This window comes from Argentina anserina, chromosome 5 (genome assembly GCF_933775445.1).
Source record: "Argentina anserina chromosome 5, drPotAnse1.1, whole genome shotgun sequence".
Classification (NCBI taxonomy): domain Eukaryota; kingdom Viridiplantae; phylum Streptophyta; class Magnoliopsida; order Rosales; family Rosaceae; genus Argentina; species Argentina anserina.
In genome coordinates this window covers 1,793,466-1,854,413 of record NC_065876.1, presented here as the reverse complement: position 1 = coordinate 1,854,413, position 60,948 = coordinate 1,793,466, and the positions used below count along the sequence as shown (strand labels likewise).

General features: G+C 39.4%; 13 protein-coding genes and 2 pseudogenes across 16 annotated transcripts; 6 read left to right on the top strand and 9 right to left on the bottom strand.

Moving 5' to 3' along the window:
• The first annotated feature begins 4,702 nt into the window (after positions 1-4,702).
• On the top strand, positions 4,703-10,097 carry LOC126796284 (uncharacterized). Its single transcript, XM_050523073.1, has 18 exons — positions 4,703-4,950; positions 5,598-5,699; positions 5,953-6,035; positions 6,133-6,217; positions 6,306-6,392; positions 6,603-6,664; positions 6,768-6,973; positions 7,079-7,139; positions 7,587-7,764; positions 7,946-7,984; positions 8,091-8,152; positions 8,272-8,308; positions 8,569-8,618; positions 8,705-8,774; positions 9,108-9,183; positions 9,438-9,517; positions 9,613-9,681; positions 9,828-10,097. The coding sequence occupies exons 1-18, from the start codon at positions 4,873-4,875 to the stop codon at positions 9,885-9,887; spliced, it is 1,485 nt and encodes a 494-aa protein (XP_050379030.1). The 5' UTR covers positions 4,703-4,872; the 3' UTR covers positions 9,888-10,097.
• Positions 10,098-11,153: 1,056 nt separating this feature from the next.
• LOC126793912 (probable receptor-like protein kinase At5g61350) lies at positions 11,154-13,730 on the top strand. The gene is made up of 2 exons (XM_050520542.1): positions 11,154-12,559; positions 12,602-13,730. Exons 1-2 carry the CDS (start codon positions 11,154-11,156, stop codon positions 13,728-13,730), a joined length of 2,535 nt encoding a protein of 844 aa, XP_050376499.1.
• Positions 13,731-13,978: 248 nt separating this feature from the next.
• On the bottom strand, positions 13,979-15,329 carry LOC126795118 (uncharacterized). The gene is made up of 2 exons (XM_050521940.1): positions 14,864-15,329; positions 13,979-14,564 (listed from the first exon to the last, which is right to left on the bottom strand). Exons 1-2 carry the CDS (start codon positions 15,326-15,328, stop codon positions 14,475-14,477), a joined length of 555 nt encoding a protein of 184 aa, XP_050377897.1. The 5' UTR covers position 15,329; the 3' UTR covers positions 13,979-14,474.
• A 1,529-nt stretch (positions 15,330-16,858) lies between these two features.
• On the bottom strand, positions 16,859-18,609 carry LOC126793260 (probable xyloglucan 6-xylosyltransferase 5). The gene has a single exon (XM_050519720.1). It carries the CDS (start codon positions 18,451-18,453, stop codon positions 17,095-17,097), a length of 1,359 nt encoding a protein of 452 aa, XP_050375677.1. The 5' UTR covers positions 18,454-18,609; the 3' UTR covers positions 16,859-17,094.
• A 1,850-nt stretch (positions 18,610-20,459) lies between these two features.
• Positions 20,460-21,665, top strand: LOC126793261 (vesicle transport v-SNARE 13-like). 2 transcript variants are annotated; one of them, XM_050519722.1, is made up of 5 exons: positions 20,460-20,571; positions 20,785-20,843; positions 20,956-21,144; positions 21,224-21,394; positions 21,513-21,665. In XM_050519722.1, the coding sequence occupies exons 1-5, from the start codon at positions 20,478-20,480 to the stop codon at positions 21,663-21,665; spliced, it is 666 nt and encodes a 221-aa protein (XP_050375679.1). In that variant the 5' UTR covers positions 20,460-20,477. The 2 variants fall into 2 exon arrangements, with proteins under 2 accessions (XP_050375679.1, XP_050375678.1); XM_050519721.1 differs by having other exon boundaries at positions 20,478-20,577.
• A 178-nt stretch (positions 21,666-21,843) lies between these two features.
• Positions 21,844-26,551, bottom strand: LOC126793259 (two-component response regulator-like APRR1). Its single transcript, XM_050519718.1, has 6 exons — positions 26,058-26,551; positions 25,434-25,595; positions 25,200-25,333; positions 24,642-24,770; positions 24,053-24,146; positions 21,844-23,161 (listed from the first exon to the last, which is right to left on the bottom strand). The coding sequence occupies exons 1-6, from the start codon at positions 26,227-26,229 to the stop codon at positions 22,218-22,220; spliced, it is 1,635 nt and encodes a 544-aa protein (XP_050375675.1). The 5' UTR covers positions 26,230-26,551; the 3' UTR covers positions 21,844-22,217.
• Positions 26,552-30,635: 4,084 nt separating this feature from the next.
• Positions 30,636-31,381, bottom strand: LOC126793826 (two-component response regulator-like PRR1). The gene is made up of 3 exons (XM_050520455.1): positions 31,318-31,381; positions 31,096-31,226; positions 30,636-30,781 (listed from the first exon to the last, which is right to left on the bottom strand). Exons 1-3 carry the CDS (start codon positions 31,367-31,369, stop codon positions 30,647-30,649), a joined length of 318 nt encoding a protein of 105 aa, XP_050376412.1. The 5' UTR covers positions 31,370-31,381; the 3' UTR covers positions 30,636-30,646.
• A 1,427-nt stretch (positions 31,382-32,808) lies between these two features.
• LOC126793825 (protein NEN1) lies at positions 32,809-35,558 on the bottom strand. The gene is made up of 6 exons (XM_050520453.1): positions 35,190-35,558; positions 34,621-34,778; positions 34,487-34,533; positions 34,332-34,395; positions 33,362-34,068; positions 32,809-33,208 (listed from the first exon to the last, which is right to left on the bottom strand). The coding sequence occupies exons 1-6, from the start codon at positions 35,473-35,475 to the stop codon at positions 32,953-32,955; spliced, it is 1,518 nt and encodes a 505-aa protein (XP_050376410.1). The 5' UTR covers positions 35,476-35,558; the 3' UTR covers positions 32,809-32,952.
• Positions 35,559-36,387: 829 nt separating this feature from the next.
• LOC126793911 (pentatricopeptide repeat-containing protein At5g56310-like) lies at positions 36,388-37,720 on the bottom strand (annotated as a pseudogene).
• Positions 37,721-37,751: 31 nt separating this feature from the next.
• Positions 37,752-39,662, top strand: LOC126794952 (pentatricopeptide repeat-containing protein At5g61400). Its single transcript, XM_050521749.1, has one exon. It carries the CDS (start codon positions 37,752-37,754, stop codon positions 39,660-39,662), a length of 1,911 nt encoding a protein of 636 aa, XP_050377706.1.
• Positions 39,663-40,115: 453 nt separating this feature from the next.
• On the top strand, positions 40,116-42,497 carry LOC126793573 (NEP1-interacting protein-like 2). 2 transcript variants are annotated; one of them, XM_050520133.1, is made up of 5 exons: positions 40,116-40,422; positions 40,824-41,002; positions 41,282-41,368; positions 41,658-41,810; positions 41,966-42,497. In XM_050520133.1, exons 1-5 carry the CDS (start codon positions 40,323-40,325, stop codon positions 42,086-42,088), a joined length of 642 nt encoding a protein of 213 aa, XP_050376090.1. In that variant the 5' UTR covers positions 40,116-40,322; the 3' UTR covers positions 42,089-42,497. The 2 variants fall into 2 exon arrangements, with proteins under 2 accessions (XP_050376090.1, XP_050376091.1); XM_050520134.1 differs by having other exon boundaries at positions 40,117-40,422; positions 41,661-41,810.
• On the bottom strand, positions 42,364-45,659 carry LOC126793572 (ribulose-phosphate 3-epimerase, chloroplastic). The gene is made up of 10 exons (XM_050520132.1): positions 45,389-45,659; positions 44,896-45,010; positions 44,585-44,725; positions 44,388-44,501; positions 43,996-44,074; positions 43,450-43,559; positions 43,273-43,329; positions 43,018-43,087; positions 42,810-42,889; positions 42,364-42,586 (listed from the first exon to the last, which is right to left on the bottom strand). Exons 1-9 carry the CDS (start codon positions 45,496-45,498, stop codon positions 42,840-42,842), a joined length of 846 nt encoding a protein of 281 aa, XP_050376089.1. The 5' UTR covers positions 45,499-45,659; the 3' UTR covers positions 42,364-42,586; positions 42,810-42,839.
• A 1,195-nt stretch (positions 45,660-46,854) lies between these two features.
• On the top strand, positions 46,855-49,465 carry LOC126794332 (galactoside 2-alpha-L-fucosyltransferase-like). Of its 2 annotated transcripts, none has more exons than XM_050521013.1 (2): positions 46,855-47,280; positions 47,858-49,465. In XM_050521013.1, the coding sequence occupies exons 1-2, from the start codon at positions 47,031-47,033 to the stop codon at positions 49,327-49,329; spliced, it is 1,722 nt and encodes a 573-aa protein (XP_050376970.1). In that variant the 5' UTR covers positions 46,855-47,030; the 3' UTR covers positions 49,330-49,465. The 2 variants fall into 2 exon arrangements, with proteins under 2 accessions (XP_050376970.1, XP_050376971.1); XM_050521014.1 differs by having other exon boundaries at positions 46,857-47,280; positions 47,873-49,465.
• A 112-nt stretch (positions 49,466-49,577) lies between these two features.
• Positions 49,578-53,731, bottom strand: LOC126793909 (uncharacterized). The gene is made up of 12 exons (XM_050520541.1): positions 53,521-53,731; positions 53,373-53,439; positions 53,170-53,212; positions 52,831-52,908; positions 52,626-52,710; positions 52,130-52,186; positions 51,689-51,742; positions 51,455-51,597; positions 51,143-51,277; positions 50,604-50,837; positions 50,112-50,354; positions 49,578-49,950 (listed from the first exon to the last, which is right to left on the bottom strand). The coding sequence occupies exons 1-12, from the start codon at positions 53,693-53,695 to the stop codon at positions 49,819-49,821; spliced, it is 1,446 nt and encodes a 481-aa protein (XP_050376498.1). The 5' UTR covers positions 53,696-53,731; the 3' UTR covers positions 49,578-49,818.
• Positions 53,732-58,652: 4,921 nt separating this feature from the next.
• On the bottom strand, positions 58,653-60,158 carry LOC126793907 (transcription factor MYB16-like; annotated as a pseudogene).
• Between the last annotated feature and the right edge of the window lie 790 nt (positions 60,159-60,948).

Here is a 60,948-nt window from a genome sequence, read left to right as displayed (position 1 = left end):
CTGGCGAAAGAACCATGCACTAGCTTTCCGATCACTAGCTTTAGTTAATTACAAGTAATTAAGTCGTCATGAGTGAATGAGACCCAACATCAAACCATTACAGATATGCCAATCTTCTTGGATTGATCGAGTTACTACATTAGTTTTGGAACTTACAAACCCTAGTTTATATGATTAGATCCCATTGTTTTCTATCTTATTTGCAACATATAAAGATAGATAATATCCCTGAAGTGGAAACTTAACCACTTGAAATTACGTACGTTATTGTTGGAACCTATCCATCCTTGCCTAGTTTATTTTAAAGTATCCAAAAATAATTGGAGATCGAGGATCTATATATTAAAACATACACACATATATATAGCTTGTCTTAATCAATACAGGAGGTTAGAGCATGCATGCATACTAATTTATTGATTAGATTAGTTTAAACTTCGGTGTCAATGGGTTGAGTCAACAGTTTTTGAAGTATCGATTGATGTCACGGATTGAACAATATAGTAGCGAGGGAGATTTAGATCTACCAAACAACATTTCCTTCATCCTAGCTTGTCTCATATATGAAAAATGAGAAAACCACACTTTACTCGTTTGATTTGTTTAGCACTTTCACTTGACACGTAGATATCGCACTGATAATTAACTTGTCTCATCATGATTTTCTAGCTGGGTGAGACCAGTGCGGATCCAAGATCCGAAACTTGCATTGTATAGGCTAATTAGCAAAGTAAGAATTTCACATAGAGCAATACCAATTTAACATTAGTTACTAACTTGCAACACACTTTTGCAACAAATAATGTCTAATTGCTTATAGAAGTCTCTCTTATTTTATTGCCAAAATGGCTACACGAACATGCCGAGTTCAACAAGATTCATACAAGAAATTTTGAAAGTCTACTAAACACCGTAAATAATTTGTCAATAGATGCACAAAGTAACAACATAAATAATTTGTCAATGCATGCACAAAGCATATAAATTGGGTTCAAAATATTATGCTACAGGCCTTACAGGTATAGCCTACAGTACGAGGCTAAAACATAAAGGAGAAGGAGAAGAAATCTGTGAAAGATTCTAAAAAGGGAGAAACCAAAAGACAACAGGGGAAAAAAGAGGGTTCGAACCCGGCAACGACTGGAATACACCGTTACCTGGATGAACCCCTTGTTTATTTTATTACGTGTCAATTACTGATTGGTGGAGAGGCATGGCCCATGTATGACCCAGCTGATGTCCATTTATTCGGTTCCTGGCGCGTGTAGCACCTCAGATCTTATCTTCTCAGCTCACTAAAGTTGTATTGAGCCGAAGGGAACCCGTAAGTCCGTAACACATCGAGACCCGAGACCATAATTCGCACTGCTCCACACCGACACTATATTCTCCACCGATTGGCAGAGCCAACACCGACACCACCATCATCCCCTTATTTTCCACGTCTCAAACATGCCAACAGATTCAATGACTGATACAAATAGTGAGTGATTGAAACAGTAGCACTCCAAGGAGGAACTCTGGCGTTCAATCAAGGCTTCGGCAAGCTTAATTTAGTTCCTTGTAGTAAGTTAAATTCTTCCTCCATTAAACCCAATTCGAGATCTAATTGAATCTATTTCAATTTCCAAAAATTTAACCTAATTCTCTTCTTATTTCTTCCCCCATGTTACTTCCATTGACCCCAATGTCAAGCTCAATTGACGATACAGAGGTTAGGCGATGTTGAGCGAGGTTCTGGAGAAGGATCGAAGCATTTAAGGAGTACTACTGTACCAGTGAGCCTTGGAGGAGGAAAACAACACGAAGTCGAGGGCAAGGAAGCTGCTGAACTTCAATCTACAAATCTGGGAACTTCATCCCAACCAAAACCCGCGGCCACATTAATAGATCACTCCATCACCACATCCACTGATCTAAGCAATGTTCAAAGATATAACAGAGAAAAAAATAACTAAGCAAATAAATCAAAGCAATTAACTGATACTGGTAAAATCGATTTGTTGCTCCATTCGGCTCAATACAACTCAAGTGAGCCGAGAGAATGCGATAGATTGCCCAACGCGCGCGTTGGAAGAGAAATGAGGGAAATAGAGGGAAATGGCGAGACCAGGCCTCTACACCAATTGTTGAGCGACACGTAATAAGACAAATTAAGGGCTCCGTATGGTCACGGTGCATTCCAGAACTCGCATTCGAACCCTAGTCATCAAGAATTGTCAACAAATGACTTAGCCAACTGAACTATCAAGAATTTCATGACTGCACGAGGGAAAATAGTAAATATTATCACGAGATTTTGTCTAGGCTCCAGCCCAGAGAGCTCATTGAATAGATCCGCCCTAGGTGTAACTTAATAAATTCTACAGGTGTTTTAGCTCTAATCGGTGCTATAATATCCCTGCAATAGAAATGGAGTTATACAATGATCTCCAAAATTGAAAAGTTGAAAACTTGCACAAAATTGCAAAGTGATAATAGAGCCATGACATTCGCTTTCGTGGCGTTAGGAATATAAATGGGGCCAAGTCGCAAGTAGTTCTGAGTAAGGCTTGTAGCTATATATCCCAATGCATATGGGGAGCTACCTGCTCTTGTACCTGGAATATCTGACATGGATTATACTTAACGTCTTAATCTATAACCAAATTCACCAATCAATATCCTTATCCAATAATACAATCGTAATTTTTTCGATTTGTTAATGAATCGAGTCTAAAACGATCTAAATTACACTGTGATCAACATTGTTGGAAGTGTATATTTGCAACATTGATCACCCATGACCCATTATTCCGGCTAGAACGAATTATGACAGTGAGTTACATGATTTTTTGCTATTAATTAATATCGAATTTCTATCAAGAAATGAGCAGGGATTTCTTCATAGTTATTACTGTACTACTGTTAAGAGGAATGATCAAACCTGTTTTAGTAGTACTTGTGGAAGATATGGTTCTCTGTAGACCGCACTATTAAGACAACTGATAAAAGGCTGTGAAATTGGGCCTGTAGTGGGAGTCAGTAAGGACTTATGATCCCATCCATTCCGAACGACCCCATTGTCATCCCCTTGTGTCTGAAGATCGACTGGGCCGCAACTATCATGTTATGCTCTCCCAAGTACAGAGAACATTTGCATTTGCAGTACACAAAGACTCATATATCGGCAATGATTAACAAGCTCATAGGCAAGTAAAGATGAGAGCTTCTCCTCGACAGACAGGAACGCCCTGCAACAATCGGCAGTAATGCTACCGAATCGAAAACTGAAAACAGACTGAAAGATTTCCATGCCACATCCGGTGGAAGTTGATGACGCCGGTGAAAACTCAAAGTGACTATATCATATCTTAACGATTTCCATAGCACATCCATTGACGCCGGTAAGAGATGACCAACACTCATATGGCGCAGTAATGACACTAGTAGAAACGAAGATAGTGCTTCCATTTTCCCTTCGATGAAAATGACTAAATGAATAAAATTTAATAAGTCGTATATATCAAGAGTTTACAATGTTCACAATTAGGCGAACCATGCCGTCATTTTATCAGAGCGTGTTTATTTTCATAGAAGAACCCACAAGTGATGTAACCAAAGCTCGTACCCTTCCAAAACAATAACGACAATCCGATCTCCCATCTCTTCCATTTTGACTTCTTCATCTTTTTGACAAGTACTTACTTCACCTAGTAACTTACAATGCATTTTGACTTCGCTAAGCTGTACTAGACTACTAGCCGTAACATATATAGTACTAGAGGTTGAGGAAACACATCAAAAATAATTAGACTAGGCTTCTGTTTTATTAAACCAAAGTTAGTTGACTTCAAGACTTCCCAAATGGCACCAACTAAGACAAAGTGTGCGACTGTTAGATGCTTTAATTTTCTGGCCGACGATTAAGGGTCTCGCATCTTTCACTTAGCACAACATATTAGCCACCAAAAACCATATCAATTTAAAACCTATACCAACTATATTACTGTACCTTATACTATAATGTGGTTGTAACCAAGTCAACGTGGCCAAATTCCCATGTAGCACACTCCCTAGGGTTCTGTCCAAATAAAACCAAGTCACTCGTAGCCAAAAAACACATTGCCGTAGGCCCTTCTTCAATATCCTCTTATTGAGTATTCATATCCGAGTTGTTGACCCATTTTTTCTTTCAACCCATTTTAAATCTTGTGTCACCCACAATCACATAAGATAGATACACTATAATATCTAACTAGCCACCAGTGGAAGTATGTGATCAAGTTTTGGTGCCCTTAGACGGTTGCCGTTTTCCAATCCCGCCACCAACGGCATCAACACGACGGCCACAATATACTTATATACTCCCCCCAAAACACTCTGTATCCAACTCATTCCCATTCCAAATTTCACAATGCTAAAGCCGTCAATCGCGTAGCTTATAAATCACGGCGTAACAATCTTCGTTGAGTTCGTTCTACAACCAACAAGATAAAAGAAAAGAAAGATAACGGAAAACTCCTTTTCCCATATGTACTCGGAAAACGGGATAGGGGAGTACTGACAAAACCAGTCATATTTCGCCACGTGTGTGAGAAGTAACCTCAACGCGGACCAGGTGAGGCTGCGGAGCAGAGGATCAGGGAAAGAATTCCCGGGGGGTAGACGTAGAATAAAGGCGGGGGAGACGTAGAGAAATGTGGTCCGTATAACAGAAAGGGGTATAGGGACGAACACGATGACGCTCTAATCTCTCCGCCCATTTCGATTTTTGGTTCTCTATTAATCACTTCAGACCTCCAGAGCTTCAAAGCTTCGAGCTTTTCACTCTCACACTCTTAAAGACTCGAGCTTTTTGCGGGAGTTCGGATTCGATTTGGAGCTCTTTAGATGTCGGCGGAGGCGGAGCCGTCGTCGACCTCGGGGTTCGTGACAGACGGCCCTGATGACGTCGAAGACTACATTTCGGTGACGACTCTTTTCCTCTGCTTCTAACTTTGTGTGCGTGTGTGTTTTTGTTTTTGAGTTTTTTTTTTGTAAATGTGAAGAAATGAGGAAGAAATTAAGTGTTTTTTTTTTGGAGCGTAGAAAACTAGAGGAGATTGAGGTGGAGAAATTGAAGCTTTTTTCGCGGCATTTTGTTGTGGAGGTTTAGTTCATGAGTTGAAGTCTTAGTTTTTGTTTTGTTTTGTTTTGTTTGGAGGTTTGTTGGAGTGTGTTTGATTGCTGGGAGGGGTTTGGGGAAACAACAAGTTGAAGATTTGAGCTTGGTTTGTTTGTTTGCTTTTGGTTGTGAATTAACTATGCCAGCTGGAGTTTAGTTAGTAACTTCGAAAAATGTAGTCTTTAGAGAAAATGCGATGTTAGATTGTTAGCTGGAATTGGGTTTCTTTGTTTGTCGGATCATGGAAAACAGTGCATTTGATGAGTTCATGATGAAACCAGAGTGTCGATTTGGGGTGTGGAAAGTCATGGTTTTTGAGATGGGAATTTGAAATGTGCAATGCGGTGCTTTTGCTATGTGATTTTGCTTGAATTGAGGCTTCTTTTTTGTGTGTTGAAAATGTAAGACTGTGATGGGGAATCTGAAGGGTAAGGCAATGTTTGATATGCAGGCTAATGAAGCGGAACCGGCACTGCCCTGGGACATATTTAGTCATGTTTTTGATCTTGTGCAGAAGGGAAACCAGGCATTTCGAGAGAATCGATTTGAAGAGGTGATGTTTTGCCATTTTATCCAATATATATGAGAAAGTTTGTATCTTTATTTGTATAATACTTCCTCAAGGCATTCTAGAAATATTATAATAGAAAAATAATCCTAGTAATTAAGAACCAAAGTTAAACAGATTTCTTTAAGCGATTAACATGGTTATTTCGTATCATATGATGCACCACTTTGTATAAATAGTTCTGTTGACTCTGAACTCTTGTTTTTCCTTTACTAATCAATCAAGTTTCTTTCCACAGGCGATTACTTGCTACTCAAGAGCCAATCACATTAAACCATGTGACCCTGTTATTCTTGGCAACCGAACTGCTGCCTATATCAGGTGTGCATTTTGTATCTTTAGTTCCTGGCCGTGGTTTTGCAAGCACCTCGAGTTATTACCTAATTATCGTTACACTACTGTAAACCCATCTCTACAGGATCAGTAAATTCCTTAAACGCATACCGGCATCGGCTTCTGAATATAGAGCACGGACTGGATTAGATCCTACAATACATGCTGAAGTATGTCTTAATGGCTCATTGTTATATTTAAGGCAAACAATCATTTTCAAGTTTCAACTATATAAGAACGTCAAATCATTCTTTTCAGCTTGCTTTAAAGGATGTGGAAAAGCTACTCAACGTCCGAAGTAATTCAGCAAAACCTTACATGCTGAAGGCTGAAGCTCTGACTTTGGTAAGTGATTGTTGTTTACTTTCATTTTTTCCCTAAATTTTGTTAAAGGGGCCATTCGATTAAGCAAGTGTTGTGAATTGATGCTCCTGGAGTCTGTCAATTTATGCTTATTTATAATCAATTAAAACCATTTCTTTCTATTATTGGGTGTGTGTTAGGTTTCTAGGGATTGTCCATCATATTACAGCTAATCTTGATTTGAATTTGCAGCTGGAAAAATATGAAATGGCACGGGATGTTCTATTATGTGGTCTTCAGGTTGACCCTTCTAGGTAATACAGAACTGTTTCCATTTTGTTGATTATTAGACAAAAAATAGATACCTGCTGGCTATATCATATGCTGTTTCTGAGCTTCTGGTGTACTATTTTGTAGCACTCCTCTTCTGACATGTCTCCAGAGTTTAGAGAGACATCAAGTTCGCCAGACAGGGAAAACAAGCCATAGCAAACCAGAAAGAAAAGCAGAACGCAGTGATGATTTTGATTGCACATTATGTTTCAAGTTACTCTATGAACCTGTGACAACACCTTGTGGACATTCTTTTTGTCGATCTTGTCTATTTCAGTCAATGGATCGAGGTGAGTGTTTTGCTAGTATTCAGGCATTTCAATTATGCATGCCACACACACACATATAGCCTTCTTTTCCTCATCTTTTCCTTGACCTGTGAAAACTGATCTTAGGTAACAAATGTCCATTATGCCGGACCGTTCTGTTCATTAGTCCTAGAACTTGTGCGATCAGGTAATTTGGCTCATGTGGTATCATTTGAGTGACATGTTTTTGTTCATTTACTCATTAAGCAGAAGAACTTATTGTTGCCCTAGCTATGCTATTAATAATCAATCATGCACATTCAGGCAGCATTCCCTGAGCATACACGTACTATACACTGAGGCTGACATTGGAAACATACAATATTATAATTAAGATCCGTGGTTCTACTTTTTGTGCACATGAAAGCTTTAACCAGTATGAAACTTCTTACCTGTTAATGTGTCTTTAGGCATTCAATTTAGTGTGGGGTTTAAATTGTTGTCCTGTTCATCATGCATACTGCTACGTTTCTTATTATGAAAAAATTTCTACTTGTTCTTGTCTAATTAGTGATAAAGCCTTTCAAATTTAGTAAAAACTGTTGTTTTTTTAGTAGTCTATACTATGTACTCAATTTCTGTTTACTTTTACCAGTGTGACTCTTAATGACATTATACAAAAGAACTTCCCAGAGGAGTTTGCTGAAAGGAAGGCAGAGAATGACACAATAACAAACTTTGGTGTTGATTTGATGCCACTCTTTGTAATGGATGTCGTCCTTCCTTTTCAGAAGTTTCCACTTAATATTTTTGAGCCTCGATATAGACTTATGGTAAGAGCTAGTTAACATTCTCTATTATTTACGCATAATTTTTGCAAAATAATTCAACATATACTCAGCGCTTGGCAAGCAGATCTATGCTTATAAGCTAATTGAGCAGCATACTACGTACCTACTTGTTACAATTGTAACACCCATTGATTTTTTTTTTTTTACGATACTTCAACTACAGGTGAGGAGGATAATGGAAGGCAACCGTCGGATGGGAATGGTAGATTATTGTTACTGGTCTATTTCTTTCCCTTTTATCTTTTAAGGTGTATCAAGACCGACCAAATTGAAACTTTCACTGATTGTGCCTTGTTTTAATGGTGTAGGTCATCATCGATTCCACAACAGGTTCCATAGCTGATTTTGCTTGTGAGGTGGAAATTACTGAGTAGGTCTTTCATCCTGCTTCTTCCCTCAATTCTCATATCATAGCAATATCATCTGTAAACTCAGTACAAATGTGAATGTTCTTAAAAAAAATGCCTATAATGGTTTATCTGTGTGTAGGTGTGAACCACTTCCAGATGGGCGTTTCTATTTAGAGGTTGGATACGATTGCCTTTGCTCAATTCTGTGTTTACCACTTTTTCATGCATTGTGAATGGCTGAAACTGGTCTACTTTGAAATAATCCACTTATTATTCATGAACCATTATCCTTTTCATTTTGGTCTTGGAATGTAGTCGAACTTCCAAATAAAAGCAAGGGCTTCTCTAACATACCTATATTTCCATGTCAGCACATACTTTTGCTGAAGTTATAATATTTGTCATATTGAATGGTGTTTGCTGTATCTTTTCACAGATTGAAAGTCGCCGAAGGTTTCGCATAATTCGATCTTGGGACCAAGATGGGTGAGTTGTCTTATGATTTTTTGAGCTATTCATTTGTGTACTTACTGCTCTTGTTCAATATCTTATATTTGTAGTTTGTTCTCCAGGTACCGAGTTGCAGAGATTGAATGGGTACATGATACATGTCCACCAGAAGGATCTAGAGAGAGATCAGAAGTAAGTACATGATTTTACTACACATTGATTTTCTGGTGTTAGATATGATCTGGTGCTTTGAACTTTTTTGTATAATACATTAGTTAGACCTATTCACTATGCAAAGCTGTGGACTTCCAATTACAATTAGCAATATTTGACATGGTGATGGATAAGGCATTTTATATTACATATGACCTATCTGGTTTGAATTCTCCTGAATGAAGAGTTTTAATATCAAATTAGGTCGAGTATAGGTCCTGCTTAAACACCATATAACTAATGCATCAAGTATAACTGTAGCATTTATCATTTTGGTTGTACCTCTGTGTTCTCACTTCTGTATCCATATAGTTGCAGGAACTGACAAATAATGCAGCAGAATATGCTCGTTTATGGATTGGACGGGGTAAAAGAGCAGCAAGTCGAGGTATAGTGTTGAATCCAGTGCTGGCAGATTAATTGTTATTAAAGTCAAACCTATGACTAATGTCGTTTCTTTTCTATACTAAACTTCTGCTGGAAAATCTGTGGAGGATATGCTTCCTGTATCTTTTGTAATTTTGACTAGCACTATCTTTAAGTTACTCTGTAATGCCCGTGTACATAAGATTAATATATGTTCCTATTCTTATGGCGTGTCTCTTCATACCCTTTTTGGTGTATGACACCAACTCTTTACAGATCGAAGACGACTTGAGAAACTTCTCAGTGTAGAAGCAATGATGCCATCAGTTCAAGATCCTGAGCGCTTCAGCTTCTGGGTAAAACTTTATTTATATACTTACTTTTCACTGAATTGCTGTAACTGTGAATACAAGATCAAGTTATTGACAGCTATTAGCATGTTCTGATGCAGCTGGCGTCCCTTTCAAACCGACGTCCTCATGAACGATTGGATCTCTTACGCTTGAGGGATACAAAAGAGGTAGGAATTACACTAATTTGAGATCTCATCTAATGCCAATGCCATTATGACTTCTGCTGCATTGAATTTGTACGAAAGAGGAGTAACTTAGTTGTCATCTCTCGCTTTACTACTCAAAAGTTTGGCATGCATTTTTCAATTTGCAGAGAATACAACGGGGACTGATTTATCTCAGAGCAGAAGAGCAAGGTTGTCAAGTGCAATGAGAGAAGCTGTAATATTAGGGTCAGTTTTTCATTGCTGTTATTTAATATGTATACTCTCACATACAAACAAACTGTATACTCCAATTCAACATTCTTTGATCCAAAATGTTAATGTTAGTGGTTCCCCAGTTATTTGTTGACTGTTGTAACTTATTGGGATTGATACCAACATACAAAAAAATATAAATAAATAAATAAATAACCAGCAAATCCCGTCATCTTCTCATTATTAATCAGTTGAATATCTAGAGTGGAATGAAAGTGTGACCTTCTGGTTCAAGAGTTGACTCTACATTAGCCTGCTCATAATTTCTTTACTCTTTTGGATTAGAAGCCGTCCATCTCCCTCTGGCACAGTGGCACTGGCCTTATGTGCTTGCAACATTATTCCCATGATGTAAGATAATACATATAGTCATGGGTATACATCCCTATATATGTAATATATAAATTATAATTGTATATCCCCTGAAAATCCATTAGATGATCTCAAGTTCTGCCACTTAGAACATGATCGATTCTGACATAGTTTGAATTGAAACAAATTTTTTAGTGTTGAGTAAATTGGTATGTGTACATGAATATAAAGGATGTCTCCATCTGTATGGTAACCGAACTTGTTAGAACAAATTCATAATGATGTAGAAAGCAACAAATTTGAGGCAAGAGGTTTAGCTATACTTCAAAACGATATACAAATAATTTTCACAAATATTGAGTGTGTCCAAAATAACTACTTAACTAAAAGAATATATTATCATCACATATAAGATAAGCATTTGTGCTTAGTGGCTTCTAAGGTTCAACGCATACATCGCTGTACTTCCAACTTCTCTCTGTTTGTTTTACCAATTCTAGAAAAAAAACTCGAACTAACAAAAACAACAGAACGTTCATCTCTGCACGTTTTGCCTCTGCTTTGCTTCCAAAAGCCTAAAATCTCCATCTTCCTCCTCGGTTGAGATTTTCATAACAAAAATCCCCACAAAACCCACGTTCAGTTTCTCCTCCACAACCCCCTTATCTGAGTTAAACCGCTAGCATTCTTGATCATATCTACCGACTCCTTGGCTATGATCATCAATGCTCCTCCACCATCACCACCACCACCACCACCTCTGCCATTGACGCCGCCTCGAGACTAACCTCATTGTGCAGATAATGAGGAGAGTGACAAATGGGGCATCATCACATGTTCCTCCGCAACTCTCCCCCCTCTTTTTTCTTTTCCTTTTTGTCTTCCTATTCACATTCTTTAACAATCTCATGCACATTGTCTCGGCCAAAGGCCATGCAAATGCTTCTGCTACATTGACATTCAATCCTCCTGATAACTTCCTCATCGATTGTGGCGCTCCTCAACAAGCCAAGCTCCCTGATGGCAGGACATTCAAATCGGACCGTGAAACAGCTGACCTCTTGTCCACAAATGAGGACTTCAAGGCTTCAGCTGACTCCATCAATGCCAATGTCTCTTCATCTGTTCCACCTGATTCAAAAGTTCTGTTTCAAACGGCGAGGATTTTCTCCGAGCAATCTCAGTATACATTCCACATTAACAAGCCCGGCCGCCATTGGATTCGCCTATACTTCTATCCTCTTCCACACCAGACATACAACCTTTCCGACGCAGTTTTCTCGGTGCAGACAGACAAGTACGTTCTCCTGCATGACTTTTCTGCCTCGGACAAAGCCACGTTGGTGTTCAAAGAATACCTTTTCAATGTTTCGGACAACAGATTTTCTCTACATTTCCGACCAAAGAAGCACTCCATCGCTTTTGTCAATGCCATTGAGGTTGTCTCTGCTCCTGACTCTATTTTTAATGACACTGCCACCACTGTTCCCATAGCCGGAGACTTCCCAGGCTTGCAAAACTACGCTTTCCAAATCCGGTACCGGCTAAACGTTGGAGGGCCATTGATATCGCCTCAAAATGACACATTGTCAAGGACTTGGGAGCCAGACACTGCATACAATGCATTTCCACAAGGGTCTCAAAACGTGTCAGTGGCTCCAAATACCATCAAGTATCCCAAGAGTGGCGCTAACTTGTTGATTGCGCCGAGTTGGGTCTATGCAACTGCTCAACACATGCAGGATTCTTTGACAAACAACCAGAACTTCAACCTCAGTTGGAAGTTGAGTGTTGAGGAGGACTTCTCCTACTTGGTCAGGTTACATTTCTGTGACATTGTGAGCAACACCCTCAATATGTTGTACTTCAATGTGTACATCAATGGCATGGTGGCTGTCTCCAACATTGATCTCTCTTCACTAACAGGCGGGCTATCCACTGCTTTCTACAAAGACTTTCTGCTCAATTCCACGGCGGTCTCAAGCTTAAACAACACCATCCACATTCAGATTGGTCCCGGCACTACTCAGTCCGGGACTCACGATGGACTACTTAATGGAGTGGAAGTCTTGAAATTGAGCAATGTAGCAGAAAGCTTGGATGGACTTTTCGCCGTCGATGGGAAATACAAGGGGCCAGTGGAATCATCAAAGACACTAAAAATAGCTGCAGGCGTGGGATTGGGGATGGGAGTGACGGCAATGTTCTTAGTTGGCGCAGTTTATATAAGGTGGAAAAGGAGACCTCAAGGATGGGAAAAGAAAGATAGCTTCTCATCATGGTTGCTACCTATTCATTCCGGTAACTCTAGCTTGTTCTCCAAATCAAGTAAGAGTAGTTCTAGAAGAACAAACAGCATTTTCGGTTCACGCAAGAGCAAGAGTGGTTACTCAACTTATTTCTCTTCCACTCTCTACGGCCGGTCATTCACTTTCGCCGAGTTACAAGCTGCAACTCAAAATTGGGATGAGAAGGAAGTGATCGGTGTTGGGGGGTTCGGAAAAGTGTACCTTGGGGTGTTGGAAGATGGTACTAAGCTCGCTGTCAAACGAGGGAACCCCAACTCTGAGCAAGGCATCAATGAGTTCAGGACAGAAATGGACATGCTCTCCAAGCTAAGGCATCGCCACCTTGTTTCACTGATTGGATTTTGTGACGAGAATAATGAGATGATACTGGTGTATGAGTACATGGCTAATGGACCTCTTCGAGACCACCTCTACGGCTCGAACTATCTTTCATTGTCATGGAAACAAAGGCTGGAGGTTTGCATTGGTGCTGCTCGCGGTTTGCATTACCTGCATACTGGTGCAGCACAAGGCATTATCCATCGTGATGTCAAGACGACGAATATTCTCCTAGATGAGAATTTCGTTGCGAAGGTAGCTGATTTTGGACTGTCAAAAGCTGCTCCATCGTTGGAACAAACCCATGTCAGCACAGCAGTGAAGGGAAGTTTTGGTTATCTTGATCCTGAGTACTTCAGGAGGCAGCAGCTCACTGAGAAATCCGATGTGTATTCTTTCGGGGTGGTTCTTTTCGAGGCATTGTGTGCAAGGCCGGTTATATGCCCCACTCTGCCAAGAGAGCAGGTGAGTTTGGCCGAGTGGGCAATGCAGTGGCATAGGAAGGGCATGATTGAGAAGATTGTTGACCCTAAAATCGCTAGCTCCATCAACGCTGGTGCGCTGAAGAAGTATGTAGAAGCTGCAGAGAAATGCCTCGCTGAGTATGGTGTCGATAGGCCAAGCATGGGAGATGTGCTGTGGAACTTGGAGTATGCTTTCCAGCTTCAAGAGACAGCCTCGCAGATGGATGCTCCGGAAGACAACACTTCGAGTCTCATTTCTTTGGATAAAGCAAGTGCGAAAGATGAAACAAATTCAAAGGATGGCTCTGCGGCTAGTGGTGCAATGAGTGAGGACTCTGTAGTCACAGCTGGTAGTTCTTCCTTGTTTTCTCAAATGAATGTGCAAGGGCGGTAACTGGGCACCATTCCAAATTCACTGCTTACACTTTTCCATTTTCTTGGGTTGAAGAGCTACCTCTCTGCATTAGTTGTGTGATTGATTCAGTTATGTTTGTGAGCTTTGTAATTAGCTTGTAGATAGGTCCTCTTGGTTTATCATACCCCTTTGGAGTGAGTAGTCAATAGCATTGGCTTTTGTTCTCTATATAACGTACCGTACTTCTGTATATATCATGATTTCATGAGGAAGTAGATACACAAGTTTAACCCAGAATATCACTGAAAACAATAAACAAATTTCTGCACCATATAGCTCTATCCATAGCTTAGACTTTATTAAACTATAGTTTAATCAATGCTAAAGAATCAACAGGACATGGAACCATGTACTAAAACTACTAATATACAAGCAAACCACTAAGACTGTGACTGACATATATCATGAACATCATTGCACGTCTCTCCATTCATGTACCAAACTCGGAAGCTTGAGCGCCAGACCTTCTGCTTCAGCAATTTCTTGCATCCCCTTTTGTCCATCCAATTGTTTAGAGATTTCACACTGGTGCTTGCGGTTCCCTATTTACTCCTTCAACTCGATATTGCAATCCACAGAGCCAATTGCAGAAATCGGAATCCCATTACAGCCAGTTCTGTTCTGACCAATCCACAGGCATCTATACAAGAGTCTGCAACTTCCTTTCACCTCCACTATTGAACTGATCCTCCCTAATTCAAAAAAGCACTACATTGTCTTCAGTCAATCAGCCAGCTTGGAAGCCAGAACTCTATGCCGAGCTACCAGTACTTCATTCATTTGCGCGATTTGGTGCAGCAGCTTATTAATTTTCTACACATTACAAAATCAAACTTCAGTAATGCGACAGCATACAAAAACACAACAATGCAAGTATAAAAGCTTCTTCCAAATCAATAGTATAACACAACAATGCAGCACATACACTAGATTAAAGCTAGAATCTTTCACAAATTATCAAACAAGCAATGCCGAAAATCAAACCAGGATGAATCTAATTCGCAGAATGCTTTAAATTTCTATTACTATCTAGACCAATGCTAATTCAGAAAAGCCGACAGAGGCAACACATCGAACACTTGGTGTGCAACAACAAAACACCAGAGCCAAACCTCATCTCTCTCTTTGATAACCAAATCGCAGCGCCTCCGATACCGCCTCTGCCTCGCTCGCAAGTAAAACGAGCACACCACAAACATCGCCGCCACAACGCTCACCCCACAACCAAAGCTCCAAGCTTTACCCCACGCAATCCCCAAAACCCTAGCACGCAGAAGCCCAAACCCGAAACCCGCCCAGCTCCTCGATTCGCCGCATTTGCTGACGCGGGCATCGGGGTTCTTCTTGGGCGGGACCGGGCCGGACTCGTCGGAATCAGAGGGCGAAAAGGAGGAGAGCGAGGAGGAGGAAGAAGAGGAGAGTGAGGGGGAGGTTGGGAGGTGGAGGTTTTCGTGATTAATTGGAGGGAAAATGGAGGAGGAATTGGAGTCTCTGATGGCAACCATTGACCACTTGTTCTTCTTCTTCTTCTTCTTGAATTCCAAGCCTTCTGGATTGAATAGGTTTTCGCCCTCCATTATTTACTCTCTGAAATTTCTGTGATAAGTTTTGGTGTTTAGTGTTTACAAACTTTAAATTAGCTCTCACTTGGTAATCACATTTTTTAACGGCTCTGATCTCATGTTAGTCAATCGTGTGAATTAACCTCTTCATACACAAATAATGTTTCATTTAAGAAAATAATTTGTTTTTTTTTGGTTAATAAGAAAATAATTTGTTATATTCTTTAGTCAAAACCCTCTAGAACAGAAAAGGAATGACAAATCATTTTGTGATGAGAATCATGACATGCGGTCAATTTAGAACTAGCCAATTAGTCTGCGGAGATTTGTAGTATGCACATTTCAAACGCATTTTATTGATTGCTACATGCAGAGTCTTTTTACGAAATATTTCATTGTGTTTGTCTGTCCCTTGGCTAATTTTGTTGATTAGTTTTGCCTATTTTTGTGTTCATGTTTTAACCTTGAAAATAAAATATATGAGGAAAAGGAGGCCATAGTGGCCTGTCAAGCAGGACTTCTTAACCTACTTCTCACCAAGATCTATTTTAATATCTCACAATCACAATCACAATCAATAGCTCAGAATCTCAGATTAAAGACTTTCCATCCATCCAAGGGAAACAGCTTGTAACAGCTAGAGCCTGCAAATGTAATTTAGACTCGCAACATCCAATTACTGATGAGTTACTTGAAGCTCTTTCACACGATAAAGACAGTACTTATTAATCAAAAACCACTATTTTCAAATCGAACCAAATATCTACAGTGTATTTCACAGGTTTACAGCTGCTACTGAATTACCATATATCAGCATCAGACAGGTAGGCTTTGCTCTAATTTAATGCATGCATGTAAAAGCAAAGATTGCAACACAATGCAAATCGAATTAGCAGGAATAAGATGATTCAGTAACTGATGCTTTCAAATATATTTAAAAATGGGAATGCTGAATGTACTTTTCCTACCAATAATAACCCAAACTTGTTACACAAACCATTACAACAGTATGCGGAAACAAAAGGAATGAAACCCTGAAGACTCTAAAAAGCAAGGAGTGGGATACAACAACTTGTTGAAGCAGGAAACCTTCATATCATCATGCAGAAAATGAGACTTCACTATTATTAATTCAATATGAAATGCACTTGTGAATAAGGATATGGATACCACTAATAAGCCTAGGTGATGCATTCATGGAATCTCAAAAAAGCTTGAATTAGATATAGTATAAAGTATAAACAACTTCGTACAGCTTGTTGCTTACTTAAGCACTATTGCAGGCAATATTGAACTACCATCCACACTTTGCATGGCTTGTTAGAATCCGGGATGCAGAAACGGACATTTTCCAATGCAGAAACTTACAAAGGAAGTTAGCAACTTTCTGAACACCAAACTTCAAAGTTACTTCATCTAGGATACAACAAGTCTCTCTTCTCTTCTATCTACTACCGACATGCCTAAGTCAATGAACCCTACATCTAAAGTTTTCATCTTAATTTCAGCTCCACAGTAGAAAAGAAAGTATGACATAAGAAAATATGCTGCAATAAATAAATGTAATTCCTTTAAGGATTACTCGAACACGATACAATGATGGTTTCAAGACTGTGAAAGAATTCTACTCTATTGTTCTTGGAAGCTCAAAACAAGGTAGAAAGACAACAGAACAAACAAATACAAGTAAAGATGAACTGTTATCAAATTTAAGTCTGTTTTTTAAGTGATGTGTTACATCATTACCTATCAATTATCACACACTGAAAATGTTTTACTCACTAGCTGTGTGATCCACCCTGCACTGGATGCCGCCGAATATCAAACTGATCGACAGACTCCAGGGGGGTGGCAGACTCCTCCCTGATCCTCTTGATATTAGGGCTCAACAAGCCCCTGTGCCTAAACCCATAAAGCTTAAGCACCTGGTTATCGGCAAAATTAAAAGCCCTCTCCATGCTGCTCAAGCACCTCTCCACTGGATAATCCCCATAACTCCCACAAGGCTTGCAACCCACAAAATGTGTCACAAACGGCCACCTCTCATCCCCCAACCCGGGATGATACTTCTCTATCATCTCCTCATACCGATCCACCAATCCAGCCCAATACCCATGCAAATAGTACGAATTCTCCACAAACACCTTCTCCATCCACAGATCCTTCTGTGACAGCAACAAATATATCAATGCAGACTGATCATCCGCCTCAAACGCCGGCCTCCCCTTCAAATACGCTGTCAAGACCTTCCCGGCCTCCTCCCTAATCGGCCCCTTGGGCCCCATCGGCGCCCAAGCATCAAGCAAATCCAAAGACCACTGGCAGTTCCTAAACAAGAAACTCCCCGTGTTCAGCGCAATCCACGACTTCTGATCAAACAGCAAGTCCGGATAGCCATGTATAACCAGATTGTGCCTATCATACTTATGCAATGGGATCTCGAACACCATGTCAGTAAACATTGCATCACTGTCCATCCACCAAATCCACTCCACCTCGGGATGCGAAAGCATCAGCTTCCTAATGAGTGGCAACTTAGCCCAGTAACCGGCAAGCTCCATATCTAAATGAGCTAAATTATATACAATCTCAATCCCATGAAGCCTACAATAATCAATCTTGTTCTTTATAGACTTCAACAGATAATGATCCCCAATCGGGTTGTCACAGGGTTTGGGCGGCGACCCGGTGACCAACAAGACCCGAGGCTTACCGTTCACCGAGCTCGGAAACTCCGGGTTGGACTGAAGCCACCGGCGCCTCTCGGAGTCCCAATTCCCGATCTTGGGGCCGAGCGTGTACGTCGCGTTCGGGTTGGCGGTGATCTGGGTGCCGTTGATGAACTCGTCGGGGTCGGAGTCGGACCGGATCTCGGCGAGGATCCGGTTGGTCTCTTCGATGAGGTTCTGGTTCACGGCGTCGGCCTCGGAGCTGCCGAGGTTGCCGACGCCGATGGTGCCACGTAGGACGAGGATGGTGACGAAGCCGCAGAGGATGGTGATTTTGATGTTGTTGAACGTCTTCTGGATCTGGCGGCCGCGCGGGAGGGCGGGGCGGGCTGCTCTGGCGGCGGTGGTGGGGAGGCCGCCGCCGCCGCTGGAGGTGCGCTTCTGGGCGGCTACGAAGCTGTCCTGGCCCATTTATGATCCAAAAATAAAGTCTTTAGCTGAAGAGAGAGAACGAGAAGAAGGGGGGAGTAAAACCCTAGAGAGAGAGGGCGGAGGTGGCGGTGGGCATGGCGGGGGAGGGAGGTGGAGGTCTGCGCTGTGGAGATTAAGAAGGAAAATGAGAGAGTGCTTAAGACATGTGTCCACGTCGTGGGGGGTTTATATGCTTCTTATTCTTAATTTCATATTTATTTTTCTAATATCGTTGTCTGATCTGTAAATATTTTGATTTTGATTTGTCCTAAATAGGGGACTTTGAATTATTAATAGGCCCAAATGGGGTTGGATCTGATTTGGAACTATTCGGGCCCGGGTGCATTGTAGCTTAGTGCCTTAGTGGTTAATTTTCTTTTTCAAATGTGTGCGTGTCTTTTAACCTAAAGTAGTTTTATTGGATTAAAGTTTGCATTATTCAGATTTGGATGCTTCATGGGAAATTTTGTTTTTTAACCTAATAGGTTGATTAGTTGCATCACTTCCTTTTGTGAAAAGATGATTTATGCTTTTAGTCAGCTTGAAGTTCATTTTTTCCTTTGAGGTTGAAGTTGAATTCATTTCCTCTTTTTCCTTTTTTTGATAAAATTTGTTGTTGGGTTTTGAAAGTGACGTTACTTTTTGGGATAGGTCATATGATTGACATTGCCACAAAACAAAACTTAGGTTTCTTTGTTTACAAATGCTTTTATCAAGGGAAAATGTTAGTTCATAATGAACTGAAAAAATTAAGGCCAGAGCCACACAAAAGGCTAGTACACATTGCTAATTGCATATCATCAGTATAAAGTTCATATTGAGGCAGCAATGTTCAATTTTAGACAAACTTTGAGATCACAAATAAGCAAACCAAATAAAACACTTGTGAAATACGTACTATGACATACTAGTGTGATATATTTTACCCGATTTTTTAAAAAAATTGTAGAATAATGTAGTTGTAAATGATTCACAGAGGCCGTACAATTATTTTTCTCTTTTATAGTAATATTAAGCGTGTGTTTGAGCAACGGAGTCAAAAGCTCGAACTGGCTCAGGTCTGTTCTGCACTTGACGGCTGCCGGGCCGGTTTGCTTTGACATGTGACTGCAAATTCCTCCGAAGTTTCTGAGTTCTGACTCATGTGCGGCCAATCCACCGTCGTGTGAAGGCGGCTCTCTATTCCCACACCCTCACAAAGCGCGTGAGGAAAAACCATCCTCCAAAAACTATGTAAACTTTGGTTTCTTAATTTTAATGTGAAGATGGGATCACTGGATCAGGTCGGGTCAGGTCAGATGAGATGGTGTCCCTCATGTTTGATCCAGGGGGACCCACAAGATCAATTTGAAAAGCCTGTCCCAAACTCTCATCCCCATGTACCCCCATGTGTTATGTTTTTACTGCTTGTCCCCTTCTTATTTGGATTCACTTCCCATATTAATTTTTAATTTTTTTATCTAATTGTCATGATTATGATCTTAATTGTTAGTTATATATAAGACTGCAAGCTCCATCACTGTAGATGTTGTTTTGATAAATCTTTCAATTCTTTTGGTGAATTTGTGTAATAGCTACACCGTTTACTAAATTTTACTTAAAAATCTAAAAAACATTCACAAGCACACTCATGAAAAAAAATTCATTAAGTACGATAAAAACATATACAGTATACTTTCGTCGATAACTAAAAACATATATAATATCAACCAAGGCATTAAACACAAAAGTGACAAAACTATAGAATATGAGTTAAACCAAAGAAATTAAATGTATAAACACATATTTTAGAGAATTTGTTGATTGCTAAGTGTCTTCCCATAAAGTTCCTCAAACATGGTGTAATAATATACAAAGAACTCACGGAGCATGACAAACTAATTCCTTGATTCTTCTAGTTTTTGTTTCCATGCAGTTCTGCAATTTAGAAGATTTCAACGACATAGCAATTCTTCGATCGACCACCGATTCAATTTTAATATCATTCGTGTTGCTCATAGTTGGTGGAATTACGATCTGGAACGATGAGTGATGTATTTGAGGGCTACGAACACCATTACTGCGAGCTCTCCGTCAATCTCTCAAACAAATGCACACCCACCATCATCGTCGATGGAGGTAAACGTCTCTGATATTAATTATATTTCATTCATTTTTTTGTGCTGTGGTTGATGCGTCACGTTCATGCATCCATTGGTAATTCAAGGATATATATATATATATATATATATATATATATATATATATGTATATGTTGGATTGATAGGCTACGAGAGACTCGGAATGTGCATTAAGAATAAGGTGGTGGTTGTGTGAATCCTTGTTTTGCAGAACAAAGGGAGCAGAGAACTGCAGAGATAAAAGCTGCATTGGATGAAGCTGATGATTTGGTAATGTTGCACCCTTATATATGTCCATCTGTTATATATGTGTTTGTTTCTGACTTTCTGTGCATTGTGATGTTGGACTTTAATGGTCTGCTGTAATGCAAATGCTCATCAGATTAGGAAGATGGACCTCGAGGCAAGGAGTCTGCAGCCGAGTGTGAAGGCGCCGCTGCTTGCCAAAGTGAGAGAATATAAAACCGATTTGAACAAGTTGAAGAGCCAAGTTAAGAGAATCACAGCACCAGATATCAGTCATTCAGCTCGAGACGAGTTGTTGGAGTCTAGAGAAGCAGATACATTGACGGTATAACTTTTCCCTCTTCCTATGTATCTGTGTATTGTTGTGATGAGTTTATAATTTGTATGTGTTCCATTACGAGCAGGCCTCGAATGATCAAAGAGGGAGGTTGTTGATGGGAACAGAAAGAATAAACCAGTCAAGTGATAGAATCAAGGCAAGTAGAAGAACAGCGCTGGAAACAGAGGAGCTTGGTGTTTCAATCCTCCAAGACTTGCATCAACAACGCCAGTCTCTTTTGCATGCTAGTAACACTGTATGTTTTCTAGCTTCTCCTTTTCGTATGGCACACAGAAACCCAGTGGTTCATGTGTTGTTAGCTTCTGTAAAGTCGTAAATGATGTGTTACGTACTTCTTCCTTTGGATTTGACAGTTGCATGGTGTGGATGAAACTATTACCAAGAGTAAGAAGGTACTGGTAGCCATGACAAGAAAACTAAGCAGGAACAAATGGATCATGGGTTCCATAGTAGGAGTTCTCGTCCTTGCAATCCTGCTTGTTCTTTACTTGAAGATATCACACTAGGCTTACTGTCCTGCCATGTCTTATTTCAATACTAGTTTGTACGTTATGTAATAATTTCTCTTCCTATGCTATACATTTCATTTTCCAGATTTTTCTGTCATGGGTGATGTATCTACTTGTTTATCACACAGAATTTTGAATATACAAGATGAATAGAAGCAATTATGCACTCTTGGTGAAACGAAAAAATGGATTTTAAAGTTGACGAGCTCAAAATGACACATGCTGAATTTTTTGTTCCTCAACAATGGAGAAAAGGATACATTTAAAAGATCTAGTCTCTTCAACTTGATGGATATTTAAACCAGAAGTTTGCACCCTTGATCAACCCCATGTCTCCATCCAATATGGTGATGCTCTAAGGACACTTCACTTGAAAGTGCAGCACCAAGTGATATCATCCAAATAGCAAATAATCCAAGATGCAGGAACTTCCTCAACAAACTTTCCACAACTATAAGGAAATTATTGCACTTGGGAACTGAAAACTATTCCGCCTCAACAATGGGTGACTTCGATATCGAGAATCAATCTCTTCCAGAGAGGAATCCTTCAGGCAAGTTCCTCATCATCCTTCCCATCCTCATCATCCTCCTCATCATCAAGAGAAGCAGGTTGCCCGTTAAGATCCACATCTACACCATTTACCTTCCTCACAAATTGTCCGCGTACACGAGGCCTCCTTTCAGCAAGCTTTTTCCGATTAACATACCTGATCTTTTTATCAAAGCAACGCTCCTTTCTTTTCTGCCGAAATTTAATCAGTGCTGCCTCTCTTCTGTCAACCTTGTTTAATTTCACTTCGCCAGAGGGTGAGTTTCCAAAGGATGGCCATGAATGATTGTTAGGCATTTGACCAGGTTGTAAGCATATACCGAGTGGATGGTAGGGGAACGGAGCCATCCCATTAACATGAGGAGGGCATTGTGGAAGATGACTGTAATGTTGCATGATTGCAGCTGTGGGATGATTTTGCATGCCATGCAGATTCTTTTGCATTTCATGCAGATTCTTTTGATACACTTGTGTCGATGATGACCCCATAGCTTGATTGACTACCCCTGACATATAGTACGGATATGAAGCCTGGGGAGGCAATCCAGAAGCAACATGTTTAGGTTCACTTCTTGGATGCTCAGGCACTTGAGAGGACCTGTCTTCCTCATTATTCTTCTGATGCTGAAGTTCCATTGATCCAGGTGGGGTGCAAGACCTCTCCACTGAAAGAGAATCAGGGATACTATTACTGGTCGGAAACTCATCTTCTTGTGAATAGCTTTCCCATGCTTCTCCATTTCCATCTGCTTGGGAAGATTCTTGAACCACTTGTTGACTAAATGCTGGCTGTTTCTCTTCTACTCTTGACCGTTCAGCACCATTATCCTTTATATAGACTTGGGAGTTGTTTTCAAGAGTGCTTAATTTCACATAGGTGAAGAAGGCAGATGAACCCCCAATCTTTAATTCGCTCCTTTTTGGGCCTGATGAAAACTTGCCTGCAGAACATTACCACAGAAACAGATTATCCCACGTGCCAGATATGAAAATGAGTTGTTGAATATCATACTGCATACAAGTCTTTCTGTACTTGTCCTCACATCACTGAGGTCAAATTAATGATAGAACATAATACACACTTGGGCCTACAGCCCACACATAACAAAATATGTTTACAACATTGGCATAACAGAACATCTCCTTGTCATATCAATCCAATATCTACAAACAACCCTACCTGAGAGAAAAATATCTTACACTCTTATTTCATACATTTCTTCTGGAAGAGAAAGGGAAGATAAGAAAGGCCACAGTCAAATGGTAGACTTGATGGTCAACATGATGGTTAGTAAAATACTTGAAGCCTTCAAACAATGTCATTTTTTCCAATTATAATTAGAGTATTAAAACTCATAAGTTTCACTTAAAAAAAACAAGTGGATCCTGACCATACATAAACTACAAGAAGACAATTATTAAACTGAATCATTACAAATGGCTGATCACCAGCAAAGAAACTAAAACGGCATAAAATCACATCTAACTAAAAAAGATGTTCTAACCAAATAGTTGAATGAACACAAGCTATACGGAATCTTGAGCATGAAGGAACAATTTTGACATCAGTTCCAAATAGGAAAAGTTACCAGAACAAAATCGTAAGATTGAAGTATTTGCTATATCGTGTTACTGTCATGATAAAATCATGCTTTTTCAAGTTTTAACTAAACTAAGTAAGGTACATGAATTCATTATATAAAAAAAAAGTATATGAAATTAAATAATTGACTGTCAAACAACTGTTTTTTTTCTTTTTTCTTTTGTTATGAAACAGAGATTAAAGATATCCATACTTAAAAGCAGCCCATAAATTGTTATAATTGACTCACCAGTTTGGCGGTCACTTATTTCTGGAACATCACTCTGAAACTCTAGTTGATCATCTAGTGGAGACTCCACAGCAGCAAGAACAGCAGCCACAGACTTAAAAAAGAAAAAGGAGGAAAGCATACAAAATTCATTCAGTCAGTATTATTACCGTAGCTAGTAAGTAATCTTGAATATAAAGAAAACTTAACTTACTCTTTAGTTGATTATATATACATAATCCTTAAATGCTTTTTCATGCTCAGAAGCTACTCATGTACAGTTCATCATGGTTCAGCATGACATCATTTAGTATTGCATCTAAATTTTCAAATTTTGAAACTTAATACGTGTACTTTGATATCACAATGCTCTCCTTCTCTTTGTGTTTCTAGTTCTGTCTAAAAATCAGCCACCTAAGAGGAACTCAAACCATATATCAAGTTCACATTCTGCTATTAGATGATAATGATCCAGTGTCTGTAGAGCTATTGGCCCGCATTTAACGGATATACTTGCTTATTTAATGAGCAATCAAAATCTAACATTCTAATAAACTTGTCCTTTTCTTTTATACTTTTCAAAAAAGACAATGATAAAGTAACACACAACCTCTAGATCGGCACTCTTCTGAGACTTATCTTCTGTATCCTCCGAGAATGAGTTGGTATTAGGATCACTAGGATCTGATACCACTGTATCAAAATCATAACTAAAGACATTCTTCTCTACAAGTCCAAGCTGCCAAAAAAATACAGTAAAAAAGTGTTATACTGATCTGAAACATCATATAATGGCCATCAGTAACATGCTAGAGCATTAAAATCACTCGCACATATGGAGTTTGAAAATGGATATCACTTATCAACGGAACCTTTAGAGGTCACTAGCTTTACAAAAGAAAGACCATATATTTCAGCTCTACTGCCTACCCAATCCTATAAACTGAGCTAAGAGACATTATATAGCTCTAAAACAACATCAAGTCATATATATTGCTCACTCCTAACTTGCTGACATCTGAATTGTGTCTATGAATCAGTGTTTCCCTCATTTTTTAAGTAGAATAATTTGAATACAGCATGAAGCAATGCAAAAGATTGACTGGAGAAAGAGGTGATTAAGACACCAGTGTAAAGAAAAGCACATAAAAAAGTTGTGCAAACAAACCATGTGTCTTCTTCTCCACGTGTGTGTCCACAAATTTAGAAGCTCATTAGTTCGTAAAGGCTTTACAAGATAGTCCGCTGCTCCGAGCCTCAGGCACTTAACAACAGTAGAGACCTCATCTTGTGCCGACATCACTAACCAAAGAAGAAAAGTTCAACGATCAATTTAAGCCGTAGTTCATTAAAAGACCATATTTTTCATGAAACATCAGCCTTTAGAACGAGAACTGCTTACTAATCACAGGAATCCGCCTCAACTCTCTATGTCGTGTGATATACTTCAACATCCTCGTTCCTTTCCTCATTGGAAGGTCAACTTCAGCAAGTATGATATCAATATCAGGCCCCTCTGCATTCAATGCATCAATCACTTGCCGAGGAGACTTGACCGAAGTGACTGTCAAGCAAAGCAATCATAAGACACCATGAAACACAAGCATCACCTTACAAGGCACGCAAACCACGGGGTCCAAAAAGGGAACTATTCTCTTTAAAAAAACAAAAGCCAAGTAAAAACTGTACTGAAATGAAATGAGTCGCATTCTTCACACAAAACTAATGCACGAACAAAATCTAACACATTTTAAACACATAGACACTTTAAAAAAGAACAAACACAAAGATCGTGTATGCTTAATCCATCTATATATCACAAATCCACAAACAGCTTATCTCGGTAGTTATCTTACTTATCTACTCAACTTTGATTTCATTTCTTTTGTTCATAACTTTTTTACTTCCATTTCCTCAACATATACAAACACTAATCTTTAACATTTTCCATCTGAGCTTCATAAATTTCCGGCAATTTTAAAACCAGAAATAGCAAATAATGATGAACAAAATAGTAAAAGCAAACCTTGATAGGAGCATTTCAGAAGAAGCCTGAGCACTTCTTCGGAGCTCGACTCGTCGTTATCGCAGAGCAATATCCTCACCTTGCTCCTATCTATAAACCCCTCGCCACCGCCACCGCCACAGCCGCCGCAACTTTCCGGTCCTTTGTTCAAATTGAGCTCCTTATGATCCATAGCAAATCCCCAAACCCCGAGCACAAAGCAAAGCCAACACTATAAAACCTCCATCGACTGTAACCTCCGATGAAAAATTAGGTCTACGGCTTCCGATTTCCCTCAGTCGAACCCGGTCCACACATTCACACACCGCAACAGCGAGCGAGCAACCGCCGCCGCCACGTCAGCGTCGCCAAACTTCATACAGGAGCTAAGCTGAGCCTCTGGTAAACTACAAACTGAAGAAGATGAAGAGGAGTGAGTGATCAACGGTGGAGATAGGGCGGGGGGTCAAGGGTTAGATCACCGGCCAGCGGCGCAGGTTAGCGGGGGATTCCAGGAAAAGAATTATACCCATTTTGGGGGAGAAGAGTTTGGGAGATATTTATAGAGGGGGACCTTTTTGGAATATAGTAATAATATCTGAGGTGCTAACGTGCGCGGGGGGAGGGGAGGGAGCGCAGGTTAGGGAGAGTGGAGACGTGGACCTATGAGGAACAAGGAAAGGGGAAAAGTGCAGAAAAGGTTGAGAGGGTGAGGTTAGGATTGTTTGGTATATTTCAATATAATTGATAAGAACCAAAAATAAGGACGGATGATTAACGAAATTGGATCGTTAGGTCCTAATTAGCACTTAACTAAATCTTCTGCACCCCCTGCTAATGATGAAGTAGTCTGTAATCCTAATTGAAGTGTCGAATCTAGAGTAGTTTGGTAATATTATGTTGATATAAAATGAGCAGGCGGTGTATTCACGAATTTGGACATGACACGTTTATTTACTTGAAATGAAAATAGAGAATTTGATGAATTAATCTTTGGAATGTGAGAATTTTTTTGTTTAATTCTCAAGAACTGATTCATGACACAATTTCATACCAAATGACAGTGGTGAATATAGAATGACAAGTAAAGAACATTAATATCTCTTTGTTACGTTGATTCTTATTCTGATTTTATATGGTAAGTAAACAACTATGTGAATGTGAATGTTCTCATATTGGATTTTCGTCTCTCATTTTAGTTGTTTCCGATTCATTCTACTTTTTATTTTAACTTGTCGATCATCGTGCTAAAAAAATGAGAAGACGACTCTTGGAAATGTTATACGCAGGTATAACGTGATAAATATAACTTTTGTTTAATATGCATGCTAAAATGACACAAATATGGCATTACTAAAATGTATGTGCTTTATATAGTCTAAAAAAATCACTACAAATGTACGAGTATCATAAGAGTCCTCGCTGCCTTATTATAATGATGCAATATCTAGTTCAAGCTCTTTTATCTATAAATCTAGTTATTTACAACTATATTGAGTCAATGATGCTCATTCAGTTGCTAATCATTGCAGATCTAGTTTGATCAGTAGTGTATACACATAGATTGCAGAAAAAGGTACTTATTTTCCGGTGTCAATCGCATCCCTTACCGGAATTAGGGCATGGACGACATTTTAAGCACATGATTTGTTTCGAAAATACTCGAGAACATCGATAACCAGATCAGTAGTGTATACACATAGATTGCAGAAAGGTACTTATTTCCGGTGCCAATCGCATCCCTTACCGGAATTAGGGCATGGACGACATTTTAAGCACATGATTTATTTCGAAAATACTCGAGAACATCGATGAGCCGCATGTATATGCTCACCAAAAACATGCATAATTAGAATTAGGTGCAAACTGAGCTAGACCAAGACCTCCATTATGGCTTGCCAAACAAGGCACATGATCAAGACCTAGCTAGGTTTCTCAACTATCCATAAGCTCGATCGGTTTGGAACTGCTTCGATCTCTATAAGTATTTTTGCTGCATAATGTTTTCATTGGATGACGGTTTTGTTATAGGCAGCGACAATCGCATGGTGTGCTGGTGAGATTTAAATCTGTGACCGTATGACCTATATGGTGTAATAACCAACATGCTGCATCTTAGATCAATGCATGATTAATTATACATTAAAGTTTAGAAGGTCAAAGATTTGATTGGATGATAAGATCGATCGAGTTCTCGCGCGAGTGATGCAGTGTTTATCTGCAAACTAAATGAAACCCTGTACGTTTCAATTTCGCATAAAAACTAAACAAAATTTAATTGCTTCGCTTCGAATTTAATCTTCATCTGTTAATATTTTCCCCACTAATCGTAATACGTTGTTATTTCCTTGAAAAGTCAGTTGAACAATTTGCCAAGAGATGAGTTGAAAGAATCAGGTTGAGTACAATAACAAGCTAGTATAGACTAGAGTGAAGGATTGCGCGCACAGATGAAATAATGCTTATTTTCCAGGCTACAATTTGATTATGAAAAGTTGAAAACCGCCGATTTTCTTACTTCTATTAGCTGCATCAATATGATCAGCTAACTAAGGCTGCTGATTCTTTATTGATGATGCATAGTTGCACACAACATGGCATTGCCTCCTGTTAGAAGTCTTCAATTCACATCACATATATGTGTCATCTGAGGTGGAAACATACATATATATATATATATATATATATATATATAGTTTTGCCGTTAGTTATGGCTTCATTAATCATTAGTACGTTGATCGATGAAATCATCAGATTAAAACCAGCTAGGATATATAGTCACGTTTTTAAGGATGTTCTTCTGTGGAAGATCATACCCAATAGAGAGAAACAGAAAGATGAACAAAGAGTACCATATTAAGCATGCGCCAACACAAACACAAATGCGGATGATGACTATCATCACAGATCAGTACAAAGATCAAATATTCCATTGAAGTACTGTAAATTGGGTAAGATCGAATTTGAGCACAATATCGTAAGAATACTATGGTAACTGAATTCGAAAGATTATATGCAGATAAGAAAGATAGTACTCGCTATTATGTAAATCAAAGGCAAGCTGCTCATATTGCTCAACATTGAGAGCTAGCATGCATCTGCAACCTCCCAGGCTCAACACGAAAAGCAGGAAAACCAATCCAGACTTGTTATCAGTCGATGGAACAAAATAAGGAACTGTATTAAGGCTCCACTGATAATAATTGCAAGCTGTAACTAGTACGGTGCCGAAACCTTTTCCCAATTAACGTACTCCCAACATTAGTATGATAAGTGGCTCGATTATCCAATCAAGCTTAAAATTTCATCTCTAAACTGTACTGTGTATGTAGCGAAGAACTCCAAATTCCTAGCTTCTCTACTTCTTTTAATTTCCTCTTATTTTCTCACGACCAAAGAGATTTGCAGAGTGAAAATTAAAGAAGAAAGAAATAGCAAAGGAAAGTTTAGTAAGAGGCTAACCGGTCACAGTAATAGGTCGATCGGAAATGTCTTTCCAGCGTTACATGCTTCAACATTTTCCTCCTCACATACAAGTTGTGGATGCTCTGGATACTACCAATGAGAATCGACAAAAGAATGGTCGATCACTTGGAATTCATAGCATCCACAACTCTGCATCTGGGCAAACAGACGAAGTAGCAACTAGAGAATGCATGCATCTAGACTAGAGATATGCTCTTGTACCTATATATTCCATAAGTCTGTAATTCGAACAATGCAATAGGGCTAATCAACATGTCTGCCATTGTCATTCCTGTGGATCTCGACTTACCTCTCTCCATTCCAGATCAACAAAAGTAGAACAAAACACAATGCTAACATAAAGATGGAGATCCAAAACGGAATCAATTCAGCAGCAGCCAACCAAAGTTTGGTATACCAAAAGTTTCTGTCTGCTTGGCTAACCAAAATCTTAGTTTGGCACTGCACATGGATCATGCATGTTTATACCCAAGACAGCAAAGACTTTACCTCACAATTCGGATGTGATTGTCATAGCACATTGAGATGAATATTTGGTACGTACTATAGCTACAATACTATAGTTACCTGTTGAATATTAATTGCATGACAATTAACATTTCTTTAGGATGATATCAAGAAATATTATTGATAACACTCTCGAGAACTTATTAAAGAAATTAATCTTTAAGACCCACTGAACAACGCTTACAAATGTATTCTTGAGTAATTTTGCTATACACCGATTGAGATGTTGGATGAAACTAACCCGGGAAATGTTGCGACACAATCAATGAAATCATTTGATGTGCTTAGCTCATTTGCTTGAAGTATGTTCTGCAATTTTTTATGTAGTTTGATCACTAATGCCTTTCGAACTTTTTATGCCCGGTCCTAACACAAGTGCTCATAATTGGAGGCCAAAAAAATTTCCCGAGACTACAAATAACGTAAGATCTCGCACATGAAAGATCATAATGTTATACAATTTGTAAACATTCGTGATCAGACCTGAGATGGCCTTGAATTTTATTATATTAATGAAGCATATACTCTTTTTTTTTCTTCAGATTTTTCCTTGATTAAAAGTTTATAACTTCACATATATGCTACAGTTCTTGCAATATAAAATTCAGCTAACCTTTCTAGTTCCTTTTGGATACACACAACGTTTGCATCGTATTCGCTAATAACTCTTCGCTGGTGTCATTATAGACGAATATATTGCTATTCTCTTCACCTGAACTTTGGAAGTTGTTCTGTGGCAACCAGTCAAGTACCTACAAGAGAGGAAAAGAATGAACAATGAAACTGAGTACTGTACGTAGGTTACAACGGGAGGCTTATTTGATCACATTCTGAAAGATACGAGCACAATTTGGATCATACAGTTACACAGATAAGATGAGTTTCTGCAAAGTATATATTGTAGCTGATGCCTAGATGAATTAAAAGAGATTTTTATAACTGAAACAAGAGTAATCTGATCTTTGGAATGCTAGAATAGTCTCAAGTTGTGATGCAGTATTGCAAAAGCTACCTAAACATGTATCCATGAACATCAATGTAGATGCATGAAAGACATGCAGGGTACCTTAGGCTGCCTCCAGCTGTGCATCCACAAGTTCAGTATCTCATCGATGCACAATGGCTTGACCAGGTAATCAGTTGCCCCCAATCTCAAGAAATTCAGAAGAAAAGAGGACTCATGGTTTGTTGATACCACTGGAAGAACAACAAGGTGAGATGCAGTGAGTTATTTTTCGAATACCAGAAATATGAGATACTGAAAACAGAAAAGTATTACGGTGCTTACTGATTACTGGAATACATTTGAAATGTCTATCTTGCATGATATACTTCAGCATCGCAGAGCTTGATTCTAGTGGGAGGTTCAATGCTACAAGTATGATATCAATTGAAGACCACTCTGCATTGAGAGCATCCACAACCTTCACAGCTGAGCTAACTGAAATTACTGTTACACAAAAGGAACCTGATACCAGCAGTACTCGTGTGATAACACAAACATATAATATCATGTATTTAAGTAGTTAAATACACTCAAGAAGCCATTGATATCAACCCAGAAAGCTACTGGCACATTAGAAACATAGTTACTCCTGAAAATCTTGCAAAAACATTCTCTACAGAAAAGCTTCACTGTCTGACTAAGAAAAAACTTCAGATGGTGAATAACCATAGTAGGTAGTATTTATAAACCTGCAGCGTATCTAGACTTAATACTAGGGAAGTTACTTCAAATTCTGTTTCAGTCAATAAGAAATATGTAGCTGTAAATATAATGCAGAGAGAAAATATCAACTTATAGTACCCTGATAACAGCATTCTGTCAGTAGTGTTGAAACCTCTTCACAACTTTCAGCGTCCCGGTCACACAACAGAATCTTTACTCGATTACGATCAATGGAAGTTCTACTGTTCTTGCTCCTAGCTTGGCCTGCCATCTGATTGCACTTCTCCATTGAAAATATAATTTAAGATGACAATGCATGCAAGTCCCATGAAGCATATAAACTAAGCCAACCAAGAGTTTGGTACGCCAAATTCTTAGGCCAGCTTCTCAAATTACACACGATTATTTACAAGGCGAGGAATAAACTTGACACATGCAAATGTCCAAGCCTCAACCTAACTGCATCTCATCTTTCACATGCAGTGCAGATAAACCTCAGGATTCCTTGTCAAGGACCAACTCCCATTTTCTGTTAGTAACCATATAATCTCTCTAATAAGTAATAACTATACTTTTGGACCTCTATTAAACTTCTTTTCCATATTTGGTCTTAAGTTTATCGAAACGAGCTTATTAAAGGAAATAAAACTACGGTAGCTACCAAGCAATGAACCGATACAAGTTACAAGCTCCACCTGGATATCAGTAGAGAAGAATTGCACCAAGATGGATCGACCCACTCAAAAGAGTTGAGCATCACGTTTTAAATGCTTCTATCACATCCTTTTACGAAATGAATATGACAAGCACATGGTCATTGATCCAAAAGAACAGAAGGAATCTGGGTTTTCTTAATACGGAATTGAGTTGCTTCACCAGAATAGTATCAAAGTCGTGTGGCTAGCTTAGTCAGTGCCCCATGAAAATATTTATCATATGATTCACACATCCGAAAATGAAAAACCAGTAGCAATAGCATGTCAAACAGTTGGCAAAACAAGTTCAAGGCCTTGCTGCAGCTGAATTGCAGAGGTCTGCGCGTTTAGCTTTCGCAAACAAATAAAACCTAACTGAGAAATGAAAGTTATATAAACCATAAAAGCCCGAAAGGAACGTAGTTTTGGTAAAAATAAACATCTAGCATTGAACATCTATTGCAGTTACAAGTCACAACAATCAGTATGATTCCTATTTTCGAAAGCTGAGTCAATCTACCTGGTAGAACTTTACATAGAAATCGGCACCCTAAATAAATCAGAAATACAACTTCATACATTCATTGGAATGAATGATCAGTTTCTTTGCTACCAGCCTAATGCCTGCACTCTGCTGATAGTCATATGTATCTAAAGAGAAGAACACATCAACAAACATCCCTCGGGTGAACAAGGCACTAAGTTCTGAAGCATCAAATTTGGAGAAGACTAGCCTTTGCTCAGTGCCGGAGGGATCTCTTTGATATATCTCTGTGGCATAGATTGCAAGGTCCCCACATACTGCAGTTGGTATACTGTAGTAACAAATTAGAAAAGAAAAAATATGTCAATCCTTACATATCACCGACACTTCCATTTGCTCTTAAGATTAAAAAAAATTCAAATCTTGTATAGGCCTAGCTATTTTAGAGAGTAGAGAAAAACAAAATGAAAAGAATAGAACTTACTGCAATCTAACAGTCGGGTAGTTGTAGAATCCCTCTTTGCGGATCACAACAGGCCTCCATTCAGAGCTACTTCCAGTATCTTTAGACACCTTCTGTGCAAGGCCATCACATGCATCAAGAACTTCACATAATTTTGGTGGTGCGTCAAAGACAATATTCAATCGTGGTCGGCCAGCATGATCAAAAAACTTCGTATTGATTCCAAACCGCAATTTCATACGATTGCAGGCAAGCTGCAAAGTGGCATCTTTGTGTAATAACTTTATTCTTTGAACCCCACGATTCAGTAGAACAACCAAAGCACTGATAGAAGGAATGGAAACTTGATCGGGCTGAAAAAAATCCGTGGTGGTATTACAGTTGTTGGCCACAGCAACATTGAGAGCACTATCGGGAGACTCTTGTGCAGGTGTCTCTACCATGTTGATGTCTTGCTGATCTAAGTCTTTCTTCACTTGATCGATAAGTGGGCCCATGTCAAAAGGATCAGGTCGATTTGTGCTGGACTCGACAATCTCAAGTACACCAGAGACTCCTGGTGCCATCTCAGTTCTAAGGGATATTGTTAGATGATTTTCCTCTGTTTGATTTGAGATATTCTTGTTCACAATTGAACCCTCAGGAGATAAGTTTCCACTTCGACTTCTTGTTGTAGCATTTGGAGAAACCCAACTGTTCTCTGTTAATATGTCTGGGAGGCTTGACTCCTGCAAGGTTTTAAAGTTAATGTCAGAAGTGACTCTAACCACAGTCCCAAAAACCCCAATTGTAAGGAGACCAGGCTATTATTGTTTTGACTCTAACATACATCAACCTTTGAATAATAAGTGATTATATTACATCTGAAATTCATCTACTGTACCTTCCATTAAGAAACCTAGCATGTGAATTAAAGAAAATATGCATATGTTAATGACGTTGTATCACACACTGAATATATTTTACACTACTTCTAAAATAAGATTATTACCAAGAATAAAACTGTAGCACAATATTTGAGTACTTCAAGATTCATTCGAACATCATCCAAACTCCTGAACAATCAAATATTACATCAGTTTTTATATGAAACCAAATGCAGTGCAACAGTGAGTAATGTAATCCCCAGTAGGTTTCCAAGAATACCTGTGTGTCTGTTGTCCAAGACCAAAATAGGTCGCAAGAGAGGCCATCTGCAAAAAACCATATCATCACTCTAGGTGTTATACATCTGTTGAATGATCGATTTTAAGAGTTCAACCACGCAACATTAAATATACCTTCATGTTGCCAGCTCTCCTTCCAAATCGCTGAGTCAACAAAGCCAGAGAATCAATTGTACCTTTAGGCTCCGGTGCAGGTCGACCAACACTTGCAAAAGCCTCCCGAATCCGGGGACAATCAAACCTCAATATATTATGACCCGCCCATATCCGTCCTGCACAACCATAAAAATGAAACCCCATTTTTCTATATCACAAATTCCATCAAGACAGCTAAAGCAACCATTAGAAATTGAAATTAGCTCATACAGTATAGCCTATGAACAAAATCAGAAAATCTAACATACAACAAAAATTTCCCCTCAATAAAAATGACTCTCTCTCTCCATTTCTCCTCAACCAAACTCCTAATCGGATAGCGAATAAAGACTCACCCTACTTCAATCAATTCAGCTCATTTCTCTTATGTTCATATTCATAATCACTCAATCAATCTTTACTGTAACTAATCTGATTCTTTACCACAACACTTAGGATCTTTCATTTTTTCAATCAAACCTAAAACCTAACAGCTTATCTCAGAAAACAAACACCAAAACACAGAAAGAAGAGCAATTGAAACCAACCGTGGAGAATGTCAAAGACTCTATCGGCGATCTCATCGAATCCCGGCGCGGCGATGACGGCGTCTCTGGTGATTCCGTTACAGCGGACGGAAAGAGAGTTGATGGAATTGAGGTCGGCGGGTCGGATTAGAGTGGAGTAGCTCTGGAGCTCAACCAGCTTCCTGGGGCAAACAAGTATGGATCCGAATTCCAACAAGGCGAAGCCCTGGCCGGGTCGGGTCGGCACCGTCGTCTCCACGTCGAAGAAGGCGATCTCGAACCGGTCCTCGCCGCTCTGATTCGTCATAAGTCTTATCTTGCTGGACACGACGAACGAATGGCACGCGGAGATTTAGTGCCCGCCAAGCCGAAACAACCTGTTTGTATATGAAGGCTTTCTTTGGGCTTATGAAAAGGCCCCGTATAAGACGTGTTCTTGATTCCTTGCCTTGGTGTAGGAACAAAGCTTCAAACAACCTCACTAGGAAGCAAGAATATGAACACGTATACTTTGTTTAAGTCCAACAAAATTGATATACGTTTGTCACATTGTGTGTGGAGTTCGTTTACGGTATATGTTACGGGATTTATAGAACGCTCACCAATAATAAATTGAGATTTAACTTCAATTAGCGTTGGCAGGATTGAAATATAAATATGGAGATTCCACGCCTAGAGTCTTACAAAGTAGTCGAATAGTGTGGCATATATTTAATGTACTATATATATTTATAACTTTGTTATGTGTAATTATGCTAATGACCACATCTGTGCAATGTCCATGGTTAAGAAGGGAGCATAAATGAAATTTTGGGGCAGTTCAGTAATGTGAAGCTGGGCAATGGAATGCCAAGAGAAGTGAATGTCATATACTTTGCAACAAGTTTGGTTTTTCTCACTCGTTTTCCTAGTGATGTAGAACTCACTCACTGAGAATTATAAAGAGAACAAAAAGAACACAGCAAGTTCGGGAACAATGTTCCCAGTCTAATATTTCATTCAAATGATACCAAAAAAAACTACTGAATTTCCTACAGCTTACATATATTAAGGAATAATAGAGATAAAAGCTTTTACAAGAGAAATGGCTGGTAGCAAGTCGTGATAGGTCTTTTAATGATCCTCTTTGGCCTGTCTCTTGTTACACTATATTCCTTCAATTCTTGATCACAATGAACAACAGTACCACTCGTATCAACAGATGAACAACCTTCACCACCTAGTCTTCAAGGGAAAGCATATTTAATATGTCTGGTTCAGAGCCTTCTTGCTGAGCTTGCCTTGTGATCTCGCCCAGCAGTTTATAGATCAACGTTTCATCTTTATGGGTCCTTTCGGCTGCCACAAAACCATGAACAGCTCCATTGATTTGAACCCAACTTCGGCCTGGGGGATTCTTCACGCCCATCTGAACAATTTTCTGTCTCACATAAGCAACATCTAGCCATCTTTTAGCAGAAGCATATACATTTGATATGAGCACAAGATACCTTGCCGCTTGGTCACGGTCAGGAGGCACTGTTAATTTTTGAGCCACAAGTGATGCAAGCTCAGAATTCTTGTGAAGCATACAACCACCAAGGAGAGCACCCCACACTGCCTCGTTTGTCATAGTCTCCACCAGTGCATGAGCTTCGTTTAGAAAACCAGCACGGCTCAATAGATCAACCATGCAGCCATAGTGCTCAATCCTTGGTTCCAGTCCCAAAGTCCGCAACATGAACTTGAAAAGTCTTCTGCCCTCATCAACTAATCCAGCATGGCTACAAGCACACAACACCCCAAGGAAAGTTATTTCATCTGGTCTTGCATTATCACCCCCGATATTATCATCAATTGAAACATACGGAGAGCTTCCTCCCCACGACCCTGCTTTGCAAACCCAACAATGATGCTGGTCCATGAAACAGTGCTTCTTCTAGGCTTCATCAACCAAACCACAACTGGCATACATATGTATGAGTGCATTGTACAAAGTCACCAACCGCGACTTGTCTCTAACACACAATCTCTCTTCAACATACCAGTGAATACACCTTCCCAATCTCAAGTCCCCAAATTCAGCACAAGCCGATAGCACCGCCACTAGCGCAACCTGGTCCGGCTCCACATTCGCCCTCCTCATCTGCACAAACAAACACAAAGCTTGCTTCAACCTCCCATTCCGATCACACCCCACAATCATTGTCGTCCACGACACCACATTCCTCTCCGGCATCTCATCAAAAACTCACCCCGCCGCATCAAACTCCCTCCCCCTTACATACCCAGCAAGCAGCGCATACCAACTCCTCTCACGCATTTCAACAAACACCTTGCGTGCATGCCCAACACCACCACCACCACCACCTCCACCATACAAACTAACCACACTGGTCTGAATAAACACACTACAACCAAACCCACTACCCAAAACTCTCCCATGCAACTGCTCACCCTCTCTAACCAGCCCTGACCTAGCACAAGCACTGAGCACATTCAAATACGTATGAATTTGAGTCAGGTTTTGGAGTCTGCTGCAGCTCTTTAGTAGATTAAACAGACGCACTCATCAGCAGATAAAACTATTATTTCGGAGTACCAATGCTGAAGCTCTGCCGTATGAACCGGACACTCCTGGCCAGAGCGTTCGGTTCGTTCTCGTCTTCTTCAGATTTGCCGAGCACAATATTGAACTGCAGGAGCGCTAACGAAGCACTGCAACTCTTCGATTCCGCGTCGAAGCAATGCGGCGGAAGGAAGGACGTTCAGCTTTATTCAGCGATTGCGCATGTGTTGGTGGGTGCCAAGCACTATGTTCAAGCCAGGTTCTTGATCAAAGAGGTCGTAGAGGATCTTCAGAAGTCGTGCGAATCCCGCCGTGCCTGTGAGTCGGTCTACAATGCGCTCGGCCGTTTGGAAAGGTCTAGAATCTCTCGTAATGTTTTCGGAGTTTTGATCATTGCTCTGTCTGAGATGGGACTTGTTCAAGAGGCTTTGGAGGTGTACAGAAGCATTGGGGGGATGTTGCCTTCAACCCAGGCTTGTAATGCGCTCTTGGATGGGTTGGTGAAGACGGGTCGGGTTGATATGATGTGGGAGCTTTATAATGATATGGACTCTCGTGGATTGTCACCCAGTTGCGTCACATGTGGTGTGTTGATCGAGGGTTGTTGTAGAAAAGGTGATCTCTTGAGTGCGTGTAAGGTGTTCGATGAAATGCCTGAGAGAGGGATTGAAAGGACAGTGGTTGTGTATACTTCTCTTATTCGCGGCCTCTGTGACGAGGGTAGAGTGATGGAAGCTGAAAGCGTGTTTGGGAAGATGGGGAAAAATGGTGTGATCCCGAATTTGTGGACTTACAATTGCCTGATGGATGGGTATTGCAAAGTGGCTAATGTTGAAGAAGTGCTTGTGTGGTACTCGAACTTGAGAGGCGATGGCTTGCAGCCGAACGTTGTCACATTTGGTATTTTAATAGATGCACTTTGCAAAGTAGGCCAACTGATGGCTGCGAGGAGCGTTGTGGGGTGCATGGTTAAGTTTGGCGTTGTGCCTAATAGGATCGTCTACAATGCTTTGATTGACGGGCATTGTAAGGCAGAAGATGTATTGCAAGCAGTGGATTTGATATCGGAGATGGGAAAGGATGGCATTCTTCCGGATGTTTTCACTTACAGCATACTAATTAAGGGTCTATGTTCCATTCATAGAGTAAAACAAGCAGATCAGTTGTTGCAGAGGATGAAGAAAGAGGGAGTTGCTGCAAATGCTGTGACGTACAATTCACTAATCGATGGGTATTGTAAAGAGTGTAGAATAGAGAAAGCTTTGGAGGTGTGTTCTGAAATGACCAAAAGTGGTATAGAACCGAATGTCATCACCTTCTCTACTCTGATCGATGCTCATTCCAAGATGGGGAACATGAAAGCTGCTTTGGGTTTGTACTCAGAAATGGTAGTTAAACGCCTTCTGCCTGATGTAGTAGCTTACACAGCTTTGATTGATGGCCAATTTAAAACCGGGAACTTGAAGGAGGCTTATCGGCTACATAAAGAGATGTTGGAGGCAGGCCTCACCCCCAATGTTTTCACTCTTAGTTGCTTGGTAGATGGCCTTGGTAAAAACGGAAAGACTTCTGATGCAATCAACCTCTTTTCAGAGAAAACTAAAGCCAAATCCAGTAGAGATGAAACCGAGGATATAAATGGCTGCTTCTGTTCCCCAAATCATGTGACCTATACGGCTTTAATTCAGGGTCTGTCTGTAGACAGCCGCATTCTTGAGGCAACCAAGTTCTTTTTGGATATGAGAGTCAGTGGTTTGAGACCAGATGTATACACTTACATTGTATTGTTAAAGGGGCACTTCCAAGACAAGCATACGCTTGGCGTGATGATGCTGCATGCAGATATGATGAAGATGGGTATCATTCCCAGTGCAGAAATACGTCCAGTCTTAACTAGGGCTTACCAAGAAATTGGTCACCAAAACTCAGCAGCTAAGATATTCTGAGATCAGGTCTCTGCCGTTTCAAATTGCTCCGAAAGAGCTTACTTGGCCTTGAGAGTCTGAGCCTACATCCCTACACAGTTTGACATAGAATGAGAATCCAACAGTATATCGGGTTGGGGCTCAGAAATGACTTTAGCCTCCTATGCCATCAATAGGGGAGGACTGGCATTGTTGAACAGTCCAATGCCATTACAGACCAGTGCAGCTTGAACGTAATGTAAAAGTTCAAACATCTTTGGTTACAGAAATTCAGCTACTTATTTTGATATCCAATTTATCAAATTTATCGAAAACCTAAGAATTATTTTTCACAAATGAAATATTTTCAGGGGATTTTCAGGAACTTGAAAAAGAAGAAAATATGTGAGCTTTGTTTGGTTTATGGTCCATTCAAGGGCCTCACCTTTTTGCATAGGACCATAGGTCATGTGACAGTTGTTGGTTCTTTTCGTTATCAACCCAACTATTTCTTCCTTATATTATACGGCAGCAAAACATTCTGTAGCATTTGAGCCCTCAATCCGACATCAAAATCCGACCATGTCATTAATAATTCATCCAATGAATTTCTAGCTAGTTTCGGTTCCAAATATGTTAATCTCTCTGTACCTTTGATATTGCCTCCGCACAACTTTCCGGTGATCCGACGCCGTCTTGGTCATGGACAGCGGAGAGCTTCAGAGGGCTGGAGTCCTTCAACGTCTTCCACTGCTTGTGATTAACTTCGTTGCTGGAACTCTGGTTCTGCTTTTTGCCCTTGGTATATTTAGAGCTTTTTTCTTGATCAATTTTGATTCTTTCTAGTTTGTTTCTTGTCCTAAAGTTTTGAACTTTGAGTTATTAGGGTGTTTATACTTTTTGGAACTCCTTTTTGCTTCTGGGTTTTGGTAATTGAACTTATGAAAGTTGTTAGCTTTTAGCTTCTGGGCATTATGTTTTCATGTTTCCATAAGTGCCTTGTTTAACTCTAAGTGTCCCAGTTCTTGATTTATACTTGGATGTTTTGAATGAACTCTTTATTCTTTGAAAATTGGAGAGTTTAAGGTCTTAAGGAGCAATCTAGTTTAGAAGTTAGAACTTGATGATGTTGATGGAGATGCTGCCATAGGTCAATAACTGGGTGTGGACTGATACGTATCTTTGTATCGTGTCCTCTTGCAGCTGGATTTTTCGCAGGAGGCATTGCTGGTGCTTTAGCTGGTAAGGCTTCTGACAGTGGTATTGTTCGTGGAGCCGGGTTGGGTGCTGTTGCTGGGGCTGTACTCTCTGTGGAGATTTTGGAAGCTTCACGTGAGTTGTTGCGTCTTGGCCAGCCTGGCTCAAGAAGATCTTCATTGATGGTTAGCTATTTATCTCTGGGGGTACCTATTTCCCTTTCTTTCTGTCTGCTGTTTGCTTGTTTATGAGTTCCGACCTGCCAAGATGCAGAGGTGCTCGTCTTCTTGATGATTCACTGCTAAAATTTGAACATATCATATTTTAGCTAATAACATTTATAATAATAATTCAATGCTGAAGCTTATACATGCCTAGGATCACAGCATTATAGTTTTCTTTCAGTGCTGTGGATGGTAGTCTTGAATCTTTACCTGTAAACTGATTCAACATTTTGGATTCAGGCAGAAATTACAGAGGAGCTTATTTGTTGGAGGTTTGAGGAGGAAAACTTTCCACCGCCGGAAGTGGCAACTGCTGGCCATTGGCAGGTATTCACTAGCGCTCCATATTCTTCTCTTTCTAAAAGCTATTACCTTTCCTAGCATGCATCTGAGATGTAATGGTTCATATAGACGATGTTAGTAGTACACGGATGTACTTCCTTTTCTATCAAAGCATTGATTTTAATTTCTAGCCGGTATCTTGCCACTTATTTTCTCTCCCCAATCATTCATTTCTAGATTTTTTACATGAACCTAAAATCTGTTGAACTCAGTCAATTCACACCCTGATGTTATTCTCTCAGTCACTTTTATCTGATTTTTAAGCTGGAATCAGCAGGTTAACTTCGCTAATCATAATGTTGATGAGAGTCGTGATGGAGTAATTGAAACCAGAGGGTTGTCAGGGAATTCGCTCAGGAAATTGCCACATCATGAGATTCTGAGGGATAAGGCAGCTCGGGTTTCCTGTTGTACAATATGTTTGCAGGTCATAACTCTTTCTGACCAGTCTTAAAGTTTAATTGTGGGAATGGCTTGATCCTTGATGGATACAGTTATCTAAAGTATCTACATTTCTGTATCAAAAGACCTAATTGAAGAAGGTACAGTCTTAACCTTGACTCAATAATGTGGTATGTGCAGAATCTTGAAGTGGGAGAAACTGCAAGGACCCTCCCACTCTGTCAGCATACATTTCACTTGGCTTGTGTGGACAAGTGGCTTGCTGGACATGGTTCGTGCCCTTTATGCAGACAAGATGTGTGAAAAAGCTGGTATTGCGTACAAACGTGTTTCAATAGGCAATTGGGGGAGCCGGTTTAGTGGTATGTTGGTTATTTGTAGCTTAGCTTGGAAGTTAGGGAGGTAATTCTTTGAGATTGTGTGAGGCTGTAGATATGTATTGTAAATATATACTCATGATTTCTGATTATGTATTTGACAAGACGCCCTCATGTGGTTGCAAATAAGTTGTGTTGCACAAAAGCAGAGCTTATGGATGCTCCTTGTCATAACAGGAATGATAACAGTTTTACAGAGCCGAGGGCATGAAGTTCGAATTATGAATCTCCTGGAAGGGTATGGTACAGAATCTATAGATCAGTAGGATCACCACATATGACATTGCTTATTTGTTTATTTCTATTCTCTTATGAAAAAATATATATATCAAGAAGTGAGCACATCGAGCAGAAGATTTTAAGTGACGGGTACACTGTCCAAGCCGAATTTTTTTTTTTTGATGCGTCCAAGCTGATTTAATGTCTGCAAATATGAACAAAATGTTACAGGTTAGTCGCAACAGGAAAAGGACCAAAACCAAACTTTGTATTTGTCATTGTTCAAATCACAGTTATGCATCATGATTGATCCGTTGTTCAAATTATGTTTTCTATTTTTGTAATAGAATTGGAAAATATGAAACTAAAACGTGGAGAATTCTGAATAACAGAAGGCAACATACATAGAACTGAAGATAAGAAATCACCTTTTGGAAACAATGGACTGGATGTTCATTTCACACTGCAACTGCTTCGGGCCGTTTGCTGGTTTTGATTCCTTTTATGGCTGTCAATGGACAATTAAAGTAGATACAAAAATTTAATTACAGTAAGTCATCTGGATTTTCATTTCCAATTAATATTCTCTTTAACTTTAACAACCATATAAAGGTTCTGAGATGTTTTGGTTCATACCTGCAGCATAATCTTTAGCTCCAAAGACAGCAGAACCAGCAACAAGAGCATTTGCTCCAGCCTCAATAACCTGCCACCAAAAACATTACCAAACTAGATTAGTTGCATCAACATAATTTGAATACAGAAGTTCGAGGAGAAAGTAAATGAGAGATTTTAATAGCATTTAAGAGCTCAACAATAAAAAACTGTATTATGTATAGACCAGTTCCATCTGAGTTATCTTATACATAGAACAGCTCTTGTTCCACAGACCTTGTATGCATTTGCTGGAGTAACTCCACCATCCACTTCGATCCATGGGTTCACCCCCTGTGGTAACAACAGGCAAAAAGGTGAATACCTTTGGTTCAATTTAAGTGAAGCGGACTCCCAAAAGTATGAGAGAGAGAGAGAGAGAGAGAGAGAGAGAGAGAGAGAGAGAGATTATACTTTCTCTGCACACAGTCTTCTCAAGTCTGAAATTTTCTTCACTTGGCTCTCTATGAAGCTCTGGCCACCAAAGCCAGGGTTTACGGACATAATCAAAACCAAATCAACAGCTGAAACATGTAAGAAAATAGTCAAATTACTCATTTCACCAGATGATATAATACACAACTTCAGCTATCCTATTTTAGAATGAAACAAAGCTGCTACATTATCTTTGCACTCTCTCTTTCCATGCATGAGTCCTGTAAAAATCATTGTCTTTGCAGGACACACCTCCGATTAAATTCAGTCTTAGATCATCCTTTTGTTGATCTTTTCCTGATTTTCATCACCTTTTCATTTATTACCTAAACTATTTTGGAGCCCAGCCTCTCAGAGAGGCTAGACCCCAAACCCCCAACTTAATCGCCCATAACCAAGATACAATGTAAGGGAATGAGCCTTGACAAGCAGTATCATTTCAAAGATTTAAAAGGCAACAAATAAATGAATCATCTTAATTCATCAGAACAAAAGAGGATATAAGATTTTTAAATGAAAACTCACCGTCGAGAACATACTCTATTGCACTTAGTGGGGTACCGGGGTTGAGGACAACTCCAGCTTTAGCTCCCAGACTCTTTATCTGAATAGTACCAAAAGAAATGATTATTTTAAGAAAAGGGCTATTAAAACGAACCCTGTTCATTTCTGAAAAAATGCTCCATGGTAACATCCCACTTTTCATAAATGTTTAGCTACTTAAATGGTGTATACAAGGTTTAAGCTCTTTGTCACTAAAAAGAACAGAGAAAAAGAAACAACTTAAAGTGGACATGAGCATACCAAATTCACCATCTGTGTCTATCAAAATTCTCTTCTCTAAACTTCATTTTACAGGGAAAGCAATAATATAACTGCTTTAACATGAAATTACAAGGCTAAGGAGAAAACCTTACTTGATTAACAGCACGATGCAAATGGATGGTGGAAGATTGTTCACAATGAACACTGACTATGTCAGCTCCAGCTTTGATAAAATCTGGCACTCTCAAATCAGGTTCCACAATCATCTGCAAGAGTTTGAGCCCACATTAGAGTTTGATTCTCATTCAACACTGAATGATCCATATGAAAACATATAGAACATTATTACCAGATGCACATCCAAAGGAAGATCTGTTACAGGGCGCAAGGCATCAACCACTAGTGGTCCAATGGTGATGTTTGGAACAAAACGACCATCCATCACATCAACATGAATCCAGTCACAGCCTGCCAACTCTACAGCTTTTACCTAGATAAAGTGAGAGTCAAACTCTAAATACAAATCAATATGAAAATTCCACAGATATAGATAAATACGAACAGTCTCAAACGTATACTGTTTACATCTGAAAGATCCAATGCAATCATTGACATAAGTAAAAGAAAAAACTGACTGAGATAAAGAACAGAAAAGACAACCTGTTCTCCCAACTTGGCAAAGTTAGCGGAAAGAATAGATGGAGAAACAATGATATCGCTTTTCGAGAACTTGTCAACCCTAGATGTAGCCGTCACCACAGACTTGCCTTTCCTCCTGAAATCGATCAATATAAAGCAGCAGAACCAATGTTAGAGCAGTACATCATCATTTTTTCCATTTACTAGGATAATCTCACGCAGTTTAGATACATGAATAGAAAATGCAAAGCACAACTTTCACAGTATCAAACAACTCAGCTCCCACATTCCACATGAAGCAAAAGAGAACACAATGTAAAGGTTCACTCGCAATTCACCCATCTCAGGAACTCAGCAAGTTACCTCAATCCAATATAAAATAAACAGAACTAGACAATTCAAACCAAAACTGGGTTTCATCCAAACACACAAAGCTGCAATCTTTGTGACTCAAATCCAAAGAAACCATCAAACCCAATATGCATACAATAAAGAAGCCAAGGAAAGGTTGTACCTTGTGAAGGTGAGGGAATTGGGTTGTGAAAGACATGGCTTCTGAAGATTGAGACCAAGTCCGGTGATCTGGGACTTGAGAGTTGATGAACACAATGAAGCAGCAGACATCTTCTTCTTCTTCTTCTTGAGTTCTTGTGAATCTGTGTCTGGGCTTCTTCAGCAGTCGGTTAGGTACAACCGTACAAGTGACTGAGAGTCAGAGAAAAAAGGCTTCCTCGTCTTTCTAAGTCTTCAACTTTGGTTCCCACCAATCTTTCAGCTGAGGATTGAAATTGAAAAAGAAAAAGAAAAGAAAAACTCCCGGAGAAATTTGGGAAAATAAGCGTGTCGACGACACGTGGACCCGGGGTTTTTCGGTTTTGGGATTTTCTTATCTGCAATGGTTGGCGCTCATGCTTACCTTGCAAAAATGGGCAAATTTCAGAGTTTGTTATACGGTTTGCAAAACAGACTTCAGGGCTGATGAAATGGAAGGGGTGCATCTTCATTTTCTGAAATTGTAAAACTAATTGCGATGATTTTTTTTTTTAGATTGTGTATTTTCAAATATTGCACAAAATTCAGTCGATTCACAATTTATGCGAGATTCATGAATAGTGTTAATAAATCATTCTATCATTTGATATGATAGAGTAACAAAATTTTAACCATTCATATGTTTGGAACTACTGTGTGTTTGTATCATATATCTTAACCATCCACGTCGTGTTACATTTTTACTCCGTGCGTATTGAGAGATCATATCGCACTTCTTGTATTCAGACTTTTGTTTTGATAGAAATTAGTTTATTTCTTTTTGGAGAATGGAAATTAGTTTATTTTCTTTGAAATAAATAATAGCCCGTAATGCAAGGCAAGCCTGTTTCGTTCCAAGCCCAACCTTAAACCCAATTAGAAATGTTTGAAAACCCAGTGTAAGGTATTTATACATCTTCAGGCCCAACAAGAAATGCATGTACCCCTACAATAGAGGTGAAAATGCCGCGCTGATTTCATCGGGAAAAGCATTTTAGTGGCAAACATCCATTGCCGTGATTTGCAATTTTGCAATCTCCATACCTGAAGCTGATAGTATCATAAGTTCATAACAGAGTTGCAGAATTTAGTGTGCAACCTCTAACCATTTCATGTATCAAAACGAAAATATACGACCGTGTTCATCATTGTTTACTGATCCAACCCCTTTCTAATTTTGCCTAATGATCGTTTTGAAACCATATGATTAGAAGTATTGCCATAATCACGGCATGAACATTTTAGTTAACTAATTTGCCTTATCAAGTAACATATGTAATAGCTTTTATTAAGATCTCTAACATGTTATCATCACTCCAAATTTCTTAAGTAAATGCTCCGAAATATGATAGAATATTCAGTCAAATAATTCTCTCAATGTGAAATTGATTATGTATCCAAAGAAAGCCTGCACCAGATAGGAGGTCTATGGTTCGAACCCCAACTTATGAAAGACTCTTTCACGGTTGACGTGTCACCCACCACGGTTCTTGTCCCTCCTCTACTCACTGCAAGCTCACTTCTAAGACTCGGCTCACTTGTTGATCTCCAGATCCGAACACCCATTTCCTCAAACTGGACCTGAACTGGAGTCTCGGTCTTTCCCAGATGTCGATTCTCACAGAATGAAGAGGTTCAGTAAAACCCTCAACGGTGATGATCCATCAAACCACTCGGATTCGGGCACCCGTAATGCTCTGAGAGACCCGGATAGGGACACCAGGTTGAGCACAATGAGGGTGTTGGGGATCTTTATAGCTTGCTTGATTCTGTTATCAGTGCTGTTCTCTGTCAATGTGGTTCTCAGAGACCCACCTTCTGATGCTGTTCATGAAGCTTCAAAGGCTACTGTTCTTGAAGTTGAACCCAGAAAGAGTACGTCATTTTCAGCTCGATTTTTTTTCATACTGTTGCTTAGTGTAAGTGTGTTTTGTGGAATAGTGTTGCTTTATCTCTGTGATTTATGCTCCAAGTTTTGATCTTTGTTTGATTGGAATCATTGGATTGCAGGGTTTTCTTTTATTTTATTTTTCTTTATTTTGTAATAAAAGCTTTTGCATGAGCTGCATTGTGGTTCTTGATTTATTGTACTGGTTTTTAGTGGAAGTTGAATATGGACTCACTTGTACTGACTTCATAAACTTTCTCTTCTACTTTGATTGGTAACTGTTCCTCATACTCTTTGTAATATTATTCCTTGTCAATTTGTTGTTGTTGGAATGGATGGTTGATTTATCATCATACTGAAGAATGCAAATTTTTGGTTCACAGACATAATCATTCTAGTTTCCAGCTACAATCTCCCTGTTTGTTTGTTAGTGTTGTGACATTTTAGTCGTTTTCTTTTAAATGCTTTTGTTACCTCTTTCCATATGATCTTATAAGCAATCCAGTTTAAGATTAATCTGTCTACACATGAGTTACTTGATAACGCCCTTAATTCTGTTTTTAGCTTTCCATTTTGTAGGTTCAGAAGATCAATTTTCTAGTCCTGTAGAGGTACCAAAGGATAAGTTGCTTGGTGGCCTTCTGGCTGCTGGATTTGATGAAGGGTCTTGTGTCAGTAGGTACCAGTCAGCTTCTTTCCGTAAAGAAATGCCACACAAACCGTCGTCTTACCTTTTATCCAGGTTAAGAAGCTATGAAGCTCTGCATAAGCGCTGCGGACCTAATACTGAATCCTACAGCAAAGCCGTGGAACTACTCAAGTCTGGTCGTCATCTGACCTCCGTAGATTGTAAGTATGTGGTATGGATTTCTTATAGTGGGTTAGGGAACAGGATACTTACACTAGCTTCGGCATTTCTTTATGCTCTCCTGACCAATCGGGTACTACTAGTGGATCCTGGGGTGGACATGGTTGATTTATTCTGCGAACCATTTCCAGAAGTGTCTTGGTTCCTCCCCATGGATTTCCCCCTTAAGAAACAGTTTGAGAGCTTCGATCAGAAGTCTACACATTGTTATGGGGAAATGGTGAGGAAGGGGAACCTCACAAATGCCGACCAGTCACTGCTGTCATCTTTTGTGTATCTCCATCTATCCCATGATTATAATGATCAAGATAAGTTTTTCTTCTGCAATCAAGATCAAGATTTTCTCGACAACGTACCATGGTTGATTGTGAGGACGGATAACTATTTTGTCCCATCTCTTTTCTTGATCCCATCTTTTGAGCAAGAACTCAATAATCTCTTTCCAAGGAAAGAAATGGTGTTCCATTTCTTGGGTCGGTACCTATTTCATCCTACAAATGTGGTATGGGGACTTATAACTAGATACTATCAGGCATATTTAGCTAATGCAGATGAAAGAATAGGCATCCAGATCAGAGTCTTTGACACCGGGACTGGTCCATTTCAACATGTGTTTGATCAGATCGTATCCTGTGCACTGAAGGAAAATCTGTTACCAGAAACCAGCATGCAGGATATCATTATCAGACCATCTGGAACTCCGAAGTCTAAAGCTGTGCTAATGACTTCTTTAAGCTCCGGATACGTTGAGAAGCTTAGGGACATGTATTGGGAGCATCCTACTGTGACAGGAGAGGTGATTGGCATACATCAGCCTAGTCATGAGGAGTATCAACAAACTGAGAAGCATACACACAACCGGAAGGCATTGGCCGAAATGTATTTGCTAAGCTTGATGGATGTGTTGATCACAAGCTCATGGTCGACTTTTGGTTACGTGGCACAGAGTCTAGGTGGGCTTACGCCATGGATACTCCACAAACCGGAGAATGGAACGGCCCCTGATCCTGCTTGTAAGCGAGCAATGTCAATGGAGCCTTGCTTTCATGCGCCTCCCTTCTATGATTGCAAAGCCAAAACAGGAGTTGACACAGGTGAACTAGTTCCTCATGTGAGGCATTGTGAGGATATGAGTTGGGGTCTTAAATTGATTGATCCATCCAAGTAGTTGTAGCTCTAAGTCTTTCTATTGTTGTTACAGTGTGATGTTGTTACAGTTTGATAATGTGTATTTTTGACCAGAGACAGTTGGATAGCTAGTTCTGTTCATCCAGCGACTAGTACAATGAATAGACTTTTTTTTGGGTCAATATACTGACTTCCTGGAGAAGTAACAGATATGCAGAACACAATTTTTCTTTGGCTAATGTAACAGATTCCTGCAAGTTGAAATCGTTTTCAACTAACTGGAACATATAAATGAAAATATACAAAGAAGGAAAGTTTCCTTCACGAAAGCATAGCCTGACTTGAAATTTTCTTCTAAAGTAAATGCCTAGTAAACTGTTCTGTCAAAATTAAAGAGAAAACTTGACTGGAAGGTGTTATCTGTAGTTCGAGGATATATGGGGTTTGTTCATCTACACTGGCAGTCAGCATCTTAAATTCCTTCTGACTACTCTTTTCTCCACAGACCTCCAACACTCTAGCAGCATCTCTACTGATCAGAGTCGGAAACTGATTGTGGCATTTCATAAGAATCTCTGGGTTCGAGATCGGTAATGGAAGGAAGTAGGTCTCGGGTAGAAGCGGCTCCACTGTGGTCTCTCTTCCTTCGTCTAGTTCTGTCCTGGAAAAATAAAGAGTAGCACACATTCATAAACAGATCAATCGCGTGATCTAGATTGCAGAAAATGGAAAATAAGGGCACATGTAGAAAAACAAATTGAAGTCAGTGGATGACTTAAAACCGGAAGAAAGGGGTAGCACAGCTAAAAACTTATTATTCACCTTGGAATTTGGCTGGTTTGACAATGGAGTTGCTTGACTTCTTCGAAGCCATATGCTACCGAAAGACATTAGTGCTGCCAGAAGCAAGATGGGACCAATTCTAGGATCTTCCATATGATCATGTACTCCACGTAAAATGCCAGTGATGCTCTGCTTTATTGTGTTTGGTGAAGGGATACGTTGAACACTGCCAGACCATATTGGTTCTGAATCATCAGGAACAAGTTGAGGAGTTCTTGTTCTCTGCAATGGAAACAAATAGTACATGCCTGGTAAGCTCACAAAAATGAGTAGTTTATGCAATAGCTAATACAACTAGACTTGGCATGCAAACATAGTGAGGAAGTTCTCTCGCATCACCATCCTTGATTATCTGTTTGATCCATTTGGTAAGAAGCAAATGAGTCAGAAAAGAGGTGTGCCTAATCATATGAAGCATTATACTAACCGACTAATTCAAAGACCTAGAGTTACAAACTTACAATCACATACCTCTGGAATTTCATGTGAACCATTGTACTTTGCCACAAGCTGTGCTGCAGGATCTAATTCCTGGTCTTGAAGTGAATCCCATATGCTTTTTGGCTTTCCCTCGGGTTTATCGCTCTCTTCTGTTACATTTCTTTTGTAGCGTATTATAAACAACTTAGTGACATCGGTCATATCTGTCCTTGATCCACATGTTTCATAGCTGGTTTCAGATTGGAGGAAGAAGAGACAATATTTCTGAACAAAAATTAAATCTTTAGTAAGACACAGGAAGAAGTGAATTAAATAATGACTCAGGTCCTGCTCCTACTGTGCAAACGATCATTCCGAGTAGCTTACGATATGCAACTATAAGTTTTTTGAAAGAAAAAAAACCCTAAAATTTAAAAAATGGGGAAGCCAAGTACATGATATTTCTCATTAAATTAAACTCTCTAAAATCACGACGCTATAGAATTTTATGTTGCTGGGTATATTCATGAAAATCTATTTCAAGACCAGGAAAAAGATAAGAAAGAGATAAACAAACAAGAGATATCCACCTTTTGGACTTCCCCATCAAGCCAAGCAAATGTCAGTCGTTTACTTTTAAGTGCATGTGCTGCTGGTGCTGTATCTGGTTCTTCATCAGCTGATTCAACTTCATTCGATAAAGTATCTTGAACCCTGCACATGGTCTATCAAACTTATGTCATTTGAATTAATAGCTTCATTTATTTGAAAAAGAACAAAATATGTATATTATGTGAGAGCAGATGAACGGTGGAAACTCAAGAGTTGAACATAATATAGTTCCAAGTACACAAATTACAGCAATGCAGACAGAGAAAAAAAAAATGACAGGAAAGACTTACTCTGCGCATTTCACTGAGTTGCAAGCTATGCCTTCCGGCTATAACAGCACAGTACCAAGTAACTGTATCAAATCCAGCACGAGAAAACCCATGGGCATCGCAACCCAATTGCATAGACGTTGTACTCCTCAACTGAGGAAGCTCTGCATAAAAAAACGTGTGAAAAATCAGAAACAGCTACTCTGCTTCAACCATCTTGTAAAGAAGACTACTGTAAAAGTACAGAAAAATTACCCTGCTCTTTATTCTGTTCGATGATATTTAAGAGATGTGAATTGTTAAAAGGCCCTACAATGAGATTATAAAAAAATTAGCTATCATATGAAGCACAATCTTATTTGATCAAAAGGATCTGATGTTAGAGAGTAGTGTGCATGTCATGGTACACAACAGGCTTGACACCAGGATCTTTCAGAAACACTATTGCAGGTGCAGATTCAACTTCAAACCTATGGCCAATAAAAAAAACATTTAAAATCAAGTATGCATATGTTTTGGTCACCAAATTCATGATAGTTTTTTTAAATTCAACAGGTCATCATAACACCCAACATATCCTCTTGTATGCAGTTTAATTCAAGGAGTAGACACTCACGAATTGAACCAAAAGGAAGATTCCTCGTCTCACCACAGCACAAATGCAAAAGAAGCATGAGTCCAATAATTTTTAGCAGCTTGGCGTACGAATGGGGCTGGACGCTCCCCTGTTTTTGAGAAGAAAATGACTTTTACCTACAAGCGAGGAACAAGATAATTACATTCAAGTATCCAAGTGGATTGTAAAAACATAATTCCCACAAGCATGTTAAAGAGACATTGATCAACAGACACGCAATAACATACTAAGTTTCAATAAATACAAAAAAATTAGAATTTGTTTTACTTGTACGAGGCTGTGGGAAACTTGGCAATTCGAACACCTCAAAACTATGTACCACATTTTTCTAGTGAAGGGATCTAGTGAGACTAAATGACTATCAACTATGAGTATAATACAGGATGAAATCATTGAAACTTCTAGTTGATTTCTTAAGCGAGCATAAGAAAAGTCTCGTTAGGATTACCAGTGACTCCTTTGAGTAGTAAAGAACACGAGGTAGTAGGAAAGAAAAGTACTAATAAATAATAAAAACAGTTTCAACATGATAAGCAGTGTAAATCCTTGACTAACCAGAAGCAGCAGACTCTAGTAAGGGAAGGTCTATGAGTGAAAAGCTTTCTCCAGCATATTGTTTTTTGAGCTTCTCAATGACATCCTATCATGAGAAAAAACACGGTGAACAGCTGAACACCTGGCAGATGCTTAGAGAAAAGAACACGGATGACATGTCTAGCGATATGTCAGTAAAGTTTTGATGTCAATGGTAAGAACTCACTATTTGCTCCTCAAAACCAAAAATGTCATAGTTTCTTTTCCATGACGGATTTGTCAGCAACTCATAAGCATATCGAACCTGCAAATTATTTTATACCATAGTCAGAGGGAATTTAAGAAAAATACTACAAATTCAAAAGTCGTGCACCTAATTAAAACACACACACATAAATCTGGCAAAAATTGTAATTCCTTGTCCATTAGCTCTACATGACACCTTTCACACTCGTATCAGTTCCTAGCAGACGAATGTACCTCATAATTTCAATCACTTTCGCCGAATACGATTTTCCATCTCCTATCATCAAAATTCATAAGGCAAAATCAAAAACCAACTGACCTCTATAAATTCGAGAGAATCCGGAGCTTGTGCTTCTTCATTCCTAATATAACAACACGTCGTAGGTATGTGAATTGTTAACAGCTAAAACCACATTGATCCATACATGAAAGTTTGAATTTCACACAGCAAATTATGAGCACTACAAATTGAAACGACATGGCGTTCGGAAATTAGAGAAAGCAAGAGAGGAAAATAGTTACCAGGTGGAAGAGACGTTGTCGTAGGCCGCCTTCACTTCTTCAATGGAGCTCTCCCTCAGGCCAAGAACTGCGCAGTTCAAACAAAATTGAGAGAGAGAAATTTACTGAAAACCGAGAGGAATTTACCGAGAGAGAGAGAGAGAGTTACCGTCGTAGTGAGAAGGAGGGAAGGATTTGGGGATAACAGAGAGCTGGAAATACATGGCGGCGAGGAAGAGAATCAGCGGCATGGAGTAGGCTCTGAACCTCGACGTCGTTGACGAGCTCGTCGCCGTTATCTTTGGCTTCGGTTTCGCCAAAGCGGAAGCAGCAGGGATTGCCATGGTGCTCAATCGCCGGCGAGAGAGAGTGAGGAGTTGTCAGCGTTAGGCCCAAAGGTGAAAAGTGAAAACGAGGACTCGATTGGAAGCAAGGACTGCCTTTTAGAGTGGAGCAATATCGATGGGCCAGATTTGTACACGTGTTGTCCGGTCAAATAAGCTTGGGGAGTTGGAATGTTTGTAACACACGCCAAGATTGGGCCAGCCTTGTGTAAATGAGACAGCCCAGCCCGTTTAAAACAAGGTATAACATAATGCAGTGAACCGTGTTGGCAGCATTAGAGCAATTTTAGTAACGTTAACCATATTTTTATTAAAATTAAATAAAAATAGTTTTAAAGTCATTTTGACTAATTAATTTAGAAATACGTTAACATCAGTTATCTTTATTTTAGTTTTATTTAAATTTAAAGTATTTATTATATGTCTAAAAAATAAATTAAATTTATTTATAAATTATATATAATTGCATACGAGGAATGTTTTAAATTCAATTATTTTAATTTTGAGATTGTTGGCACCCCTACTAGCATAGAGCTAGTATGGCATGCCACCAAGTATAAGCATCACTCTCTAGGGGATCTACAAGTGACTATGTGGTTCAATCATGATATTAATAGCGTACCTCGTCATATAAGCTTTCAAATGATAGTCGGAACTCACCAATACACCACCGGAAAGTCACATTCCCGACCTCATCAAGATGGCTCAATAGTAAGCCTAGATGGACACTTGTCCCACATTGAATAATATGTAAATGAGATGGGTTCTCTCACCTATAAAATGGATCCCTCATCCCATTTAGATGAGGGAATGACTACTTGTATAACTTAAGGCTATTTGCCTATACTAGTGGACTCAAGTGGACGTAGCCTACCCCAAGAGAGATAGGTGAACTACTATACTTCTCGTGTCAAACTAACTGTACAGACCCCAAAATTTCGAGCTTAAAAACTCAAAATTCTAAAGTCGTTAACCACAAAATAATCTCAAATAAATCGAAATCATTTATGTGTAACAGCGGATCAATTCTGAGTTCTCAATACAACCCAGACAACCAATTATTACAACCCAATTTATAATCCATACGTAAAATGGAAATGTAATAATCCTCACAAATCACTCACAAATCTCGCAAATGAAATTACACAAATCCTCACACACAAATCCATGCTAAAACCTCACCACAAGTAGGATCCGAACGACTTCGAGCCTCTGTAGTCGACACTCAACCTCCACTAAACAGCACCTGCGGAATTATCCCCTACACCATCGAATTGGTGCACCGGGATTGTAAACACAAACCCGGTAAGCTTATAGTTCGTATGAGTAAAATCACAATACAGTTCGCATATCAATATATACGAAAGATCACAAAACAACAAATATAAATGCCCTCATGAGTCAATAGTCAGCCCATCTGGTTGACCCAAAGAAATATGAAATAAAACACTCATGAGGAAATTAAGTAACCCTTCTGGTTACCCAATGCATTTATAATACGGGTACCAAGAACGCTGGTACACATCTGTTACCCCTCTCGTAATACACCGTTGATATTGGATAGTCACCCGCTACCCAACATCTAAAATAAACTGAGTACCCATGAGCAGATAACCACCCGTTACCTCACATGCAGTACTAAGGCAGACAGACTAGAGCTCTAACTGTATCGTAACTTTCGCCCGGCCAAAGGCTAGGTTCCGACTTGCCAAACACGTACAATAATCTCACATCATATTGTACCAAATCACGTCCGAAGACAATTCACATTTTAACAATCTCAATGTTAAAAATCACGTACAATAATCTCACATCATATTGTACAATTCATTTCACATGCTCAAAATAATCACAATAAAATCATAACAGTATAATATATAGCAAACTATATATATTCGTACTTATTTACCATTTATACAATATATATATAGTCCGCTACATCTTATACATGTCATATTTCACCACACATGCTCAATTCACAAACTTTCGTCACCTAAATGACTATTTTTAATGAATTAATAACAGTACGTAATTTAATGAACTATATATATATATATATGTAGTCCACTAAATTATATACATGTTGTAATTCATTTGATAAACACACTTGCAAAAATGTTGAATCACCACGAGGGTAGATTCGTAATTCAGTGAGATTTTACTCACCTTAATGACTTGTGCGTAATTCCACAATTCCCGAAGATAATTCCTTTCCTCGATTTAACGATCACCTTGAAAAGATAAGAAAAGAATTTAGAATCGTTCGTAAACCTTTAAATGCCGAAACAGTAATAATCGGTTACTGTTCAGCAATTTTTCGGTTTTACGAAATTACTGTTCAGTGTTACTGTTCTAGTTACTATTCCCGGATACTGTACAAATATGCACTTAATACGTATTTCTGTACGTATAAATATTATATACGTATTTCTGTACGTATAAATATTATATACGTATTCCTGTACGTATAAATATTAATACGTATTTCTGTACGTATAAATACTATATACGTATAATTATTAATACGTATTTCTGTACGTATATGCACGATTTAAATGTAAATACAAATTCAGTAAATAAAATTTACTAAATTACCCTTTTATAAAATTACTTTTTACATTTACTGAAAGTAATTTATATTTACATTTACCGAAGGTAAAATTTTAATTACATTTACCGTAGTAAATAAAAATTACATTTACATTTACCGTACACAGTAAATTACCAAAATACCCTTCTGACAAATCTGAGCACACCGCCGCACACGGCGGCGCGTGTGCCACACGCGCCGACGCCAACCAAGGTGCGTGTGATGCCACCACCGTGCCTAAACTCTCCCCCTCCTCCTCCTCTATCTTCCTACGGCGTCCGCCTACCCCTAGGCTATCCCTAGCCTCTTCACGCGCCGCCTCTAGGCAGCGGTATCTCCTCTCCTCCTCCTCCGCCGATCCCCCACCAAAACACCACAAATCGATCCACAATTACATCAATAACATCACAATGACCAACCTAGCTAAACCTCACCTTGATTCGAACCTTTGGATTGTCAAATCGACGTTGAAGAGCTCGAGGTGCCGGCGGCCTTGCAGTTGAGAAGCGGCGGTGCCTATCGCGGTTTTCAATCGCCGATCTTGTCACCGGAGGCACTAGGGGTGAGGAGAGATGGTGGTGGTGCAGTCCTTATGCCTTGGTCTCACCGGTGGGGCGTTTGGGCGATGGAGACATCACGAGGTTTCAGGTGAGAGGGAGAGCACGATAGGGAGAAAGAGAACCGAGAGAGTGAGTGAGAGAGATGGGAGGGAGCTCGGGGTCGAGAGGGAGAGGGAGGAAGCCGAGAGAGGGAAGGGGGAAGAGAGAAGAGAGAAGAGCGAAGAGAGAAAGGGAGAGAGCGGCGGGGAGAAGGAGAGAGAGAAGGGTTTCCAATAATGGAAACCCTAATCTGAAAAGTTTCTATTTATACTCGTTTCAAAAATCGGAAACTAACTTCCGACGTTAATAACTTTTACCTCCGACGTCCGATTCGAACATGTCACATACTCCCGAACTCGTATTGACGAGCTCTACAACTTTCGTGAAGGAAGTTTTCGCAACCGAGCGACGGAAATAAAAGTCGATAAATACTTTCGGAAACGTAACGTTTTTCGAATTAAACGTTCCGATTACGTTTTCGTTGTCGATTTCCGACATTTATAAAAGAAACGAACACACTTTAAAATTTTCGAAAACTTATAACTTAGGAAAAGTATAATGACTCGTCCCGAAAAATCGGGTTATTACACTAACACTCACTAATAACTAACTGTGTGATCAGCCACCCATCAGATAATTACAACGTTAACAGAGCTATCTCGCTAGACAAATTTGTCGAGTGAAATAGCTTAAAGTTAAAGTAAAGTTATAATAGAGAGTTTGGTACAAGCACTAATTTTCGTAAAAAAAACTAAATATACTCTATAAAATAGCTTTATAATTATAATAAAAAGTCTGTTGAAAATACTCTTAGTGTTTGATCTCTGTGAAGTTTGAACTTCGTGAATTGAACTCAAGTTGGTGAATTTCCTATTTGACGCTCAACCAGTATGTCACTCATACTAGTCAGTTCCCTTATAGGTTTCATAATATTACGATTTTCAGACATAATTCTCTAATCGATTTGATTAATTCAAGTTAAAATGTATTTCTTCCAACATGAAAACAGTTGTTTTTCAAATTTGAATCGAAATAATTATATATTAGAGACATCCGTCGTAAGTGAAATTACATTTATCTTTATAATGTATCAATTGACATGTGCATATAAATAGCAATGTTCTAAAAATCCCCGCCTAGGACCACCTAGGCGGCGCCTAGGCGCCTGGAGATCCTTGGCCGCCTTGATTTTGGGCCGATTAATCCCCTATTAATCATCTGGGCGCTGGTTTTTAGTTGTCCGCCCGATTAACGCTTAGCGTTTTTTAGAACCTTAATAAATAGTGGGGACTCTAAAGATTTATGAAATATATCCTTGAAGCTAAATTTATAGGGAGTCAAAAATAATATATACATAGTTTTTATCCAACCAAGTTTCGCTTTAAAATTACATTACAAAGTGAAATTCTTGGCTCATTTTATACACATTTTTTTCAAGCGAGGACAAAAATATATATGCGTCTCAACCGCTTTTTATGAGAATGAACACGGGACAAAACTCATCCTTACCATAAATTGGAAATAATCATTAACAAACGTTAATTTAATAATTAGACAGGAGATTAAAACCACACAAACGGTTCACAAACTACCTCTTAATCTAATTAGGATATATCTCAATTTTCCTATTCCAGAGGCATGCATGCATGTTGTTGCCCGCCTGCTCGCTCAGTATCAATCAGAGTTTCTCATATATTGATCCAAACTCCAAGCATTCCCAAATTCATCTCCAAATTCATAATTAGTACCAGACTCCCCAAAAAATTCATTAAATTCCAGTACTGACGTACTGGTTTTTGGAGGCATAAAACTGATCACAGCTGATAGGCACACCCTCAACGTCAACATTACCAAATGAACCAATCTCCTGCCCAACTTGGATGGCACCAAAAATACCACCTCGGTCACCACCGTCCGCAGCTAATACTGACTTTAACAGTAACAGAATTTCCCGTGCTCTTTCGTTCATGTCAGGGCACTGTGGTACTGGCTCTGATCCATATATATAACTAATATGAGGTTGGTCATAATTGATGAGTAGTTTTGACTGTCCGGCAAACCTAGCTTCTGCTTGAAGCCGAGCAGTTTCCCACTGAGCTATCTGGCTGAGATTTGAGAGGTTCTTCGGGTCGCCCCCATGAGCAGAGGGCAGAGGCAAGGATGGCGGTCTTGGGTTTGTGGGTTACAGGGTCATACCCTTTCTTGGCTAACCTCTTCTTCAGATGTGTATGCCAGTACGTAGTTTTTTTTTATCTCATTGTCTGTTCTCTTTGGTAGCTGTGCAGCTATGGTCGACCACCTACATTGAGACATGCCTATCACCATTAGTCGTTAGTAGATGCATTAAACGAGAGCTTATTAACCCACACATGCAAATGATGCAATGTCTGTATATCTTAAATTTCACGGTTATTTTCACTCTTGTATTTTAATGTGGGGGTGTTCAGGGTTGAGTACTAATTAAGTAAGAGCGAGACTCGTAGTAAACTAGATTTCAGGTCCCCAATGTCGATGTACGTACGATCAATATCTAACTTCATCAAAATCAAACATCAGTCGATCCATGACCAACCGATCGATCGATCCTTTTGAGTCGAATATCGAATGTATTAATCGAGATTTAGCAATCCATCAAATTACCTGTTGCCCAAAAGTGCATGAAGTTGAATGATGGTCTGGTCTTCCTGCAAACTGAAATTTCCTCTCTTAATATCAGAGTTTAAGTAGTTTCTCCATCTTAACCTGCAGCTCTTCCCACATCTGTTGAGACCTATAATACATCGAGAAACAGAGGTTAAAGACACCCGTCCATATTTTTTTGCTACATATGATTAAAATTGTAAAGAGAGAGAGTGTGTGTGTGTGCGCGCGCGCGCGCAATATGTTTAAGTACGTACCAGCTTTCTGGGGTCAGGAACGCCAGCTTCTATGGCCATGTTGTTGAATGAAAGCAAAGAGCTTCTCGTCCTCTTGAGGGGTTCATGGACCTTTCTTTATATTCCAGAAGATGCAACAGTATTGAATTGCTTTCCCATTACGTTGATGATGCTATGAAAAGGGCAAGTACGGTTACAGCCCGGCCAGATGAAGATCGAGTGAGTTATATATACCTACGTATATGCTCTAATTCTCTAAGCTGGTCGAGTAGTACGTAGCTTGAAGGGCAAGTACGGTACAGTCCAGATGTAGATCGTGTGAGTTATAGATATAGAGCATATTGTCGCATCCCGCCAAACTCAGACATTTTTACCTTGAGCATTTTTAAAGCAAGCATGGCTCAAAGAAGGTTACGGAAGACACTTGAGCATTTTAGACGGATTTGGAATATGGCATAACTTTTATAACTCTTTGGAAGTTCATAGAAGACACTAGAAGGCGTTGGAAGTCTCCGGAAGAATGAGAAAGCCTTGGGACATCTCCGGATTTCTCTAGAACCATAGAGAGGCTAAGGGAATAAGACCACTCCAGAATTCTCTAAAATACTCAAGAGGCATCTTAGATTTGTGTAGACTAGTATAGAGTTATCTAGAAGTCTCTGCACTTGTACATAGTTCTAAAATTCTCTATAACTAGTGATGTAAGAGGAGGAGACCTATAAATAACAAGGCACCCCTCACATTTGATCCATCAAGCAAGAAGTCATCAAACCTACTTGTAAACACTTGTAAGCTTTATTTCTTTGTTCAATATAAATTCTCTTTAGAGATTTTGTCTTTGTCTTTCAATTGTTCTAACAGGGTGATTGCGAGAGTAAGATTGACATAGCATAAGAGACTTGCTAAGGCCACACGAGTAGCATAGCAACGAAGTAAGCTCGTGACAATATGCTAGCTCTAATTCTCTAAGTTAGCTCGAGTAGTATGTAGTGATCATAACCCATTAATTTTTTTTTTAATATTTGATTGACTTGACAATTAACAGAATATCATGACCAAGGATCGCCACAATTATGTACAATTTATGTTATACACAACTGAAAACTACACCACCAGTTCCTTAATTTTCTGTTTGAAAAGTTGGTGTGTGCGATATGAATATTCTTGTTCCTCCAGTTCGATTATGAC

Coding starts and splice junctions, on each gene's coding strand:
- LOC126795118 (XM_050521940.1), bottom strand. CDS start 15,328: ATGGAGGGCGAAAACCTATTCAATCCAGAAGGCTTGGAATTCAAGAAG. Junction 14,565..14,863: donor TTATCAAAGAGAGAGATGAG/GTTTGGCTCTGG, acceptor TGTAATGTGTAG/AAAATTAATAAGCTGCTGCA.
- LOC126793909 (XM_050520541.1), bottom strand. CDS start 53,695: ATGGCAATCCCTGCTGCTTCCGCTTTGGCGAAACCGAAGCCAAAGATA. Junction 52,909..53,169: donor ATTCTCTCGAATTTATAGAG/GTCAGTTGGTTT, acceptor AATAATTTGCAG/GTTCGATATGCTTATGAGTT. Junction 52,711..52,830: donor TTGGTTTTGAGGAGCAAATA/GTGAGTTCTTAC, acceptor TTCTCATGATAG/GATGTCATTGAGAAGCTCAA.
- LOC126793912 (XM_050520542.1), top strand. CDS start 11,154: ATGCACATTGTCTCGGCCAAAGGCCATGCAAATGCTTCTGCTACATTG. Junction 12,560..12,601: donor CATTCCGGTAACTCTAGCTT/GTTCTCCAAATC, acceptor AAGAACAAACAG/CATTTTCGGTTCACGCAAGA.
- LOC126794332 (XM_050521013.1), top strand. CDS start 47,031: ATGAAGAGGTTCAGTAAAACCCTCAACGGTGATGATCCATCAAACCAC. Junction 47,281..47,857: donor TGAAGTTGAACCCAGAAAGA/GTACGTCATTTT, acceptor TTCTGTTTTTAG/CTTTCCATTTTGTAGGTTCA.
- LOC126793261 (XM_050519721.1), top strand. CDS start 20,478: ATGAGTGATGTATTTGAGGGCTACGAACACCATTACTGCGAGCTCTCC. Junction 20,844..20,955: donor TGGATGAAGCTGATGATTTG/GTAATGTTGCAC, acceptor AATGCTCATCAG/ATTAGGAAGATGGACCTCGA. Junction 21,145..21,223: donor GAGAAGCAGATACATTGACG/GTATAACTTTTC, acceptor CATTACGAGCAG/GCCTCGAATGATCAAAGAGG.
- LOC126793825 (XM_050520453.1), bottom strand. CDS start 35,475: ATGACGAATCAGAGCGGCGAGGACCGGTTCGAGATCGCCTTCTTCGAC. Junction 34,396..34,486: donor CTTGGACAACAGACACACAG/GTATTCTTGGAA, acceptor TTGATTGTTCAG/GAGTTTGGATGATGTTCGAA. Junction 34,069..34,331: donor GTGCTACAGTTTTATTCTTG/GTAATAATCTTA, acceptor AAAACCTTGCAG/GAGTCAAGCCTCCCAGACAT.
- LOC126793573 (XM_050520133.1), top strand. CDS start 40,323: ATGGACAGCGGAGAGCTTCAGAGGGCTGGAGTCCTTCAACGTCTTCCA. Junction 40,423..40,823: donor GGTTCTGCTTTTTGCCCTTG/GTATATTTAGAG, acceptor GTCCTCTTGCAG/CTGGATTTTTCGCAGGAGGC. Junction 41,369..41,657: donor CAACTGCTGGCCATTGGCAG/GTATTCACTAGC, acceptor AGCTGGAATCAG/CAGGTTAACTTCGCTAATCA.
- LOC126794952 (XM_050521749.1), top strand. CDS start 37,752: ATGCTGAAGCTCTGCCGTATGAACCGGACACTCCTGGCCAGAGCGTTC.
- LOC126793572 (XM_050520132.1), bottom strand. CDS start 45,498: ATGTCTGCTGCTTCATTGTGTTCATCAACTCTCAAGTCCCAGATCACC. Junction 44,726..44,895: donor TTGCCAAGTTGGGAGAACAG/GTTGTCTTTTCT, acceptor CACTTTATCTAG/GTAAAAGCTGTAGAGTTGGC. Junction 44,502..44,584: donor TTCCTTTGGATGTGCATCTG/GTAATAATGTTC, acceptor AAACTCTTGCAG/ATGATTGTGGAACCTGATTT.
- LOC126796284 (XM_050523073.1), top strand. CDS start 4,873: ATGTCGGCGGAGGCGGAGCCGTCGTCGACCTCGGGGTTCGTGACAGAC. Junction 7,765..7,945: donor AGCCTCGATATAGACTTATG/GTAAGAGCTAGT, acceptor CTTCAACTACAG/GTGAGGAGGATAATGGAAGG. Junction 8,153..8,271: donor TGTGAGGTGGAAATTACTGA/GTAGGTCTTTCA, acceptor ATCTGTGTGTAG/GTGTGAACCACTTCCAGATG.
- LOC126793259 (XM_050519718.1), bottom strand. CDS start 26,229: ATGGATCATAAGGAGCTCAATTTGAACAAAGGACCGGAAAGTTGCGGC. Junction 25,596..26,057: donor TCTGAAATGCTCCTATCAAG/GTTTGCTTTTAC, acceptor TTTGCTTGACAG/TCACTTCGGTCAAGTCTCCT. Junction 24,771..25,199: donor CGTGGAGAAGAAGACACATG/GTTTGTTTGCAC, acceptor TTTTTTTGGCAG/CTTGGACTTGTAGAGAAGAA.
- LOC126793826 (XM_050520455.1), bottom strand. CDS start 31,369: ATGCTGAAGTATATCATGCAAGATAGACATTTCAAATGTATTCCAGTA. Junction 31,227..31,317: donor CAAATGTATTCCAGTAATCA/GTAAGCACCGTA, acceptor TTGTTCTTCCAG/TGGTATCAACAAACCATGAG. Junction 30,782..31,095: donor ACAGCTGGAGGCAGCCTAAG/GTACCCTGCATG, acceptor CCTCTCTTGTAG/GTACTTGACTGGTTGCCACA.
- LOC126793260 (XM_050519720.1), bottom strand. CDS start 18,453: ATGGGCCAGGACAGCTTCGTAGCCGCCCAGAAGCGCACCTCCAGCGGC.